Below are 69,883 nucleotides of genomic sequence, written 5' to 3'. Positions count from 1 at the left end.
CGGGAAAGACATGTCGGACTCTACAAAAAGGGAAAGATTAAGATCCAAGTTATCTTAAATTAGGAATATTTTCTCTTATACCAAAGATTGTAATGAGTCGTACTTGAGTAGGATTCATACTTAGGTTCCGGGTATAAATATTGGACCCCAGCTATTGTAAAGAGGACATCCAATCCATCAATACTAATTACTTTTTTCGGCTTTACGCCAACCCTTAGGAGTAGGAGTAGTGTAGATCTCGACGAGTTCTTCAACAAGGAAGGCTGCATCGGTCCAGCCTACCTCCGGCTTATCTGTAAGTACCGTCATGGCTTATACTTCTGTTTGTAATGCTGTATCGGTTAAGTTCGACCTCCATTGAGAGCTCTAGTATAAGCTAGTTATCGACTCTTATCTAGTTCAAGTACGGTTGCATCGGTTAAGTTCGACTTCCACTGCTCGAATTAGATTAAGGTCAAGTTATCGGCTCTACCTAAGGGTGGCATCCTTCGGGTAGATTCATTAAGTTACTAATCTTGCTGATGTTTTTATTGTCATTAGTTTTTAGTAATATCAACATGTCCGATCTAGATCGGCCTCGTATCCTTTTAACCCATCGTTTATCTTGTGACATTGCAACAGTTCGCACTTTAAATGATGGATTACGTTTCATTGGCTGTTCTACTTCGATCTTGATCATGCATAGTACGCAGTTAAGGCATGTTTGATCTTGAGGAGGTTTGTTGGCTAGTTAAATCTGGTCTGTAGTTCGCTATTATGGCTGTAACGATTCGGTCGATCCCCACTGTTGGCACTTTAGATCGGAGGATGCTAGTTGGTAGATTTATTTTCGATTAGGCATGACCTTGACTGTTGCTATGCCTGCATCGGCTAAATAGCCGATCGCCCGTACTTTAACGTTCATACCATGTTTTCATGACTCTGTTAAATGTGAATAGATCTGTTTTTTTAAAGGTTTAATCTGTTATCTTTATTATGGCTGCCATCGATCCGGTCGAACCCCACTGTTAAATATGATAGGTTAGATTTGAGGAATTTATACGTCTGCTCGTATTGAATAGTCGATTGCTCATATGCTATGACTATTTTTCTACTTGAATCGGCTATTTCAGCCGATTCGTCTGTGCTTTCATAGATATAGCATGTCTTTCAGAAAACCTATCAATGTATAGACGGTTTTATGGATTCTTCGGTTTAGTCTGTTACTATCATCATAGCTGTCATCGATCCGGTCAAACCTCACTGTTGGTGGTAACAGATTAGATTCAAAGCGTTTGTTGACCCGTTTATACTAGATAGTCGATTTGTTTCGTATGTTATATCTTTTCTCGTTAGATTCATCGGCTCAATGTTTTACATCGGTAATATCCACCTAGCTGATGATTTTACTTATGTCTGCGTGCATTGTACTTGTCATCATAAAATCAATCGCAACCCATGAGTTGTACAATCCATAAACAGTCGAATTCTTTGCGTATCGGCTATTTAGTCGATTTTCTCATCTGGCTGCTCCTGTAGCGGCACACTTAGAACTGTCTGGGCAAAACCGGCATGTTCCACTTTAAATTACTGATAAACTTTCTCTCCTTGTCAATTACAGGTCAAATTGACTGGCACGCCTTCGGGAGGAATTCGTAGGATCGGCTAGCCCTACGTTGAAGCCAAGCGAATCTCTAGCCTTGCTCTATCAAGCAGATCCTTTTGGCTTGCTGTGTGCCAGGCGCATTGACACATCTTTGCGCCGACACGCACCTATAAAATTCCTTTGATGATGCATATGACATAATGATCTATGTGTACATCCAATACATGCATGTTTCAATTTTGCAGGTTCTGAATCATACACGAAGCACCTATAAATGTAAAGTGAATCTTAACTTCAGATTTCAGAAGGTTATTTTCATGAATTCACATATGAGGTAAAAAATAAAATTCAGATTTCAGAAGGTTACTTTCATGAATTCATAGATGAGGTAAAAAATAAAAGAACCTTTGAAGCAAGCCAACCTTTTGAAGCCTATCGTAAATAGCACTAATTTGGCGAGGCCTCTCATTGTGGGTTGCTGATGGGGGATGTGATTCAACATTTCTTTGTCATATATTATGCAAACTTTAGAGTTGCCTTGCATACGCACAATGGAAAAACAATTCGGTACACGAGACATTAACATTTGGATCATGTAAATGACTTCCTGGCATACATGAACTTAGCTGGATGTAAGAAAGCCTTTCAAAAGGGTACCTGCTCATCAGAAGTTCTCCACCCCACCAGCCGTCGCCCGGTGCCACTGCTCCTGCCGCCCATCGTGGTGGCGTTCGCCAGGGCCAGACCTAGCTGCACGCACTGGCCGAGCAGCGAGCCAGCAACCTGGTTCCGGTGCGCGGCCGTCTGGCATCGCGTCGTGGGGGCAGGCCACAGGAAACATACAAGTACACAACAGTCAACAGGCAGGCCGTAGGCGGCTCTAGGACTTTGTGGTCTGTCTGTGTCCGTTTGTGTGCCTCTTTTACTCACTGATTGCAAGAGGACCAGTTGACTGTGCCTTGGTAATACTCCCCCGTCCTGGAAAAAATACAATTATGGGATCCGTGTCAGTCAACATAACTTAAGTTTGACCAAATTTATAGTAAATAATATTAGCATTTATGTCTTCAAACAAAATTTATTATAAAAATATATTCTATAACTAATCTAACGATACTTATTTTATATCATGAATGATAATAGTTTTTTATATAAATTTAGTCAAAGTTCAAATGTTTGACTTCTTGAAAAGCGAGAATTGCATTCTTTCCTGGATGGAGGGAGTACTTCCCATTCTCAAATCTAAGTTCTTTGTTAACATTGAACTCTTCCCGGTAAAATTCATGAATGGATAATTGATTATGTTGATTTTTGTTAAACTGCACAATAAAGGGGATCAAGACATTGAAACCTTTCTTCTATCGCTTTTACGCCATTTAACCAGTATCTTAAAACCAATCTTCTACCATCATGGTGGGACCACAGGAGGGGAGCAGAAGGCAGCGGCGGGTTGGGAAGAAGGCAGCGGCGGCAGGGGGGGTGAAAGCTCTAGTTTGGTTTTGGTGAATTGATGAAACCCTAAGTGCTAACCTAGTTTATTAAGTGATCATGATATAGGTAGCACACTCCAAGTGGTCAAGCAAATGAAGATCATAACATGATGATGGTGATGCCATGGTGATGATCAAGTGCTCGGACTTGGAAAGAAGAAAGAAAAACAAAAGGCTCAAGGCAAAGGTATAAATTGTAGGAGCCATTTTGTTTTGGTGATCAAGACACTTAGTGAGTGTGATCATGTTTAGGATTGATAGTCATACTATTAAGAGTGGTGAAACTCATATTGGAATGCGGTTATCAAAGTGCCACTAGATGCTCTAACTCATTGCATATGCATTTAGGATCTAGTGGAGTGCTAACACCCTTGAAAATGTTTGTGAAAATATGCTAACACATGTACACAAGGTGATATACTTGGTGGTTGGCACATTTGATCAAGGGTGGTGAAGTTTAGGTGCAAGGGTAAGCAACTCCACCGATGGAGTGTCCGCCCATAGAGTATGGACAGTCCGACGGTGCCACAGGCGCCCTAGACAGAAAAGACGGAGGTCACTAGGAGTGACCGGACGCTGGCCATGGTTGGACCGGCGCGTCCGGTCAGATGTATCAGCGAAGACGCTGGCATCGGTCAAATGATCGGACGCTAGGTCGCTCTGCGACTGGACACTGGCAGGGTGCGTCCGATCAGTGCTGACGTACATTGACGTGAGGCACACAGAGGAGACGTTGAATGACCGAACGCTGGGTGAGTCCGATCGGGCATGACTGAACGCGTTTGGTCGTGAAAATTCGTGTTTGGAACCTTACTGGAAACGATCGGACGCTGAGGTCAGGTGAAGCATGAAGACGTTGGCGTCGGTCTCTGACCAGACACTGGGTCACTTTGTGACCGGACGCTGGAGGGGTGTGTCCGGTCCTGCTGATGTAGCATTGCACAGCAGTGTCGCCGTGTGATCGGATGCTGGGTGTGCCCGGTCGAGCATGACTAGACGCATCCGGTTGTGAAAAGTCATCTTCAGATGCTTACTGGAAACGACCGGACGCTGGGGTTCAGTGTCTGGTCACTTTGAGCTATTGCGTCCGGTCATCACTTGACCGTTGAGATTGGGAGATCGACATTTGAAGAGAGGGGACACGTGGCACGCATCGCTTGACCGAATGCTGAGGTCCAGTGTCCGGTCAATATGACCGGAGCGTCTGGTCACCCCGTGTTGTGCCCAGTGAAGGGGTACAACGGCTCTATTTCGTGGGGCTTCTATTTAAGCCCCATGGCTGGCTCAAGGTCACTCTCTTGGCTATTTGCATTGACATAGCAACCTTGTGAGCTTAGCCAAAGCCCTCCCACTCATCTCCATCATTGATTCATCATCTTTGTGAGATTGGGAGAGAATCTAAGTGCATTGCTTGAGTGTTTGCATCTAGAGGCACCTGGTGTTCGTGTTTCGCTACGAGATTCACTTGTTACTCTTAGTGGTTGTCACCACCTAGATGGCTTGGAGCAGTGAGCATCATCGAGCGGAGGTTGGTGATTGTCTCTGGCTCCGATCGTGGTGATTGTGAGGGGTTCTTGACCTTTCCTCGGCAGAGAGCCAAAAGGTACTATAGTGGATTGCTCGTGGCTTGTGTGATCATCATCTTGTGTTGGTTGTGCGGCACCCTATTGAGGATTTGGCGTGTGATGCCAATTAGCATGTGAACCTCCAAGTGAATGAATCGCCACAACGAGGACTAGCTTGCCGGCAAGCAAGTGAACCTTGGTAAAAAAATCATTGTGTTCATCATTGATTCCGAGGTGATTGGTCTTCATTGTTATTCATCCTTGTGATTGATTGGTTCCTTCATCTACACGGCAGTATAACCTTCTTTATCACTCTCTTTACATTACCGCAAACTAGTTGTCAAGCTCTTTAGTGTAGCTAGTTGTGAGAGCTTGCTTGGTTGGTTGGTGTGGCTCTTTAGTTAGCCTTTGAGAGCACACTAACATAGGATAGTGTCATAGCTATTGTGTGAATAGATACTATCTAAACTAGAATTATGGTAGGTGGCTTGCATTTTGAGTAGGCTGGCGCAACACTTGCTTCGCCTCATAATTGTCTAACCATTTTGTTAAGTGTTGTTGTAGAAATTTTTATTAGGGCTATTCACCCCCCCCCCTCTATCCATTAGGACCTTTCAAATGGTATCAGAGCCGAGGTCACTGTGATTTGAGGCTTAACAACCTTCGGTGTAAAAATGGCTCAAATCAACAATACCAAGAAGCCACCCCAATTTGATGGCTCAAATTATCCTTATTGGAAGGCTAAGATGACAACATATATCAAGTCAATCAATAGGAAGATTTGGAAGGTGGTAGAAATAAAAATTAAGATTGAAGATGAAGATGCTCCCACCGCCGTCGAAGAAATACTTCTTCAAAACAATGACATTGCTCTTAGTGCCATCCATGATGCTTTGGATGAGAGAACCTTTGAGAAAATCAAGAACATTGAGAGAGATCATGAGGCTTGGAAGAAATTGGAGGAATCATTTGAGGGCACTCAAGCCATGAAGGGTGCAAAGGCATATATTCTCAAAGAGAAGTTTGCAAGCTTCAAGATGAAGGAGGATGAAAGTGTGCCGGACATGTTCCATCAGATGGAGGTGATTGTCAATGATCTCAAAGCACTTGGTGAGAAGATAGAGGACAAGGATTTCTCTAATAAGTTCTTGAGAAGTTTACTCGCGAGATTTGGCATGTTGGTCACCTTGCTAGTAAGGACCGGGTTGGACACAATGACACCAAACCAAATCTTGTGAGATATTATGACCGATGGTGCTTATAGAGATGATGATGAGAAGGAAGAAAAGAGGGAGAAGAAAGATGAGAAGAAGGATGACAAGAACAAGAGTGTGGCATTCAAGGCCACATCATCCAAGGGTAAAGCCAAGCAAGAAACATCAAGTGAAGAAGATGATTCATGGAATGATGATGATGATGAGAAGATGGCCCTCTTTGTCAAGAGATTTGGCAAGTTCATGGTGAAGAAGGGCTATCATGCTAGAAGAAAGAAATCTTCATCCAAGAACAAAGAAGAGTCAAAAAGGTGCTTCAAGTGTGGAAGCAAAGATTATCTTGTTGCTCAATGTCCATACAATAGCGACAATGATGATGACAACAAGAAGAATAAGAAGAAGGACAAGAAGGAAAAGAAAGAGAAGAAGGACAAGATGGCCTTCAAGAAGAAGAAGGGTGGTTCATATGTAGTCACTTGGGATAGCGATGCTTCATCAAGTGATGATGATGATGATAGTGATGATGTCAAGACCACCAAGAAGAAAGTTTTTGCAAGCATTGCTATCAATGAGAAGCCTTCTCTCTTCGAATCTTCATCATGCTTCATGGCTAAGGCCACTAAGGTACAATCTTATGATGATGAAAGTGATGAAGAACATGATGATGAAAAAAAACATGAAAATGATAGTGATAGTGATGATGATGAGCCTACCAAAGATGAATTATTTGACATACTAGAAGATGCTAAAGAATATTTTGACATTAAGAGAAGAGAATGCAAGAGCTTGAATAAGGAGGTAAAAGCCCTTAAGCAAGACCTTAATGAGCGCAAAGCATCTCATGAGAGGCTAGAGGAAGCCAATGAGAAGCTTGGCAAAGCTCACAAAAAGCTTGAAAAGGCTCATTCCTCTTTGCTTAATGAGCAAAATAAAAAGAAGCATGTTGAAACTTGCAATGTAGATTTAACTTGTGATATAATTGATGAATCATTATCTATGCCTATCATTGTTGCTCCCACTAACCCTTCTTGTAGTACTTCTACTTCCACCTCATCTAGTAGTGACGGTCTCACTTGTGATGCCTCACTAATGGTTGAGAATGAGAACCTCAAGAAGGAGGTCGATAAGCTCACTCACACCTTGGATAAGGCCTATAGTGGTGAGGGCCGCTTGCTTATGTGCTTGGGTAGCCAAAGAGCTTCTCTCTACAAAAAGGGATTGGGCTATACCCCTAAGAAAGGCAAGGCGGCCTTTGCTCCTCACAAGACTAGTTTTGTGAAGAACAATGGTCGGTTTTGCACTAGTTTCAAGCAAGTTGGTCATAAAGAGCATAAATGCAAAAACAAGAGCAAAAATGCTAATGTATCCTCAATTAAGATTAATTCTTTATATGTGCTTACTAAGGGTACAAATGGTGTAAAGGCTAAGTTCATTGGTAAACCATGGATGGGCTCAAAGAAGAAAGTTATTTGGGTACCAAAGAGCTTAGTACCTAACCTTCAAGGACCCAAGCAAGTTTGGGTACCTAAAAAGAATTGATCTTCTTTTGTAGGTCAATTACAAAGCTGGAGGAAGGCATTGGGTTCTTGATAGTGGGTGCACTCAACACATGACCGATGATGCAACAATGTTCAACTCAATCAACACCAATGGCAATGATGGTTATGATAGTATCACATTTGGTGATAATGGCAAAGGCAAGGTCAAAGGGCTTGGTAAGATTACAATATCCAATGACATGAGCATATCCAATGTGTTGCTAGTAGAGAGCTTGAACTTTAATTTGCTATCCATGGCTCAATTGTGTGATCTTGGATTTAAATGCATATTTGGGATAGATGATGTGGAGATCATAAATGTAGATGGCTCTAACTTGATCTTCAAAGGATTTAGATATGAGAATCTATACTTGGTTGATTTCAATGCTAGTGAAGCTAGATTACCTATATACTTGTTCACTAAGTCTAGCATGGGTTGGTTATGGCATAGAAGGCTTGGTCATGTTGGAATGAAATAATTGAATAGATTGGTTAAGCATGACTTGGTTAGAGGCTTGAAAGATGTTGTGTTTGAGAAGGATAAACTTTGTAGCTCTTGTCAAGCCGGCAAACAAGTTGGAAACACCCATCCTAAGAAAAGCATGATGAGCACTAGTAAAGCATTTGAGTTATTGCACATGGATCTGTTTGGGCCAACGCAATACACTAGCATCGGTGGTAATAAATATGACTTTGTGATAGTGGATGATTACACTAGATACATATGGGTAGTGGACAAAAGTGATGTGTTTGCAACATTCAAATCATTTGTCAAGGGCATTCACAAGGAGTTTGAAACAACCATCAAGAGAGTTAGAAGTGACAATAGTAGTGAGTTCAAGAACACTAGAATTGATGAGTTATGTGATGAATTTGGAATTAGACATCAATTCTCAGCCAAGTACACTCCACAATCAAATGGCCTTGTTGAGAGGAAGAATAGAACACTCATTGATATGGCAAGGTCTATGCTTAGTGAGTATAATATGAGTCAATCCTTTTGGGCCGAAGCTATCAACATGGCTTGCTATTGTAGCAGTCGCCTCTATTGTCACCCATTGAAAGAGAAGACACCATATGAGCTCTTGAATGGTAGAAAGCCCAACATTGCATATTTTTTTGTCTTTGGTTGCAAATGTTATATCTTGAAGAAAGGCACTAGATTGGGCAAGTTTGACAAGAAATGTGATAAAGGATTCAGACTTGGTTATTCCACTACAAGCAAAGCATATAGAGTTTGGAATTTGGATAGTAATACTCTTGAGAAAGTTCATGATGTTGAATTTGATGAAACCAAGGGTTCACAAGTAGAGAATGAGAACTTGGAAGATGTTAGAGGCATTCAACTTTCAAATGCCATGAAGAACATGGATATTGGTGAATTGAGGCCTAGGCAAGTGAATGATGATGAAGATGATCAAGTGCAAGTGCTCTCTAACTTAAATATGCAAGATGATACAAATCAAGTTAGTGCAAGTGGGTCTCATGATAATGAACAAGATCAAGTGGCTAGTACATCATCTCAACCCAATGATCAAGCAAGTGCAAGCAATCAAGTTCCAATCCTCCAACCAACCAATATTGCAAGGGATCATCCATTGGACACTATCATTGGTGATATTTCAAGATATATGCAAACTAGATCAAGATTAGCTTCATTTTATGAGCATTTCTCATTTGTGTCATCCATTGAACCAAAGAAAATAGATGAAGCATTGAAGGATATTGATTGGGTGAATGCTATGCATGAAGAATTGAATAACTTCATAAGAAATCAAGTATGAGAATTAGTAGAGAGACCAAAGGGATACAATATGATTGGAACCAAATGGGTCTTTAGAAATAAGCAAGATCAAGATAAGATAGTAGTAAGAAACAAATCAAGATTGGTAGCACAAGGATATACATAAGTTGAAGGTCTTAACTTTGGAGAAACATATGCCCCGGTTGCTAGATTGGAAGCAATTAGAATCTTGCTAGCCTATGCTTGTGCCCACAACATTAAGCTATATCAAATGGATGTCAAGAGTGCATTTCTCAATGGTTACATCAATGAAGAAGTATATGTTGAGCAACCTCCTGGTTTTGAAGATGATAAGAAGCCCGACCATGTGTACAAGTTGAAGAAGGCATTGTATGGCTTGAAGCAAGCACCTAGAGCATGGTATGAGAGATTGAGGGATTTCCTAATCTCTAAAGGGTTCACAATGGGCAAGGTTGACACCACTCTTTTCATCAAGAAGATTGGAAAAGATTTATTTGTATTGCAAATCTATGTTGATGACATTATATTTGGATCAACCAATCAAGATTTTTGTGATAAGTTTGGAAAGATGATGGCTAATGAGTTTGAGATGTCCATGATTGGAGAATTGAGTTACTTCTTTGGTCTTCAAATCAAGCAATTAAAAAATGGTACATTTGTGAGTCAAGGTAAGTATATCAAGGACATGATCAAGAAGTTTGGCATGAGTGATAGCAAAGTCATTAGCACACCAATGGGAACAAATGGCAACTTGGATAGTGATGCAAGTGGAAATATGGTGGATCAAAAGTTGTATCGGTCTATGATTGGAAGCCTACTCTATGTGACCACATCAAGGCCGGATGTCATGTTTAGTGTATGCATGTGTGCAAGATTTTAAGCCTCACCAAGAGAAAGTCATTTGAAGGCTACAAAGAGGATATTGAGGTACTTAAAGCATACACCAAATGTTGGTTTGTGGTATCCCAAAGGAGCAAAGTTTGAGCTCGGTGGTTACTCCGACTCAGATTATGCGGGATACAAGGTTGAAAGGAAGAGCACCTCGGGCACATGTCAATTATTGGGAAGATCACTTGTTTCATGGTTATCAAAGAAGCAAAATAGTGTTGCATTATCAACCGCCGAAGCCGAATACATATCCGCCGGTAGTTGTTTTGCACAAGTACTTTGGATGAAGGCCACTTTGAGTGACTTTGGAATCAAGTTCAAGAAAGTGCCATTGCTATGTGATAATGAGAGTGCAATCAAGTTGACCAACAATCTGGTTCAACATGCAAAAACAAAGCACATTGATGTCCGCCACCATTTCATAAGAGATCACCAACAAAAAGGGGACATTTGCATTGAGAGTGTAGGCACCGAAGATCAATTTGCCGACATATTCACCAAGCCATTGGATGAGAAAAGGTTTTGCAAGCTAAGGAATGAGTTGAACATATTGGATTTCTCAAATATGTGTTGATGCACCCCCCCCCCACCCATATGACATGCCTCTCCTTCAAGCAATCCAAGGTAAAAGTTGATTGGCATGACATACATCTTTGATAAGGACATGATTAGTGCATTTAGTCACATTTTCAATTTTATTAGGACCTTTCAAGTGGTTCTATTTTATTAAGCTCATTCATAAAAATCAAATGATTTTGATGTCTATATGGTATCACTATTGCTTCTATGCTTGACTTGATCTAGTGGTAGCATATGACATGTTTATGGGCTTGTAAACCTAGTGTTTAATCTAGAATATGAGCTCTAAGTGTTTAACTCAACATGGTACAAGATAACCCTTATTTGGAGGTGTGAAGAAGCTTGTCCTTGGATCAAACTGAGTTAAATATCTTTGGCAAATGATCTAGATTGGACCAAATTTGGGAAAATGATCATCACCCCATTGATTGACATTGATAATCTCTACCTATCTATATTTTGAATCTTTGTGGTCATTGATGACAGAGGGGGACAGAAACAAAGATATAAGTAATATGAGGAGAGTTTGACATAGGGGGAGAGATATGACAAAGAAAAGGGATCGATCAATTAAAATTTTGAGCACACAAGTAGAGGGAGCAAGCTCATGAACTTGTATGGTGCATTTGAATGTGCATTTCATATGTTTGCTTGCATGGCATAAGTTTTAAAATCAAAATATCCATGCTTGTGTGATATATGCTAGTTGTAAGATTGAATGATGAAATGAAATCACTATATAACTTTCTTTTCCAAGTAAGTTTTTATAAGTGGTATCTTTTCAAAGTATGTTTCCAAGTGATATAAAGCTAACCATGGTGCTAAGGATGGTATAATGGTGCACTTCGATTGGTATCACACTTCAAAGGTCCATCTTTTATACCTTAGCATCATTTGGTAGACATTGACTCCTATATTTCCTATCCAAGCATATGTGCAAGCTACAATCCAAACTCTTAGCATATATGTAGGGGGAGCAATTGCTACCATATGGAGTTCATGAAACTTGTTCATATCCTTTTACACATGGTAAATATGCTTGGGCAAGCAACATGGATTCAATTGAATTTCAATTCATATCTTTGTGAAAGGGTTGTCATCAATTACCAAAAAGGGGGAGATTGAAAGCTCTAGTTTGGTTTTGGTGAATTGATGAAACCCTAAGTGCTAACCTAGTTTATCAAGTGATCATGATATAGGTAGCACACTCTAAGTGGTCAAGCAAATGAAGATCATAACATGATGATGGTGATGCCATGGTGATGATCAAGTGCTCGAACTTGGAAAGAAGAAAGAGAAAAATAAAAGGCTCAAGGCAAAGGTATAAATTATAGGAGCCATTTTGTTTTGGTGATCAAGACACTTAGTGAGTGTGATCACGTTTAGGATTGATAGCCGTACTATTAAGAGGGGTGAAACTCATATCAAAATGCGGTTATCAAAGTGCCACTAGATGCTCTAACTCATTGCATATGCATTTAGGATCTAGTGGAGTGCTAACACCCTTGAAAATGTTTGTGAAAATATGCTAACACATGTGCACAAGGTGATACACTTGGTGGTTGGCACAATTGATCAAGGGTGGTGAAGTTTAGGTCCAAGGGTAAGTAACTCCACCGACGGAGTGTCGCTCATAGAGTGTGGACAGTTCGATGGTGCCACCGGCGCCCTAGACAGAAAAGACGGAGGTTACTAGGAGTGACCGGACGCTGGCCACGGTTGAACCGGCGCGTCCGGTCAGATGTATCAGCGAAGACGCTGGCATTGGTCAAACGACCGGACGCTAGGTCACTCTATGACTGGACGCTGGCAGGGTGTGTCCGGTCAGTGCTGACATACACTAACGTGAGGCGCACAGAGGAGACGTTGAATGACCGGACGCTGGGTGAGTCCGATCGGGCATGACCGAACGCTGGGTGAGTCCCCGATCGGGCATGACCGGACGCGTCCGGTCGTGAAAATTCGTGTTTGGAACCTTAGTGGAAACGACCAGACGCTGAGCTCCAGCGTCCGGTCACTTTCTAACTGACGCGTCCGGTCAACTGATGACCGTTGAAATCTGACGAACAATATTTGAAGCAGGGGACACATGGCGTGAATCACGTGACCAGATGCTGAAGGCCAGCGTCCGGTCGATCAGACCAGAGCGTCCGGTCACCCCGCGCCGTACCCAGTGAAGGGGTATAACGGCTCTATTTCGTGGGGGCTTCTATTTAAGCCCCATGGCCGGCTCAAGCTCACTCTCTTGGCGATTTGAATTGACATAGCAACCTTGTGAGCTTAGCCAAAGCCCTCCCACTCATCTTTATCATTGATTCATCATCTTTGTGAGATTGGGAGAGAATCCAAGTGCATTGCTTGAGTGTTTGCATCTAGAGGCACTTGGTGTTCGTGTTTCGTTGTAGGATTCGCTTGTTACTCTTGGTGGTTGCTGCCACCTAGACAGTTTGGAGCAGTGAGGATCGTCGAGCGGAGGTTGGTGATTGTCTCTGGCTCCGATCATGGTGATTGTGAGGGGTTCTTGACCTTTCCCCGATGGAGAGCCAACAGGTACTCTAGTGGATTGCTTGTGGCTTGTGTGATCCTCATCTTGTGTTGGTTGTGTGGCACCCTATTGAGGGTTTGGCGTGTGAAGCCAATTAGCGCATGAACCTCCAAGTGAGTGAATCACCACAACGAGGATTAACTTGTCGGCAAGCAAGTGAACCTCGGTAAAAAATCATTGTGTTCATCATTGATTCCGATGTGATTGGTCTTCATTGTTATTCATCCTTGTTATTGATTGGTTCCTTCATTTACACGGCGGTATAACCTTCTTTATCACTCTCTTTACATTACCGTAAACTAGTTGTCAAGCTCTTTAGTGTAGTTAGTTGTGAGAGCTTGCTTGCTTGGTTGGTGTGGCTCTTTAGTTAGCCTTTGAGAACACACTAACATAGGGTAGTGTCATAGCTATTGTGTGAATGGATACTATCTAAATTAGAATTGTGGTAGGTGGCTTTGCATTTTGAGTAGGCTAGCGCAACACTTGCTTCGCCTCATAATTGTCTAACCATTTTGTTAAGTGTTGTTGTAGAAATTTTTATTAGGGCTATTCACCCCCCTCTAGCCATTAGGACCTTTCAGGGGGGACGAAATGAGAGAGGGAGAGGGCAAGGGCGGGCCCGACACGGCGTATTAAAGAAATGCCCAGGGGCAGTGAGGACATTTTTCCTGCCCGTGCTGACTGTGCGCCAGCATGTTAGGCCGCCGTGGCGTGCCACATGAGCAAATATGGTAAAATGAATATTGAAACTTCTCTCGTCTGGTAAATACGTAAGGGCAATCCTTTGAAACACGTCTCGGCGCCATGACGCCAAGGTCTTGACGAGGCGTCGGACGTGGCGGTGACCTGACGCCGATGTGGACAAGGCCTCGGCACCGTAGATCTTGGCGCCGAGCTGTTACCCTGTAGATCTTGGCATTTGAAATGAAACAAGTATAATTATTCCGAGGAATATGTAACAACACCATTACGGTTCAGCTAGTTAGGATGCGCGTAATTTAGCTCAAAGGCTTGGGTTCGAACCCCAACGCTGAATCTTTTTTTGCTATATTTTTATAAGCAATAGAACAAGAAAAAATTATTTTGAGGAACATGCAATGATCCCATTGTGGTCCAGCTGATTTGGACGCACGGGTCTCAGCCGACAGACCTGGGCTTGAACCCAAGCAACAAATATTTTTTTGTTAATTTTTTATTTTTATAAGCAATTACAGCCAGAAATAGAAGCCATGTAGTTTACAAAAAAAAAAAAGGCCACGTAATCTGGTGTTTGCTGCTGCGCAGGAACAATTGATCAGCGCTTGGAGGTGCACCCGATACACTTGGAACCTGATCAGTCACCAGCTTTGGCTTTGTAGCCTTTCTTTTGTCGAGGAATGAAAGGGCTTCTAGTTGCTTTTGCATTACTTCGTTTTTTTCCTGTAAAATACAACAGTAAATGTAACCAGGGGCTAGAAACATCACCGTAATGCATTCTAAATACCCAAATATTGAACCAAGAAAACTGCATAGGAATGAAGTGTTTTGCTGTATTAGATCACAATGAAACCCAATGGTTCTCTCAAAAGTGAGAAAAAGGAAATGATATCTAATAGTATGTTATAACGCTAGCTAACACATGAAACCAACGTGTTGGAACTTAATTTCATGACTCAGAAGCATTTTACTAAAAGAATGGAGCACTGAATATAAGCATTATATACATTATAAACAACCAGGCGCTCGTTTTTAGGCTGCCAAAAACTGCTTTAACATGCTATATATGGCAACCCAGAGTAGACTGCAAAATTGCTTTACATTCTGACGGGCAAATATGTACGTCAAATGAGTAAGCTATCTTAAGACAGTGTGTACCCAACTTTGTTCATCAAGCGGCAGCATAAGCAAGAGCATCAGTGCCAAGTGAAAATACATTGCGTTTCATAAAGGAATAATATTTCTTGTTGTAATTGCTTATAAAAATAAAAATTTAACAGAAAATATTTGCTGCTTGGGTTTGAGCCCAGGTCTATGGGTTGAGACCCGTGTGTCCAAACCAACTGGACCATAATGGATCATTACATGTTCCTCGAAATAATTTTTCTTGTTCTATTGCTTATAAAAATATAGCAAAAAAAGATTCAGCGTTGGGGTTCAAACTCAGGCCTTTGAGCTAAGTTGTGTGCGTCCTAATCAGCTGAACCGCAATGGCGTTGTTGCATGTTCCTTGGAACAATTATACTTGTTTCATTTCAAACGCCAAGATCTATAGGGTAGCAGCTCGGCACTAAGATCTACGGCGCCGAGGCCTTGTCCACGTCGGCGTCAGGTCACCGCCACGTCCGACGCCTCGCCAAGACCTCGGCGCCATTGGCCATGGCGCCGAGACGTGTTTCTTCGGCGCCAAAAGCCATGGCGCCGAAGTCAGGGTCCATAAACGAAAATCAAACCACCAGGGGTCTATTTGTGAATATTTTTCAAAAAAAAGGCTGAAAAATAAAAAAACTCAGGATCCCCTTCGCATGACTTTTTTCCCCTTTTATTTTCTAGCACTTTCTAGTTGCGGCTGCTGTAGACTAACACTAGCACTATCATGCGTGAATGTTTCTTATATTAATTAATTAATAATGTATTACATTGCTATTTTTAAAAATTTTCCTTTTTTCTCTTTTTGTTTTTTATAGTAGTCGATCGATTTTCTTTTATGTATGCTATTATGTTATAATATTAATTTGTATATCTAAGTTGTATATAATAACTTATGTATATAAGTTGTATAGAATAACTTATGTACACGTTATATAGAATAACTTATGTACATAAGTTGTGTTTGATAATTTTTTGTACATAAGTCGTGTTCATAACTTTGGTGTTTCTAAGTTTTGGTACAAGTTATAAGTTAATTTATTCTTTGTGTTTAATAACTTTTGTGTTTTTAAGTTTTGGTATAAGTTATAAGGTCCTTCGTTTCTGTGTGTTTAATAATTTTTATAATTTATACATAAGTTGTGTTTAATAACTTTTGTATATAAGTTTTGTTTAATAACTTTTATATACAAGTTGTGCTTCATAACTTTTGTACATAAGTTGTGCTTGATAACTTTTGTGTTTCATGTTTTGGCATAAGTTATAAGTATAAGTTATATGTTATGAGTTTAGTACCAATAATTTGCTACCAGAAAATAAAATTCTTCAAAATATATGTAAGTGGATCTAGTTTTGTTCGTCTTGTCACGTAGAATACACCGATGCGGACAGAATTGAAAATGGTTCGGATTATAGCAATTTGATAAAAGTTTTACTTTTTTCGAGGATGATGTCATCACAGCCCGGGAAAGAGGGGGTGGGCGCAGGAGAGTGGCTGAGTGGGTGCATGTGCTCCGGGCGCTGTGCTTTTCCAAAAAAGGAAATTTTAGGCTATCGGAAAATCGTTCGCTCCATGTGATTACAGTAAGCGTTCGCTAATTAGTCACTCTGAGGACCTGGGACCCAGTCGGGTTTTTTTATTTCTGAAATATATACGGAACCGAGTCGGTACGAAAGTTATTTTAGCCCAGCCACCCAGGGCAATACAGTGTTTCTTTTTTCGCTTCTTTTTTTGCGAGGAGGGCAATAAAGCAGTACCCCTACGTACTAGAAATGAAGTCGTCACTGAGGGAGTACTGTTTACAAGACCAATGGGCCACTCACACCTGAACCCATTCGTCACTGAAGTATTTTGGGTTGAGCTTCCGCGGTCGCTGGGAACGCCGCGGCCCAGCTTCTCCTGGTGCTCTCGCATCTGCTGAAGAGTCCTCCACTGCGTTCACCACTCACCAACGCGCACAGCATCAGTATGACAGTATTCATTCAAAGGAGCACGGTAAGCAAGGGGCACGGACAAACGAACCGTGTTTAACGACGAGCTCCAACGGCGCGAGCTTGTCGGCGGCGTGGAGCAGCGACGAGATCCTCGCGTCCCCGAACTTCAGGTTGCCGGGGAGGTGAATGCAAAGCCGGTTGAGCTTGGGCCGGTCCTGGGCCAGCTCACCAAGCCGGCTGAGGGCGCCGGCGAGCGAGTCGAGATCGATCAACGATGCCGCGAAGGTCAGCTCACGGAGCTGCGTCCATAGGCCGCGCCATGGCCTGGACAGCACGCTGGTGCGCGCAGCTCCGCGCGCGCACTGGAGACGGGCGAGCACCTCGAGTTGCAGGTCCAAGGGGAGGCCGCTGAGCCGGTCCTCCCCAACGCCGTCGTCGCCGCCATCCGGGGTGCGCCGGGGACGGACGCGACGCGCGGCTCCTCTGGGTGCGGCCACCGGCGGGGCGAGGCGACGGCCCGATCGCAGTCGCATGGCTCGTCGACTTCACCTGCAGTGCAGCCAGGAGTGAGCCAGGAGCACCTGCTAGGTCTGTGGCCACGTTTAGTTTCCCCAAATTCCAGAATTTGGCACTATGTAAAAAGAAGATTTCTCGTCACATCAAACTTGCGGTATATGTATAGAATACTAAATGTTAACGAAATCAAAAACTAATTACACAGTTTGGTAGTACTTTACGAGATGAACGTTTCGAGCCTGATTAGTCAACGATTGAATAATTATTACCAAATAAAAACAAAACGTTACAGTGTAGCAAATTCGGCCGGCGCCGAATCCGGTGGCCAACTAAACGCGGCCTGTGTATATTTATAGCCCCTCCCGTCAGCCGTCCCGGCCACCCTCCACGACGGGACTGGAGACGACTGACGAGCGCGGACGCTCCCCTTCGTGTTGACTGCTGCCGCCGGCGCGGCATTAAATGGGCAACCGCCTCGCCTGGCCAGCTTCCGAGATGAGGTTTGAATTTTGATTTCAAATTTGAACTTCTGCTGCGGTCTGATCACTTCGGCCGCCGGTGCACCTCGTTTCCTGCACGTAACAGTTTGAATTTGAACTAATCATAATCAGACGCACGCGCGTGCACGGCTGTGAGCACACGATACTAGTACTAGGAGAGATCTGCCGACGCAACGAAACTATTAGCATGTGTGAAAGCAACCAGTAGCTAGTGACAATTGCTTTTGGACCCAAAGGGGGGGGGGGGGGGAGGTGACTAGGAAACTGGAAAGTAGACACGCTTCTAACTTGGATATGAATCCAATGCACAAAATCGCTAGCATGTTTCAACCAGCCCAAACCAGCCAATCAACAGTGTTTTCCTCTCACATAAAACCAGCATCAGCCAGCTCAAACCAGCCCAGAAACCAACCAGCGAACAGGCCGAAAAAAAGAAGGGAGCAACAGCTTCTGAATAAACGGTACCCGACACAGAATCTCAACCTTGCAGACAGAACCAACAGCTTCTAGATACTATTAAATCAGCCGAAATCCAGTATCAGAACTGTGCTTGCATTGCATGAGCTGCTAAATAAAGGTACCCGACACAGAATCTCAACCTTGCAGACAAAACTGATATATTCATATTACCTGAGAAAAGATTAAATCATCCTCCAATTACATATTTGACGAAAAAATTTACACTAAACAATGAAGTTTGCCACAGCACTGCTTGGCTCCAGATTAATCACGAGTCAGCTCAACTCTGTACAATTCTGAGACAGTACACGTATGCATTTCCTCATGTCACATCTTAGGAAAGAATGTTCCTAAAGTATACGTATATGACAACACTTTCAGGGTGCTAAAACTCGGCAGAGCCAGGAACTCGGGGAAACGGGATGGCGTCTCTGATGTTGTCTATTCCAGTAGCAAACTGGACAAGCCGCTCAAATCCAAGACCAAAACCAGCGTGCGGAACTGGATCAGAGAAAAAAAAAATCAAAGTTTGTTATGGGTCATCACGAAGGGGGCAAAAAAGGTATCAACTATTTATAACCAAAACTGGAAAAATAACAGTATTCATCCTTTTTGAAATTTTAACATGGGTTAATGTATTATAACCTGATCCATATCGCCGCAGGTCCAAATACCACCAGTAGCTCTCCTTGTTCAGATTTTGCTCGTCTAATCGGGCTTCAAGGTAATCAAGACGCTCTTCCCTCTGGCTTCCTCCAATAAGTTCACCAACCTGACATTGAACAGACACAGTCAGTATTGGCAATAGCTAAAGCTTTTGTTCCATTTTATTCATTCGCATGCTAAGAATTTTATATATGATCTATTACTTGTATGTGCTTACCCGAGGAACCAACAGATCCATCGCAGCAACTGTCTTCCCATCATCATTTTCTCTCATATAGAAAGCTTTGATTTCCTAATGAAAATGAAATGGTATGATACTTTGTTTCAAAACTATTATTAACACTCAAAACTGTACACTGCAAACCTTTGGGTAATCTCTAATTATTACAGGGCGTCCACCCAAGGCAACTTCTGTGATATATCGCTCATGCTCACTTTGAAGATCCAAACCCCACTTTACCTGATAATTTTTGGAGAGAGAAAAAAAGGTCAGCTAAGACATTTATTTTCATATGAATATCACTTGAGCTTCTGCCTCTCATTGAAGCTCAGGGAATGAATATTCGTATGTGGGACTCAGTACAAGTAGAAAGCACACAGGTGATTTCATACATATCAAAGCAACCAGAATTTGTGCAGTCAACATTGAACTGTTAGACAAATATCAACATTTCAAGCGTTCAGCCATTTTCAGAAGTATATGCTTGAATCTTCATTACAATTGTAAATAAAATTCAAAAAACGCATCAGATAAGTATAATGTGACAAACATGAGAAAGTTATCTTAGAAGCTGTCACTCATGCATTACCGGGAACTCGAATTCCTTCTTGGACCCAAGAAGTAGCTCGACAGCATCAGTGTAAGACAAGTGAATGAAGTTCTTCTCTACTACATCCTGTGGGCAAGCAGAAGAGAATTCACTGACAGCATTCCTCTTGATCAAAACGTACAATTGAGTCGAAAGCTATATGCTGCTGCCATAGATATGATAACAAAGGAAAGCTATACATTTAATCGATCTATGATGCCTTTCTCAACCCATGTATTGAAGAAATCCATATCCTCTTTGCAGTTCTCTAGAATATATTTTACCTGCATGAAACAGCAGTAATTTAGGTTAAAGGTGAGTCTAGACCACTGCTTGAAATTTCCCAAATTTAAGAGTCAAGAGGCTTTAATAAAACCACACTGCAGATATGGCTAGCGGTAGACTTGAGCATCAAACAAACATGGTAGAAGAAGGCACCTACTACATACTGGAGATATGCAGTTGCACAAGCCATGTCATCGTTTAGATCCGCAAAGGCAAGCTCAGGTTCAATCATCTTCACTCACAACAATGAAACAGCAAAAGATGTGAATTCAGTGTTTAGTCGGATTCTAAAGAAAGTGGTGTGAGGATTTCAAATACCCAAAATTCAGCAAGATGCCTTGCAGTGTTTGAATTTTCAGCCCTAAACGTTGGACCAAATGTGTAAATCTGGAGCGAAAAAATGAATGAGGCAATAAAAAAACTAATTAAAGCTATCAAAAATGACAGGGTTAACTGGTTCAAATGAATGTGGCATAAGAATTACATCAGATAGAGCTGAAGCATATGTTTCACCATTGAGCTGTCCAGACACTGTCAGAAATGCTGGTTTGCAGAAGAAATCCTAGCATAAGTAACATTGGAAAGATTCATATTACTAGTACAGTTTGGAGAAACTAAATAAAATTAAATATAGGGCATCATATGATAAAAGCAAATTGACTCAGGTAACATGCTAACAAGGGCAAAGGCTACCTGTGACCAATCAACCCTTCCATCCTTGGTAGCAGGAATATCTTTGAGTAGGGAACCACCTTCAGCGCTGTTTGAAAGCTATATTATAGAAGTGGACAAAAATATTAAATATATTCAAACCAGAATACAAGGAAAACCAAGGAACAAGAAGGCAAAATGGACGGCTACATATCATTCTAAGGAAAAGTTTTGTGGAAAGACAATGATGCCACTAGTAATCATGAACTTAGTTATATACTTATACATATATGATTAGAACACATATGGGATAATGATTGAATGATTCAGATATGACTGTTATGGTATAACTTCAATGATTACAATTACAATTCTCCAAATAATGCATGCAACCTGATCTAACAGTAAACCTGATGATGACATTTCTATGACTTCCATACACCAGATATTTGATAGGCACAACTTTAAGGAAGTTCTATAAGCAACAACAACAACAACAACAACAACAAAGCCTTTAAGTCCCAAACAAGTTGGGGTAGGCTAGAGTTGAAACCCAACAGAAGCAATCAAGGTTCAGGCACGTGAATAACTGTCTTCCAAGCACTCCTATCTAAGGCTAAGTCTTTGGGTATATTCCATCCTTTCAAGTCTCCTTTTATTGCCTCTAACCAAGTCAACTTCGGTCTTCCTCTGCCTCTCTTCACGTTACTATCCTGACTTAGGATTCCACTACGCACCGGTGCATCTGGAGGTCTCCGTTGCACATGTCCAAACCATCTCAACCGGTGTTGGACAAGCTTTTCTTCAATTGGCGCTACCCCTAATCTCTCACGTATATCATCGTTCCGAACTCGATCCCTTCTTGTATGACCACAAATCCAACGCAACATACGCATTTCCGCGACACTTAGCTGTTGAATATGTCGTCTTTTCGTAGGCCAACATTCTGCACCATACAACATAGCAGGTCTAATCGCCGTCCTATAAAACTTGCCTTTTAACTTCTGTGGTACCCTTTTGTCACATAGGACACCAGACGCTTGCCGCCACTTCATCCACCCTGCTTTGATTCTATGGCTAACATCTTCATCAATATCCCCGTCCCTCTGTAGCATTGATCCTAAATATCGAAAGGTATCCTTCCTAGGCACTACTTGACCTTCCAAACTAACATCTTCCTCCTCCCGAGTAGTAGTGCCGAAGTCACATCTCATATACTCAGTTTTAGTTCTACTAAGTCTAAAACCTTTGGACTCCAAAGTCTCCCGCCATAACTCCAGTTTCTGATTCACTCCTGTCCGGCTTTCATCAACTAGCACTACATCGTCCGCGAAAAGCATACACCAAGGGATGTCCCCTTGTATGTCCCTTGTGACCTCATCCATCACTAAAGCAAACAAATAAGGGCTCAAAGCTGACCCTTGATGTAGTCCTATCCTAATCGGGAAGTCATCCGTGTCTCCATCACTTGTTCGAACTCTAGTCACAACATTGCTGTACATGAAGTTCTATAAGCAAATATAGGTAAAAAAAAATTTGCAACATGTCCACTCCAATAATGATACAGCTGGATTGGGCAGCTTGTCAGGCTGTATGGTTTCTGATTCAGAGCATAGGCTCCAACTGAAATATTTTGGTAAACATAGAAAGGAGCATAGATTCAGTTTAACATAGATGAACAGAACATTTTCTATACAGCAACCAAATTCAAAGAGTGTAAGTAGTCTATCTAAAGAAACATATTGAAGAAAAACTAACCAAGGTAGTCACGTAAAACTGCTCCCCAGCTCCTTCACAATCTGAGGCAGTAATAATTGGGCTTGAAACCCAAACAAATCCATTGTCTTGAAAGAATTTATGAGTTGCGTATGCCAGAGCATTTCTCACTCTTGCCACCTAAATAAGCACAAGCATATCCAGTTCCAGTAAGCAAATCCACAGGAGAAACTTGAGTAATTACTGAACAAGAAAACTTGGGGTAAAGAAGAATCATATTTCATATCATTTTTAAGAGAGATTTGTGTAACTAGATCACCAGCATAGATGATAACCCATTATCTTGCAAGTCAGTGTCCGAGTGGCCCATATTCAGGAGGGGAAAAAAACTCTATAACCATATGACTCCAAAATCCAGAAATTTGCATGGGCAACTGTTTTACAGATGTGTATGAAATTGTAAGCTAACATAGGGAACTAATAACACAAATAGAAAAATGGTAGCACTTGATAAAGGGCATTCAATTTCGGGTTGAGTAATGGAAGGAAAGAAAATGTATCATCCTCAATCTCTTGGTCAACAAATCTATGCGCCTTTATACTAGAATGAACCAAAATAATATCAAACTGGCAGCTTTTCAAGTCCTCAGTATGACAGAAAAGGGGGTCAGCAGTGAGTAGAACATACTGCACCAAAAGTGTTTGTCCGAGGACGGAGATGGGCTACAGTTCTAAGGAACTCTCTTGATGCCCGTTTCTTCTGTATAGGAAAAGATGTGGGGTCACTCTTACCAATCTGCAAAAACAAAGTAAAAATAAACATTCCAAGAAAAAAAATAAAGGCACAAAAAATAAGGTCGTCAGACTGCAAGTTCTTGGTTTACAATCCGACAAACGAAAGGTATAGAGGCCCGATTAGTATCAAACATTAGTTAAGTATAGCATATAGCAAAGGAAGTTACATAATGTGTGTACAACTTGAAACAAAAGAACAAAAGAATATATGGCCTCACAGGATGCTTCAGTTGACTACAGTTGGCATGCAAAATGAATAAATGAGACATTAACTAACTACGAAATAAGTATTCCCTGTATTTTTTTTAGAAATGCAGAAACAGAAAGAAACTTCTTGACATCTTAACAAGCTAGTTAGTTACAGACTATTCACAGGAATGCGTGAACTAAAAGTAATTATAAAATACTGGAATAATTACCACAGTGATCTTTGAAACCTTCAACTCCACTTTTTGCTTACCGCCTTGGCTGCTTGCAACAACTCCCTCGATTAGTACAGATGCTCCAGTAGTGACAGAGTCTATCTGACAGCCATCATTGAAAATAATGATGAATAAAACGTATTATAGCCTTATCAACTGCAACCAATGCAGTGTAAGAGAAGCTTACAAAAGGATAAACCTGCAACCTTTGCAAAATGGGCAAAACATAGTACCTGGTCATAGCCTTCTGTTTCAGGAGTCAATACGCATTGCATATTGGACAAGCAAGAGCCATCATTGACCTAAAAGTTGAAGTTTTAGAATGCATTAGACTGAAATAATAATAATAATACCTGTTCCTCTGGATGGTAATCACGCATGTGCAGAAGATAAGAGCTACTTGAGTCCATAATCATAAATTCCTTTATGACGCGCGTAAGCATTATGGTTGGACTGGCTCATGAGACAAGTGTTATGAAATGTTATCTTGGGTCTCTCTGTTCATTAATTACTAAAGCAAAGGAGATACACTATCAGTTGAAACATGCAACACTACATTCCGCTCAGAATATTTAGTCAAATATCAAGGCATTGATAACATTGTTGAAATGCTAATTGAGCACCCTAGCCTGGTTCCTAGTACAAAAGCAAGGCACATAACTACATTCACTAGAGTCCTAAATCACCCAGGTGCTAATCATATGCACCCATTTGAGCAAAAGTAAAATGTACTAACGGCACGCATCACCGTTGCACCAAATTCCAAATGATCAAAACCAGAGCAAAACGAAATTGTCACTGCGCCACCTCAACGAAAGTGACGGTCCTCTGGGCGCGGCAGGTGCGCACCCACCCGCGCACCGCGAGCTCCTTGCCCACCCACGCGGCGCCCTCGTCCTCCCCGCCCTTCACGTCCGCCACCCGCAGCCGCTTCCTGAACTCCCCCACGGCCTCGCCCGCCGCCCCTGTCGCCGCGGCTGCGGGGGCGGATGCGGAGGCCTGCGCCGCGGCGCAGAAGCGCTGCCGCCGCCCCGAGGCAGCGGCGAGCGGCGCCGTACGCGGGAGTGGGAACGAGAGCGCGGCGAGCGGGGAGGCCTTGGGAACCTGGAGCCGGCGCGGGGCCAGGCGGAGGAGCCGCGCGGCGGCGGCGGCCGCCATCGGCAGCGAGGCGGCGGCGGTGGCCTGTGGGGCTGTAAGCTTAATTTCCTGGCCTGTCGCGGCGGGCCTATCTGCTTTCCCCGCCTAGGAGCCGTCCGTTTCGTTTTTGATCGAGGGTTAACACGTCTCCTGAGGCTGTTGACGTATTTCAGGGACCCCGCCTTTGTGCCCTGTTTACGTATTAATCATCCCAGCATCAGACATTATCAGGCACATGAGTTTATCTATTCTTCTATTTAATTCCCATTTTAATTTGAAGCCAATCCAAATCACATGGGGAATGGGGTGATTGTTGATGTTTGTCATCCAGCGCGTGTTTAGTTGGGTGAATTTAGGAATTTAGGCTACTGTAGCACTTTCGTTTTTATTTGGCAATTAGTGTTCAATCATAGATTAATTAGGCTCAAAATATTCGTCTCGTAATTTTCAACTAAACTGTACAATTAGTTTTTTTCTATATTTAATGCTCTATGCACGTATGGTAAGATTCGATATAGGTACTGTAGCACCTTTTGGAATTTGAGGTCGAAAGTAAACACGCGCCCAACGAAAAAAAACCATGCAAGAAGCCAATCAAGATCATCACATCACATCACATGGGTTTCGTCGTCACGTCTCACTAGTTGATTGAAGAAGAAGAGACCTGCTCGCTTCTCCCTCTCCCCCGAGTCGGTCCAATCCGAAGGAGTGAAGAAGCTCCCGGCGCGCGCGCAACGCAAGCGAGAGAATATGGCGACCAGCAACGGCAAGGCGGCGCAAGGGGAGGAGGGGAAGGCGCCACCGCCTGCATCGCCGGCGGGGTCGATCGGCGGGTACGAGTCCCTGCACAGGCTCCTGGAGGCCAACCTCTCCCCACAGCTATTCCAGGTACCCTACCACTATCTCATTCCCTCGCTGGGCGGGGGACCAGATTCGTCCCACCGTGCCGTCGCCCGTGCCCGTTTCTTGGTTATGCCGTATCCAATTTCAGTTGCGCACGCGTGCTCGGGCGAACTTTTTTCACATGCCGAATCAACGCTGTCGCATAACCAAATTACGACCGGAAAGAGTGCTCGCAGCAATTGATCGAGAGAAATCTGGTGAATTTTGTAAACAGTTTTGCTCCTCTGAACGAGCCTAATTAACGATCAATTGGTTATGTTGTACGTTAACTAGTCACTTTCTCTTCATATAGTGATATAGGTGATGTGCTACTGAATTTAAGTATCTGTTGTGGACTATAGACATGCTTCTTGTAACATTCATTCAAACTGATGCAACTTATGGTTATGTATGTGTCCTAGCTGTGTTTGCAGCCTCTTCGAACAACCCTGTTCGCTTCGCTGAAAAGCCAGGCTGAAAAGCGTTTCGCTGAAATTTGGCTTATGCTGATTTGTTGTGAGAGGAAAACATTGTTCGTTCGCTGAAAAGTACTGCTGAAGTAGTTCAAGCGAACAGGGTTCGCTGATTTGTTGTGAGAGAAAACATTGTACCATGGCTGATAAGCCAAGCTGATAAGTTCAAGCGAACTTTGTATGTCCTTTTTTCTTCCTAGTCAGATCCTCAGATATAATGGTTGTTACTTAGCAAGATCGGTGTCTGCGAAATTTACCTATGGTCTGATTTCAGAATCGTAAATACTATACCCTGCTGTACTCAACTCCCAGTCTGTTTCATTGGGTCATAATCATATGGATATCTAGATGACATTTAGGTTCAGTTTGTTGATATTGGCAACTTTTTCCTGTTGACAGGAAGCAAGCCGATTGCTGCTGGGACTGAATTGTGCACAACCTCTTGAGGCTATCTCACTGCCTGACGCCACAACAGCTCTTGCAGAAACACACAATTTTGATGTGCAGGTTATCTCATAATAAATTGTCATTTTCATTAGTGCTTGTCAAGTGATTATGTGATTGCAGAGACGTATCATCCTTTTTTTCAAGGCATCAGCAGCTATCATTACAGAAATTAATTATATTGGTTGACGGATTTAAATCTATCTGCGCTACAGGCATTCCGTTTTAGTGCAGACAAAGAGTTTCTAAGGCAACCACGAGTTATTCGAGTTGGTCTAATTCAGAACTCAATTGCCGTTCCCACTACTTGTCACTTTGCTGACCAGAAGAAGGCAATCATGGACAAAATAAAACCTGTAATTGATGCAGCTGGTGCTTCTGGTGTCAATATTTTGTGCCTACAAGTGAGTAACTTGTACTTTTTCTTTGGAACATTTGGAATGATTGTAAGCAGTTCAGGACATTGAGTTATATCTCCAAAAGGAATATCGTTTCTAATGATTCGCACCAAATTCAGGAAGCCTGGACAATGCCTTTTGCCTTCTGCACACGCGAGAAAAGATGGTGTGAATTTGCTGAACCAGTTGATGGAGAATCTACTCAATTCCTTCAAGAACTTGCACAGAAGTATAACATGGTAATAGTTAGCCCAATCCTTGAAAGGGATGTAAAACATGGGGAGACTATTTGGAATACTTCTGTTGTTATTGGAAACAATGGCAACATAATTGGCATTCATCGAAAGGTATGCACGTCACTACATTTTTCTTTTCCTTTGGCTGCATTTTCTATTCCTTCCTTCTGTCAGAAAACTTTTACAGTGTCTTAGTAAACGCTACTGTAGAATCACATTCCAAGAGTTGGTGATTTCAATGAGAGCACATACTACATGGAGGGTAACACTGGGCATCCAGTGTTTGAAACCGCTTATGGCAAAATAGGAGTGAACATTTGTTATGGAAGACATCATCCCCTTAATTGGCTTGCATTTGGCCTCAATGGAGCTGAAATAGTGTTCAACCCATCTGCAACGGTTGGTGAACTCAGTGAACCAATGTGGCCAATTGAGGTCAGACAAATCCATGTGCTATAGAACACTTTTTTATATACATGCATATCTTACATTTATGGGGTGCATGATTATTTTTTTGGTACTTCAGGCAAGGAACGCCGCAATTGCAAACAGCTACTTTGTTGGATCAATTAACCGGGTTGGCACAGAAGTGTTCCCAAATCCATTCACATCTGGTGATGGGAAACCTCAACACGCAGACTTTGGCCATTTCTATGGATCTAGCCATTTCTCAGCACCTGATGCCTCTTGCACCCCATCTCTATCACGCTACCGGGATGGCTTGATCATCTCCGATATGGACCTCAACCTATGCCGCCAGATCAAAGACAAGTGGGCCTTCCGCATGACTGCTCGATATGAGATGTATGCTTCCTTGCTCTCAGAGTACTTGAAACCAGATTTCAAACCTCAAGTCATTGTTGATCCCTTGATTAATAAGAAGGCATAAAACTGAGGTATGCTGGATACTTGGGCTTAAAAGGAGGCTGTTTTGTGCTTTGACGTGGACAGGAAAGGTTTGCCATTTAGCAGAATAATGTCTCTGATGAAGGTGCAAATTGGAGGAAGTTTCTTTTTTTCCTTTACTTTTTCACATCCTGTAAAAATGTGTTTGGTGTAGTTTGAGCTACTTTTACTCAATATTCGAAACAATAATGCTTGTTATGTTTTCATTGTATAATTTGCAAGGGATTTTTCTGTGAAGAAATTCAACAATCTTTAAACCACCGAGAATAACTTAGAAACTCCTTCAAATATACTCCCTCTGTCCCGTTTTCAGAGTCGCTCCCGCCATCAATGAAGTCCAGTAAAGATTCCACTCACCAGGACGCTGGCTGTGTCCAGATGCAGTGAAAATTCTCGTCACCTAGACACTTTAATGATGTGCCAAAACGACGTACATATCGGGACAGAGGGAGTAATGCTTAATTAGTTGTTGATGGTTATTGTCCATAACACTGACTGGCACAGAGTGGATTCTTTGACATGACGACATACAATTCAGTAATGTATTACCAGGCTACAATAAAGAGATTGGCTACAGACTGTACAATTGACATCAGGTGCAGTTGAGTTCCCTAGTCCTCTTTGTCAGAGATTAACCCTAAAATCATCAACAGATATTAACAACTACTCCCTCCATTCCAAATTATAAGACAATTTGGTTTTTCTATATACATTGCTTTTACTATGTATCTAGATATGGTGTATATCTAAATGCATAGCAAAATTTATGTATCTAAAAAAGCCAAAACATCTTATAATTTAGAATAGAGGGAGTACTTCATTGTTATTCATTATGCTTCTTCTTCCTCCTTCCATTTCACTAGTCTCTTCAGGAAGTCCATCACCTACAATTGGAATGGCACAGAGTTCAGTATCTGACACAAACAGGGTTTTTTTTTCCCTGAAAACTAATGCATTGTGTAAAGTTTGATATATGGCGAAGAACAAAGCAATCCAATTATATAGATTGTTGTGCAGTAAGTGATACAGTCAGCCCTGCGCAAATCATGAATTTACCTCAGGTGGATCCACCAGGGAGTACAAGGCATGAGATTCCTTTGGTACAGATGACACCAAAATTCCAAAACCCCGTTTGTCTCCCCGTAAAACCTGCAGATTTAAACCATCAAGTCCATATCTACATGGAAAAAAAGGCATGGATTGTCTGCATTTACACCAAACCACGGACCTTGAACGCGTCCTCATCTGTTCGGTCATCTCCGATGTAGATAGGGAGCACTTTGTCAGAGTCAGCTAGCCCTAGGGAGTCCAGCAAGAACTCCACAGCCTTCCCTTTGTTCCAGTCTATCACTGGACGAACTTCTAAAACCTGCATTGCAGCAGTCAGTTTCGTTTCACCTCCTTCAAGAGCAAGCACGCAGTGCCAGTGGCTTTCATTTACAGGGATGTATACCTTCCGTCCATGACTCAGTCGGAGGCGAGGGTAGGCTTTCAGGACGTCGTCTGTGCACCGTGCAACCAGTGGCCAGTCCTGAAAATCAAATGAATCAGAAGCAGGAAACCTGTGAATGTGACTGAGTCTGAGTGGTTCTCCCTTCACATCATTTTTAGTAAATTAAAATTTTCACCTTCTCATTGACATTGCGGTAGTGCACCGACACGCAGAATTTGTTGTTTTCAACTTTCGCACCATCAATTCCCCTGACCTTATCAACGAGCAATCTAAAGACCTGCATCACACGGCGCTGCATTGAATACCTTAATCTCAGTATATGGAGTTGTGAAGTCTGAAAATTTTCTACCTCGTCAATCATTGGTAAGAATTCGCTAGCAGCCTGAAAGATCTTCATCTCCTTGTTCTACCAAAAGTAGTAATAAGAGAAAAAGAAACACCAAATTGAAAAAATATACATTGTTCTTTGCACTAAACATGCTAAAGATTGGAAAATACATCACAACTAGTTGGCTTAATTGTTAAAAGCATTTTCACACCTGCTTCTTACTGGAGTTAGTGCTGCTTCTATGGTCAGTGACAGAACCAGTTTTTCCCACTGGACCCATGATGTCCATTCCATGGCTACCAGCATAGTATAGTTCGGTGAGTTTAACAAAATCAAACACCTAAAATAGTTTAAAAGGAGTTAAGTTAAAGCCCAGGAAGAGATAAGTTTAGGTATAAAATATAATCCACGGGGAAGGATAATCTATAATGTATTCACCTTATCACAAGACCTTCCACTGATAATCGCAGTGGGAAGATGCCGTGCAGCACTCCTCACCACCTCCCGCATCTGTAAAATTCAACTGAGAGAAGGGAACTCTTTAATTAAGAGACTGGTGCTGCAATGCAATTACCTGATCAGACATGACAGCATGGTCAGGTTCATCAACAATTGGCGAGAGGGTTCCATCATAATCCAAGAACAGCGCTATCTTCTTGCCTTTGCCATAGGTAACAATTTTTTCAAATGCGTTTAGAGCTGAAGGATACTTCTTCTGCAAATGACAAGAAATTGGCTATTAGTACCAACTCTTACAGTTTCAAGGCTACAGCTACGAGGTATCGATAAGTAAGATGTGGACTCACAGTCCAAGCTCGGTAGATGGGATCAAAAGCAACATTGTTACCAATGTTCACTCGGATAGCAGTAGGCGAGGATATCTTCATGTCATTCAACCAGCCATTAGCATGCAGTGGCATTGTTTTAAGAGGAAAAGCTGGCTCTTTCAGCTCCTCCACTGATGGAGGATCTTCATCTCCACAGGTGCTGCCATTAGCATAGGAACCCATGCTGATCTTTCTCTAAAAGACCGTCGAATAGCCTAAGGGTTTGTTTTTTGGCTGGGCGATAATCAGATTCTCCTGGCTACAAAGAAACACCTAGATTGAGCACCTTCCTGCCATCATAGCCCATTTGCAATGAAATCAAAGCACCAGAGTAACAACATACTTCTGCTTCCTGTTCATACAAATTCAGAAGAAAAAAAAAGAGGATACAATGTTCATATACATACTTTAAGAAGCCCCGTAGTTGCTAGATCAGCAGCACCAGGCAATTGCAAAGGGAACAGTCTTTATATACACTTCACATAGACATTGATAAATGATACTCCGTAAGTAATAGTCACTTGCAGAGGAATCCAATGCATCAAGCAACTTATGGGTTCGGAAGTCAAGAAAAGGTTATGCTAGCTATCAGGGATTAATGAAATGGGTGGCTTCAAGTCAACAACAACCGATGAGACAAAGTCTTACGAAGAACGACAGAATCCTCTGTACACACACATCAAGGCAGAACATATATAGTATATTTAACCCAAACAATCATAGTCAATTAGGATTCAAAGACAGCAAGGTCGACTGCACTGCTCACACCATGAATATGCAGTAATATACTACATGTATTATATAAAAGAATCTAGCAAGCAACAAAGACGACAACTAAAGAAGTTTAGCCTCACCAAGAAAGACCAATGGTAGAGACAACGAAGGAACGGGATTGTGTGACCATACTTGTCCAAGAAGACAATGCAGTAAGCAGTGACATCTGCTGTAACTTTGGCGATTGGTATCCTCTAATGAAATTCTAATCACATAAGGAAACATGTTCACTGATTTCAAGAAGAAGAACCAAAATTGTTTGCTAATGTCCTTGAAGAATCATACAAGTTAAGGGTATCTTCTTGGTTAGTTAGCTTTGGTTGTTTTCAAACTCCCTGCTATTTCCTTCTTAATAATGGTGAAGTGACATTCTTGGACAGTCTCAAAGAGGAAAATGGGGTACATATAACTCCAGGAAAAAAAAAGGAAACAAATTAAGATTCTGCCTACCTTGATAGCTCAGCAAAATAAGTTGGAAGAAGAAGGCACAAAATTCAGGAACGTGGACGTACATCGACATCGAATTTATGTCATGGTTTGAAACTTCAGGTGCATTAAACAATCTCAATTAGGAGGTCGTTTTCACTCTTAAAAGAAGTTCTCTCTGTGAAAAGCTAACAGACCAGTAGCACGACATCGGATTACATGAAGCAAAACTCAAAGCACTAGTAACAGTATATAGAAATAGGGTGCATTTACAAGCAACAAAATAAATTGCAGCTTTGTCAAGGCATGACGCAAGCATGCTTGACAAACTAGAAGATGGTGTGTACAACATCAAAATTCAAAATGATGTGGCATTTGTCACAACATTTAAAACTGCATGATCCAAGAAAATGGAAGTAAGTCAAAGACTCAATACAGTAGTCTGCTGGGTAAAAGTCTATCTTATTGCTCTAAAAGGCATATGCTACGTCGATGGACCAGCTCTACGAGCTGTATGTTCTCTTTTTTTTTTCTAGAAACCTAGCAGGAGCTCTACCTCTCAATTAAGAAAGGAAAGAAGGAAAGAAATTTATATATACATGAAAGTCCGGAAGACCCGAAAGCCCCACCGGGCACACACATAAAAAAAAGAAGACACCCAGCACATCCCCATAGGGGTTATTTTAACGAAAGCCGTATGTTCTCATTTAAGAAAGACAATCAAGACTGCCAACATAATGCAATATAAAACCATGAATCAACGTAACTGTGCACTAATATTGAATGGTACACTGCTGTGGATAGAAGAACTATATTTATATGACAAAGAACCTCAAATGAGGACATTTTACATCAAGATAGTACCTAGTTTGAATCATATAGTAGTTTCCTGTGACATTTGAATGTGTTACATACTAAATTGGAACTTTTCCCGTTCTAATTGTCTTCCATTGAAAATTTACATGAAGCAAGCTAAATAACAAGAAATCACATAGACAAAATCAAACAATCATCCGCATTGGCTCCAAAGTGCACAAGAACAAACATTCAAATCCATGCAATTAATAAATTTCTCCACCTAAAATATTTTATAATATCTGGCACATTTCATCAATTGGTTAAGATTAAAATGAACCGGCAAGCGTGTTAATAGATTGATATGGGACAGAAACAAACTCAATTTCATGCACATATTATGTTACAATGATTTTGTGCCTGAGCTAATAACCTTTTTGCAGGTTTCTTAAACCAAATAAAAGTCGATTGGGACAAAATAGTTTCTTTCGTATTCATTGCAACGAATTCAATCCATTATGTAAAAATATCTAGCGGTTACTAGGAATTAAATTAGTCACAAGATATGATCTTACCTGATTTGGAGAGCGGCAGAGCTAGAATTGTGGCAATCAAGAAAACAAGATTGCGCAAGAGAGAGCTTTGCATGTAACAATTAGACCAAGAGAGAAAAGAGGAAGAGAGACGTAGAAGGTGGCTATATATAGACATCGATGAATAACGAGAAATAAGTGGATCTTCTATTCTTTCATTTTTTGAGGCGGATGTGATTTAGTGTCTTCAACCTTAGCGAAATGTTGTTTGATGAGCCTTGCAACCATCAAAAAGAAGATTTTGGTTACTCTTTTTTTTTAAAAAAAATGTTGTTTGTTTTCTAAAAAATTGCTACTTTGACTTTTTTTTCAGGCACTCGCCCTAGTGAAAAGACAACATGCACTCAAACCAGTGGCAAACACATGTTGGTTGTACATATATAATATATTGTATATTATGTCACGACTATTTTTAGGTAACTATTTTTTAGAAATATAATACAGGGCGTTGTAGAAAACCTTTTGATAACATGTTCATGCATTATTATCTAATTCATGTACACTTATAATTTCATAGACTATGACCATAACAATATTGTCCTAAAAGTATGGAGCCTACTCTTATGACCGACTATAACTTATCATGGTGGCTTGGTGTGGATGAGGATGTAACACCTCTATCCATAGGTCTTTATTGTCATTATCACATTAGAAACAAACATGGCTACTTAAGGTAGCAATGATGACTAGCAATGCTTTAGGGAGAAAGCAGTGGCGAAGCTAGAGCAACATGAAGGGAGATGCGCTATGTCACTTGTACTAGAAGGATACCCTGTGCATTGCTCCGAGATTCTTAAAAATAAAACTGTTGCATGTATAAATTAAATCATCTACATATTCTTACATCCATTCTTATCAAAATTAGTTGCATTAAGAGGTTGGAAGTTAATGCGATGGCATAGCTACTAGTGGAAGATGACGTGATAGGTACTGGAAGATGACATGGATGACTTATACGTTGAGATAGAACTTGTAGTGAGAATTAACTTTATAAGAGATAGATTACCCAAAATCCCAAATAGCAATTCTAAATTTGTATTTTTTGGGAGATGATAAAAAATATAATATAAACTTCAATCTAACAAATTTATATTATCTTGCTTTGCTTAAAGAAACTAAAGAATTTGTGAAACATCTGTTAAGAGTGAATGAAAATGAACAAGATTTTTGGAAACTACTGCCTTTCATTGATCTGCCAAATGGATTATATACACTTGAAGGGGTATCTTCAAGAGACAACCGTTCACCAAAGGACAGACCCCTTGGTGACGGAATTAACGGTTAATCTACTACTAATCCTAACTGTCTCATAGATGAGATCACTAGTAGAAGAGACGTCTGTTGTGTGCAGGTGCCTCTTCGCCTGGAGACAACGTTTCACAACACTCTCCCTTGATTGAATCTTTTTTTAGATCAATGCAGCCGTAAGCTTAGATTTCTCGAAAAACCCTGTGGGGAAAATCTGAGGAATATCTATGTATAGATATGCTATAAAAACTCCTTTAAACCTTATAGGAAAAAAAAGGAGAAAATAACATATATGAGTGTGACTTAAATAAATCACTATGTCATTGGTATCCCATTAAAAACCCCAGTGGGGAAAATATTGGAGATACGACATATAGATTACTTCCCCAAAAACCTTTTTCAGGAAAAATATGAGAAGCAATATAAAGTGATATGTCGCTAAAACTCCTGTAAAAATCCAGTGGGAAAATTAGGAGAAAATATGACGACATATTATTGGTATTGCCTCTTGGATAACTCATATGAAAAACCTTTCTAGGGAAAAACCATGTATGAGTTGTGAGGGCAATATGTGTCTTTGATATTTCCCACAAAAACCCCGGTGGGGAAAATAGGAAACATGACACATGCTTATGTTAATATTACCTTATTAAAAACTTTAACAAGAAACCTTATAAGTAAAACTTGTGAAAGAAAAGAGTATAATATGATGCTGGTACAGGTCAACATTTAGGAGATGTCTCCCCCTGATTCTGGCAAATCTCGAAGTCGCCGCATACCAATTCCACGTACTAATTTTTGAAACACAGAAGTTGGTAAGGACTTAGTAAATAGGTCAGCGAGATTTTCACATGACTTGATTTGCAAGATGTTTATTTCCCCGTTTTGTTGTAATTCATGGGGATAAAACAGTTTAGGAACAATATGCTTAGTGATATTGCTCTTTATGTAACCTGATTGCATCTGTGTAACACAAGCGGAATTATCTTCATAGATAATTGTAGGTGATTCGATTGAACCAATACCACATGACTGTTGTATGTGGTTAATCATTCTGCGAAGCCATACACATTCTCGTGATGCCTCGTATAGAGCAATAATTTCAGAATGATTAATAGAGGTTGCTGTCAGAGTCTGCTTAGAAGACTTCCATGAAATAGCTGTACCTCCATGTAGGAATACAAATCCTGTTTGGGATTTTTCATTATGAGGATCAGATAAGTAACCAGCATCAGTATAACCAATCATACTGGGATCATGATTTTTCTTAAAGAATAAACCAAGATCCTTTGTGCCATTAAGGTATCTGAGGATACACTTCACTCCCATCCAATGACGGTGAGTTGGGTCCGCACTATGCCTAGCTAGTAAGTTCACTGCAAATGCGATATCAGGCCTGGTGCAATTTGCAAGATACATAAGTGCGCCAATGACACTGAGATATGGGATCTCTGGTCCCAACATCTTTTCCCCAATATCCCGTGGTCTAAATGGATCTTTCCCTATTTCTAAGGAACGAACAACCATCGGAGTTTTATTAGGGTATGATTTATCCATATTGAATTTCTCCAATATCTTTTGGATATAGGCTGCTTGATGCACTAAAATCCCTGAAGGACGGTGCTCAAGTTGTAAGCCTAGGCAATACTTAGTCTTACCTAAATCCTTCATCTCGAATTCTCTCTTTAGATGTTTGCGTGCTTCATTTATATCTTTTGGGCTACCAATGATATTTAAATCATCAACATACACAGATATAATACAAAATCCCGTTCGAGATTTCTTAATAAAAACACATGGACAATCATCATTGTTAGAGAATCCTTTCTTTAGAAGGAATTCCCTCAGTCGGTTGTACCACATTCGTCCCGACTGCTTCAAGCCATATAATGACTTTTGTAGTTTTACACAATACATGTTGCGATTTGCGTTTGGATTCGGGATTTAGATTCCATCGGGAACCTTCATGTATATGTCCGAATCAAGTGACCCATATAGATATGCTGTCACCACATCCATCAACTGCATAGATAGATGATTTTGAACTGCCAATGATATTAAGTATCGGAAAGTAATTCCACTCATTACTGGAGAATAGGTTTCATTGTAATCAATGCCGGGTCTCTGCGTGAACCCTTGTGCTACTAGCCTCGCTTTATATCTCACCACCTCATTGTTCTCATTCCGTTTTCGGACGAAAACCCATTTAAAGCCTACAGGAAAGACTTTGAAAGGTGTAGGTATTGCAGATGTGAATACCCCTCTTCTAGTGAGCGAAGCTATCTCAGCTTGAATTGCTTCTTTCCATTGAGCCCAGTCCGAGCGCTTTTTGCACTCTGCCATGGTCTTGGGATCTGGATCATTGAGAAAGATTTCTGCAATTGCTGTGGAGAAGTACATGTCGACAACAGTAGTCTTACGATCGTATGATTCTCCAGAATCTATGTAATTGATGAAAATTTCTTTCACCCCATTATTTGACTCAACATTTCCCAAAACTATGGAGTCAGGGTGTTCCGATATCCCAGGATTAGAATTTGGATGCACCGTTGATCCGGGTTGTGGATTTGGTCCTGATGTTGGATTTTTATCCACTATTGGGTGTCTATCAACTTGAGGTTGGCTTGGATTTACTGATTTGGAGGATCTTGCCCTCGATATCCTCGGACGCTTACTTGTAGCTTTATCCTTAGGAGCGGCTGTACTTCTCCCCCTCTTCTTTGGAAGTGGGAGTTGAATGGTTTTTATTGGTACCTCCACTCTTTCGGGCGCATTTCGAGCAGGATAAGAGGATTTAGTGACACCCTTATAATCAGTAAATGCTTCTGGCAGGTTATTTGCAATATGTTGCAAGTTTATGATTTTCTGAACTTGTTGTTCAGTCTCTAGAGTACGTGGATCTGAGGGGGGAATGCCTTGGGCATTCCAGATGATTTCCTGGCATTCGTTTTGGTACTTGAAGTCTCCCCCTAATGCCGAGAAATGGTCCTCATTAAATATGTAGTCAGCGTATCGGACCGTGAATAAGTCCCCTGTAAAAGGCTCGAGGTACTTGATAATTGATGGAGATTGATATCCCACATAGATACCAAGTTTCCTATGTGGACCCATAGAGGTACGCTTAGGCAGTGAGATCGGTACGTATACGGTGCAACCGAATTTTCGCAGATGGGAAATATTTGGCATATTTCCACGTACTAATTGCAATGGGGAGACTACGTGATATGCAGTTGGTCGCAGTTGAATTAAGTCGGCAGCGTGTAAGACTGCATGACCCCAACATGAAGTTGGTAGGTTGCAATTTTGTAATAAGGGTCTTGCAATGAGTTTAAGTCTCTTTATAAGAGATTCTGCTAAACCATTTTGTGTATAGACATATGGGACAGAGTGCTGAACTTGAATTCCTAAAGCCATACAATAATCGTTAAAAGCCTTTGAGGAAAATTCAGCAGCATTGTCCATTCGAATTGATTGAATTTGATGTTCAGGATGATGTGCCCTAAGTCTAATAACTTGAGCAATAATTTTTGCAAAAGCATGGTTACGTGTGGACAAAAGACACACATGAGACCATCGAGTAGATGCATCTATTAGAACCATGAAGTACCTGAACGGTCCAGACCTTGGTTATATGGGGCCACAAATATCTCCTTGAATGCGTTCAAGAAATTTTAGTGGCTCATTTTGGATCTTAACGGGCGATGGCCGTATGATCAATTTCCCTGTAGCGCATGAAGTGCACGTAAAATCTGAAGATTTCGGGAATTTAGCAGTAATTAACTCATGACCTTTAGAATTGCTGATAATTTTTCGCATCATCCCTATACCAGGATGGCCAAGGCGTTCATGCCAAATTTTGAATGCGTCAACATTCTGAAAAATTACCTTGTACGCAACATACGGTACGGGTTTAATGTATGTGTAGTACAATCCAGATGGGAAAGAGGGAATTTTCTCAACAATTCGTTTGTCATATCCGCTATTTTTAGTAACAAGGAGAATTTCCTCATTATTGTCATCACGGGTTTCTATATGGAAACCATTTTGACGGATATCTCTATAACTTAACAAGGTACGCTTTGAATCGGGATACAATAATGCATCCTCAATTGTAATTTGGGTACCCATGGGGAGTATAATAGTGGTACGACCAGAGCCAACTATCGTAGCATCGCGCCCGGCGATTGTCAAAACATTTCCTTGTCTTTTTGTAAGAGTTTGGAAATACTTTGTTTCTCTAAGTATAGAATTAGTGGTACCACTGTCCACTAGGCATAATTCCTCCTCCATCAGATTGACCCCCGTAGAAACTATATATGAATAAAGAATTTGATATAAAACTCTTTGGTGATATATAGAATACATACTTTCTTTATTGAATATCAAATGTGTACATTACATTTATTGGATATTCAAACCAAATAGTGATGACATTAATAAATATTTACAACACATAGGACATAAATTATTTTAACTATTATAATCACTAGGACATAAAGATACTAGAATCTAAGGGATTGGGAGCCTATTCAAAGTCTCCAAATATGTCGTTGGATGCATATTCCACGATCATATTCCCTGTATCTGCAAGATCCTCGCCTCCTCGTATGTTGTTGCTGCTTGGTTCCATTGGAACTTGTTGCGAACAACAAGCCTCATTTCTGGTGGTGTCAGGTTGAATGTTGAAGTGGGCTTCATACTTCTGTCCTGGTGCAGCACGTCCGCGACCCACAGACTTTAAATAGAGATCAACAAGATGACTTGGGGTACGACATTTCTTTGTAGTATGGCTATAACAACCACACTTCTGACACACAGGTTTGTCATTCCTATTTTTGGAAATGTTCTTACCCTTGTTGGGAACACGAGTTTGGGATTTCTTATTGCGTCTGCGTTGTTTTTTACCTTTCTTAGAATTTTCCTGATGATGGGTCTTAGAATGTCCACCATCAAATTTGGGTTTATTCTGAGTGTAAGCATGTACTTCAGGCAATGGAGCAGATCCTACGGGGCGTTGCTGATTATTCCAAACCATAAGTTCAGAATATTTTTCGGCCTCAAGTAAAGTTTGAATAAGCTCAGAATAAACCTGGAAACGCCTTTCACGGTATTGTTGTTGAAGAATCCTTTCAGAGGGAAGCATAGTAGACAGAGTCTTTTCTATTTTATCCGCATCTGTAGGTTCTTTCTCGCAGAATTGCAACTTTGAGCAAATCCTATGAACAACATGGTTGTAATCACTCACAGTTTTAAAATCCTGTAAGCGAAGTTGCGTCCACTCATAGTTGGCCGCAGGCAGGACAAGTGCCTTTTGTTGTTCATAGCGTTGCTTAAGAGAATTCCATAGATTTCGTGGGTTCTCTTCCAACAAGTATTCAGCCTTAAGATCAGGATGAATATGGCTCCTAATAAGATATAGGGCCGTGTATACATGTTGATCATCAAGAGGTGCAACACCCTCTTCGGGTGGTGACACAGCTCGATAAAGTCCACGGGACGCAAGACTAACCTTTATGTCCACAGCCCATGTGGGATAATTGTGGCCGTCTAGAGCAAGCAAATCAAACTCTTTGACGGTCATTGATCCTATATGAGGCAAACCATCAAAACATTTTAAGTTATTAAAATGTTGTGGTGTGTTGTAATTATGGGATGCAAAATGGATACAAGATAAATCTTGTATTATTGATATTGTAAAGATCTCATGTGCATAATTAAATAATGGAGGTAGTCACCATAAAAGTGTAGACCTCAAATTGGGCATAGTCTGTATTAACAGTAGATGCCAGGTAATTATGCAAGTTGTATAAACACGTCTTAAGGTAGTCATCAAGAATGATGAAGACCTTAGTCAATTCACAAACGAATTGGGTACGCACGTTGAGGATAGTCACTAAGTTGTGGACTTAGTGTAGATCCCACAGTAGCAACTATGGTGCTACCTTGTGTATGGCCAATAGGAATGCGAATTAATGGTAGTCATCTTTGTGAAAAGATGTAGACCAAATGTTCTCATTTGTGATGTTGGGTACGCACGTTATACAATTGATGAGAAAATATACATAAAATGTCGCATCCATTATTTAAGCGCTAAGTGCTTTAAAGTTATAAAAGCATAAAAGGGGCTTAAATAAAATGATCGATTGCAAAATAATTTGCAAGATCAAGGTCGTCATTACAAGGATATTATTTATTGGATTTGCCATACATACAGGGACAAATACTTTGAATAATATCATAAATGGATATTTTACAATGATAAAATATCACAAGTACAACTATAATTAAAGTCAGTGACTAAACACAAGAGTACTTAATTTTACAGCACATAATTATAAGAGACTAATATAGTCATTGACGAATTAATGCTGAAAATAAATAAAAAGAAGAAAAGGAGCCAGCCAGGCCATTGAAATGGGATTGAACCCATTTTTGATTTTCGGCCCAGCGTGGCCCATTCGGGCAGTCGCAGGGAGTGGAGGGAGGCCACGGCATCGGCCTTGGGCCGGCCCATCCCGCGCAGCAGCCTCATAAAGGGGGGGTTGGCAGTTAGGGTTGAAACCCTAACCGCTCGCCGCCGCAGCCGATTTCGGAGACCGCCGCCGTCACAAGCCACCGCCGCTCCGGTCCACTGCGCCGCCCATGCTCGCCATGTTCAGGTGGAGGAGGACTCTCCCTCGTCGGGGGAGTAGAAGCCGCTGCCGAGCACCTCCGCCGACGGGAGGCTGAGCATGGCCGGGTTCCATGTCCCCCGGCGGATCCCCGGGCGCTTGTCCACGGCGACCACCCTGCGACCGAGGAGGCGGCGAATCGAGTGGGGCGTGGTAGCGCTGCCCTCAGCAGAGGCTGGAGGAGCCGCCGGAAGAGCCTGCTCCCTCATGCGGGCCGCAGCCTCCGCGCGAGTCGCGGGCGGAGGAGGAGCCGTGGGTGGAGACGCCACCGGAGGAGGAGCCGAGGGGCCCACGCGCGCCGGAGGTGGAGCCGAGGGTCCGGCCCTTTCGAGGAAGAAATACGGCGAGACGCCCGATCTCGCCGCGCTGTTGAAGATGTCGCCGATGCAGCCGGTGTTGAAGAGATTACCGACGCCGGGGGCAGACACCATGCCGTCGTCCTCTTCCTCAATCTTCGCGGCGTCAAGCGCGGGAGCAGCCCGCGTGTTCAGAAACCACGGATCAAGCGGGGGGACGTTGTTGCCTGTCGCCACTGGAGTCGAAGAGGCTGGTGTGGGCGTCGGCAGCGAGTACGAGTACTCGAGCGTGTGCGGGATCGACGTGAAATCCTTGCAGAAGTCGCACCAGAAGCGAGGCGGTGACGGTGCCGGCGACATTGGCTCCATTGGGATGTACGTGGGGACGGGTGTGGGCTCGGCAACCACTTCATCGACGGACGGCGCCGGGGCTTCAACGACTGGTGACGCATCGTTGCTGGGGCCGGCACCGTCCAAGCCAAGGCGAGGAGATTGTGGCTGGCTCTGCAGACGAAGATCGCGCGGAGGCGAAGCATGGCGGCCACGAACAGGAATCCATCGGCGGCGAGGAACCGTATTGGAACGGAGGCCACGAACAGCAGAGTCGAAGAGGCGGCCGAAAGGACCATGGCCATGACCATGGGCACTGTTGCGGCGAACACGAGGCCCAAGGCGCTCGAAGACGCTGCGACGTTGTCCATGGTGGCCGTGGTGGTGGATCGGGCCACGGCGAACTCCACCGACGCGGCGAAGTGCGAAGAACAGTTGACGAACAACATGAGACGGTAAGTCTATCTTCGCCATGCTTACCGATGTGTGTTCAGAGGCCACGTTGCCTCTGCGTCGTCGTTCTCTGTCTTGTCCAGTAGAGCAGTGCTAATAACGTGTTAAGAGTGAATGAAAATGAACAAGATTTTTGGAAACTACTGCCTTTCATTGATCTGCCAAATGGATTATATACACTTGAAGGGGTGTCTTCAAGAGACAACCATTCACCAAAGGACAGACCCCTTGGTGACGGAATTAACTGCTAATCTACTACTAATCCTAACTGTCTCATAGATGAGATCACTAGTAGAAGAGACGTCTGTTGTGTGCAGGTGCCTCTTCGCCTGGAGACAACGTTTCACAACAACATCTAGACCCTTAGGCTGTAACCTATTGTGGGTGCAGAAGCCTAGGCAGAGGGGGTGCATAGCAGGTGAAGAACTAGGGGTTAGCAGTAATTTTCGTTTTACGTTCAACAGAGCTTCGCCTCTGGGGGAAAGGTAACTATAAATACATAAGAGAAGGCATAAAATGATCCCAAATTCATAAGAGGACTAAGAAACTAAAAAAATTCTGAAAGACTTAAGACATTGATTTTATCGTGGGATGGAGCTCACAAAGAACAAACTAAAACCTACCTTCATTTGACATTGACAGAAATTGCACGTGAGGAAAAAAAAAAGGGAGAGACACGGTACGATTAAGCCAAGGATATGGTCGATGCTAGCAATATGAAATTTGTGCGAATGGATATAATTAGGGCCCATGGAAACATGACAATTCTAATTATATAAATAAACAATCTATTTGTAAAAGATATTTTTTTTCAACTAATAAAGGAATACAAATGTATATGGTGACTAATACTTCAAAGTCGAAACCTAGTCTTGCTTATATATAACTCAAATGAGACATTAGGAGGGAGAGGCAACACCGGACCAGGGCCGGCCAACAGGGGTAGCATGCTAAGGGCGTGTTTGGGACCGCGGTCGTCGACCGCTCGGTGCGGTATGGGCACCGCAAGCTCTGAGTCACGGTGGCGTAAACGCGAGCACCGCGAGCTGCTAGTTCATTTTCGCGACTCCCGTGCCGAGTGCGGTTGAAAGAATCGTCGTGGCCGCAGGGTGTTTGGCGTGATTATTCGATTCTTTCCGCCGTCACCGCGGAATACGCGGTCCCAAACACGGCCTAAGACGCAAGCCATGGGGGCCATTTCCTGTTTCACGGCTCGAACAACAGATATAGGCTAGTCATAACGCAATTCAATGCAAAGCAGTTCACTGGTCAGAAGTTTAGCTTCAAAGCAAATACTGTAACAGCTGAAGATAGCCTGCCAAATGAGCACAGCAACAAGAAAAAAGGACATTTCCTCTCACTTTCATTTTCTAGAGCAGGCAGCAAATTTCTGTTGCCTCTACACCTTGGTACAGGCTTCCAAGCAAAGATTACCATAACTATATAGGTTGCCCAGGCAATCAAACTTGATGCTCTGCAATCTGCAACACTAGCTATTCTATGAAACATCACGCTCGTCCAGGTATCTCTGCACACAGCTCCAAAAAGAGGAAAAGGGCTGAAATTACAGCATGCCCTCACATTACTCATTCAGGAAATTAGAGCTTGCACGGCATGGATGAGCTTGCGACCGCACATATACATGCCATGGGAACTTTGGCCTAATGTAACCACGGTACAAATGAAAACACACCGCCAAGCAGATCACTGATGAAAGCACAGGTATCTCTGAATCAAGTAAGCGGATGTGAGATGCATTTTGCAATATTACGGTTTGGAGGCTACTGGATATTGCCGGATTACAGAATGTGCACCGACTCAAAACAAACGAGATATCTTCAGGCCTGCTTTGAGAGTATAAAGACCCGATGGTGCCCGATCCGAACTTCATGGAAGCGTCCAAGATGGCGAAGGACCTGGAAGAAAGTCAACGTAAACAACTTACATTGCTAAGAAAACAGGTATGCCACGACCAGCAAGTTCGATTCCAACGCCTATCAAACATATTTACATCTTTTTGAGATGACAAACTTTGTCGAGGGTATTGCAAGATAATTGCCCTAACCAGTGCATCTTATAGCCTACTGTTCTGAAGGGTTGCAGACTGGAATGCAGAGTATCCATGGTTTGTAGCATAAGGTATAAAAGCCATAACAAAACTGCATGTTTGTAATTGTGTATTTGTTCATCTAACACTTAACGTAAGATTATAGTATCATTTTCTCTTCTCTCTTCTTCAGTGGTGGTTCAAGTTTGACAACACACATTTAGATTACTTTGATTATACATCCAGAAGGGCAAAAGAAACAACAGATTTTCCCAAATAACAGCTGCATAAAGGTCAAACATTATATCTAACCTTAATTATCTTCAGTGATGTAAATGGTTATTTAAAAAATATAGTGACATGATCTACACATCGTTGCAGTAAGTAGCCAAAGTTGTATATACTTACAGTAAGAATAGCTTTGCCAGTATTGTCAAGTTTTAGACCAGGTCCTTTTATATCTGCTTCCAGGAAGAAATGATTGCCCTTCACTGCTTCTTTTGCTGCAATGTCCCTTAGTTCCTGAATAAAATATACAAATAAATTTATTTTTTCAAATAAAAGAAGAAAATATATCTGATTGACTACCATAGAGAGGAATGAGAAGATGGCAAGGAAGAGAAATCTGGAATGTAACGATTCTCATAGCAACTTGTTTTCTATGCTTCCCATTGAAGATGTTACTTTACTTCTTTAACTAGTGATATGGGTGTTATAACTGATCATGACTTTGGATTTCGAAACGTTTGATGTGTTAAAAGGTTTAGAGTTGGCTAGGTATAACCTTCATATTAAACAAAAAGAAATTATACATAACTCTCATACTGAATCAGTTGAGAGTAATATGGAAATGCAATCTCCTCCTCCAGTTGAGTGAATCCAGGTTCCAGGATGAACCCTCTGAACAGAGGACCTTTATCCTGGTGGAATCCGAAAAGAAAAGAATAGAAAATAAGAAAAAGGTTAAAATATCTGCCAATATAAAAGGGAAAAGCCAAGACCAGGAAAATCTTGGCTTTTGCAAGAAAAGGGATAGAGGGTATAATAGAACCACTGCCTCTAAAAACACAAATATAAATAAAAAAGGAAAATTTCTACATAACCCCCTCCGCTTTGGCACTATGGCTACTCCACCCCCTGAACTTCGAAACCGTCTAACGAGCAATCTAAAGTTTTTCAAACCGTTTAATGAACCCGTTACAATGGTTTTGGCACCCGGTTCTGCTTACGTGGCACTACAACCTGGAACCAAATGACATGTGGTTTTGGCACCCGGTTTTGCCTACGTGGAGCTCCAACCTAGAACCAAATGACACGCTGGCTGCCGAACCCTCCTGTCAGACCCATTTGGCCCCCAAAAACGAAACCGTTCCCCTTCCTCTCTCCCTCTCCGCCTGTCTCTCTCTCGTTCCCTTCATAGCCCGCGCGCACCTTCTCTCTCCGGCGACACGGACTACGAGGCCATGATCAGGAGGAAGTAGTCCTGAGAAGATTGAAGATTTTTGGCAGGTCAAGGTGAGTCCACCTGTGTTCCTTGTCCCCTTGATTTCCCCAACTTTGTATGCGGATTTGATGGGTACTGTGGGTTAATGGGATTTTGTGTAGCACTTGAATTGTTGTTGTGGTCATGTATTGGCTGATTTCTAGATGCATACTTGTGTTTTTTGTGTAGTCTGGTCCGTCGGATTACAGGCATGAACGTTGTTAGGGTTTATGCAGTATGATGGACTAATGCGTAGGGTTCTGTTATGATGTAGCAGTAGTTCAAGATTGTGTTTTTAGGGTAGCTAGTAATAAATCATACTGTGGTTAGCATATAGGAGAATGACGTTTGTTCTTTACAACTGATGGAGATGTCCTTTATGTGCTAGGATGGATAATTTCGTAATCTTGCGGTTCAGTTCCACTTTGGTGGGTCTTTTGTGAACATTGATGGACTGATCATTTATGTTGGGGGAGAGAATGCTATGAGTTACATTGACTCGGACAAGATTTCGCTTCCTGAGATCAAGGGTCACCTAGAAGATCACTTCAAAATTGACAATGTAGCACGCATGCATTGGCTGAAACCAGGAAGGGAGCTGTCCAATGGGCCACTGCTACTTGTTGATGATGGTTCATGTAAACTCATGGCAGATCAAACAACAGATGGCGAAATTGAAGACATTTATGTTGAGGAATTAGCAGCTCAGGAAATTAAGGTTGACCAAGTGTTTGATGACAAGGCAGAGGAGATTGGTGGTGCTGAGGAAGAATGGATCTATATTTCTCCTCAGAGAAATTGCAGAATGAGAATGAAGAAGGTGGCAATGAGGAAGAAGATTGTGACACTGCTGAAGAACAAGAGGGTAGTTCTGTGGAAGAAGATTGTGACACTGATGATGAACAACAGGGTGGCAATGAGGAAGAAGATTGTGACAGTGCTGATGAACAGGGTGGCAATCATGGTTCAGATGACACTTCAGATGAAGAGTACAAGCAACCTACAGATGAGGACAGTTCTGCAGAGGATGAAGAAGTAATAGAATTGAGGAGGTTTGCCAAGGAAATTAAGACGAACATCAAAGCTAAGAAGTTTGGTCTGCATGGTAGTCAGCTTAGAGAAATCAAAGAGAAAGCTTTGGTGGTCGCAGAAGTTCCCAACTTAGAAAACCCAGGAAGTCCAATATGTGATTCAAGTGATGAGTACTCATATGAGGAGAACAGTGAAGGAGAAACAAAGAGGTGGAAGAGTCAGTAGAACAGGTATGACAGCAAAGCACCAATTCATGTTTTTGCTCTTGGGATAGCGTTCAGGTGCAGCAGGCAGTATAAGAAAGCCCTGATCAAGTATGGACTCAAGACACATAGGCATCTCAATTTCATCAAGGATGAGAAGACTAGGGTCAGAGCTATTTGTACTTGGACTAGTTGCAATTGGCTCATATATGGATCAAAGACTAGCAGATCAGAGTGGTTCAAGGTGGTCAGATTTGATGATGTCCACACCTGCCCACCTAGGAGGGATAACAAACTGGTGACTTCCACAAGGATAGCCAAGCACTACTACAATCAGATAAGGGATAACCCAACTTGGAAGGTGGACCTCATCAAGCAAGCTGTGCTGAAAGACTTCCTAGATGATGTGTCCTTATCCAAGTGCAAGAGGGCCAAGTCTTTAGTACTTAATGCTGCTTTGGATTCTATGAAGGGAGAATACACAAGGGCCTATGACTACAAAGCTGAGTTACTGAGGAGCAACCCAGGTTCAACAGTTGTAGTATGCCTTAATGCAGAATTTGAAGACAGGAAAGTGAGATTTTATTGCTGCTTTGATGCTTGGTTGGGTAATCAGCCGTCTACCAGTAAAGAGGGGGAGTAAATAGGTGACAGCCAGGGGAGGTTCCTAGGCATCAGCCAGCTAGCAACAAAGGAAGCAGTAAACATGCTAACACTGTAGATTGCGACGAAGCTCCTAGCCAAGCAACTGAGGTGGTGAAGCAGCTGCCGGGCACTGAGCATCAGGATGGGGAAGATCAGACCTGGCATCCAAGAGAGAAGGTAATATCCAGCAAGGCAGGATGGCAGATGTGATGATCTGTATGGATAGCTTTTTTTGGATGTGTGGAGCTCAAACTGTATGGTGTGTAGTGCTAGGCCATTGGTTAGTCACATGTTCGTTTGCTGCTTTTGGTTATATGATCTGAATCAGATTGTCATAACTAAAAAGCAGGTAATCTGCATCTGGCATTTTCTTTTTCTGCCTGAACTCATCTCAAACTGTGCCTCGGTTATATGCCTCGGTCATCTCAAACTGGCATTTTCCGTTATATGCTTAATGGAAATGGAGAATGCCTCGGTTCAAAAAAATATATGCCAAGAGCTTACCAAAGCTTTATCCCATGTATCTTCTGACAACTGCAAGAACATTGACAACACACTCAACAGGCAATCATATAATAGAAACAGTTGTTCACTGTCAAAAAGAGGAATTGAATGAAACAAACCTTTTTCTTAGGGCATGTAACAAGATGAGCATTGGCCTCTGCATATGAAGCCACTTCATTTATTGCGATATTAACCTTTTCCAAAGTCAGTCTTCCCCTCATGTACCTGCGTGACAACAGAATACATAATTCACATCCAGTCACAATAACATATGGTTGAATTTGAATGCAAGAAAAAGACAAGGTAGATTGAGAACTAACGATGAGAGCGAATCAAGCTCCTCAGATGAGATATACCAACGAGGTGCAGGTGCTCTTCCCTTCTTCTCAGCAATACAAGAAAGCACAAGTTCAGGCAACAACTACAACTCTTATGAAAAAGAAATACAGCTAGAATCAATGAATAGTCCACAAGATATGTAACTTTACCCTAGGAGCTGCAACTGGCTCATCCTTAATCTTCACATCACATTCATTAGCTTCAGTAAAAGAAGAGTCAAAACGAGGCAGCATCCTGGAAGATAAACAGCATGCTGTTACTGCTAAATGAAGGCAGAAACAAAATATTTAACTGTATTTAGAAAATACCTTGATGAGCTCTGTTCAAGCTGAGTAGCAAAAGCATCCTTGCGCATTCCAGAAGGTAAGTTCGCAAGTATGTGCTGCAGCTTCTCTTCCTCCTTCAAGGACCGCTGGACTAGCTTCTGCATATGGATGCAATAAAGTAGCAAGTAAGAAAAAAACCCATCTACTGCCAAGAGATTGAATAGAATTGATATATCCATTTTTCCTCAAACAATTTTCCAAGCAAACAAAATGTAACACCACTGGTGTTTACGCACATAGTTTAATATTGCTTAAGCATACATTCAGGTTACTAAGCGTCGGGGGAAAATTTTCTCATCAGATGGCAAAGCCCAGGTAGAGACGTTATGGAACAAACCTTCACTGAGTAAAAAAAAAAGGAATGCTAAGAGAATGATCAAGGATAATAATAACAATTATGAACAATGAAGGTTTATGACAAAGAATAGGTTCTAATTGGGTTTCTTTCTAGAGAAAATGCAGAAATATTAGCAACCAGTACACGTGAAAAGGAAAATTGCGCGAAATTGTTTAAGCATTTCAAAATTTAATGCCAAATGCATTTATAAATTTAGTTCATGTCAACTATAACAGTAAAACCAAGAACAAGGGAGAAACACCCAAGTGTATGAATTATAGTTCACTAGTCTTTTTCGAAGATGTTCAATTGAAGTTTTGTTTGAGTTCAACTAATATTCATCTAATATTTATATGTGCATTAGGTTATGTAGGCGCTGACTAAAATCCAGTTGCATAAAGATCTGATTCCCTGAGTCCCAACTAGCATGATAGGCTCGTGTAATTGCTTTGCTAGGAGTGATGCTTCCATCGCTCTCGAGTGTAGGGTTACTTATATTCATTTATTATCACTGGAAACATGATGTGGATGATGAACCTGACACCGTGCAGGAAATGACTTGTGGATATTGGTAGGGCAGCAGAGCCGGTAGTAGTCATGTCCGTGTCGTTTAAGGACCGTTCCATTGTTAGTGCTATCGGACAAGTTCGAAAGTTCCACTCACGCATCGGTTCCCGAGCATGGTTGAACCCGGAAGCTTATGTGCTGCCTCACCCTAAGGGCACCACTACGCGGTTTGTTGAACTGTTTCCTTGGCTCCTGGGGTAGGAGTCAGACATGGATAATTGCAGCAATAATCACAGTTGAGTAACCGTCTGGGACGTGGCCTGTGGAGTCAGTGAATGTGGGAAAGGTTGATGTGTGCGATCCCTTTGGGGTGATGCATCGTGTGTCTGGGTTTACCCAGCTAGATGTAAATCGATTCGAATCGCCACACGTATCTCTCGGATATGAGTACCTTGCTCCTTATGCTAACATCGTAGTTAATGCAAGTGAAACATGGTATGATTATGAGGAGGACAACATTATTATTGTTGATTGTGATATTGACAGCATGGGTGAAACTGGTAGGGTCAGCATCCGTAGGAACATCAGGACCCAGTTCAAAGGAGCACCATCTATACCTTGGCCTTGGGGATGGCGTCAAGCTCCTCCTGAAGGCGGCGGCGGATGGTTTCCACCTGCGACTCCATCGCAGTCACCAATGCGTCCACGTTGGCGAGTTCGGGCAGCGCCGTGGCCGGGAACACTGAAAAAAGTGTGGAAAATGGGGAACGGGTCAGTACCCACCTAGGGTTTAGGTGAGCGGCGGGTAAACGGAGGAGAAGCGTACTGCTGCGAGCGAGGACGAGGTCCTGCAGCTCCATGACTTGGGACTTGAAGGCGGCGGCCGCGGCGTCCAGTGGCGGGGTGGCACGGCTACCGTCGTCGGCGTCCATGGAAAGTACGGGAGGGGGGACACTGATCCTGACCTCGGGGATCGATTTGGACCCGCTCCCTACAACTGCGTGTTGGCGGCGGTGCGGGAGGAAGGGGCGAGTGGCGGCGGTGCGGCCCTGCGGGAGGAAGGGGCGAGTGGCGACCGTGCGGTCACTCCCAAAAGCGAAAGTGCGCAAGCGGGCGGGCAGCTTGGATTTTGGGGACTGAACGGATTTTGAGTTCTTGACCACGGGGAGGGATCCATTTGGGCCCGCGCTCCACGAGACCACAACACTTGTTTTTTAGCCTTTTTACTGCACGTCATTATAAAAGATGGTCGCGGCCTACGTATTATTAAAAAGTTTAAATATACTTTTTTTTTTGCCTCCCAAGCCATTCCGTTCATCTTCTGTTTAATTTTTGTCGTTTGCCTGCCCTGACACGTGGGCCCAGTCAGTGAAAACGTCCAAAATGCCCTTCCGTCAAGGCGTAAACTGCTCTCTATATTTTTTTCCCATCGGCATCTTCTTTCGACCGCGCGGCCCTCTCCGCGATGCCCCGACCTCCCGACTCCGGCGAGCCCGGCTCCCCTCTCCCTCTCACATCCGCGATGCTCCGGTGTCCGTCGCTTGCCCCGAACCCCTGCCCCGACGCGCCGCCAGGCCCTGAGAAGACGGCGCGCGATCAAGGCCTCGCTCGCAGGTCACAACTCGCGCAGCGTGGTTCCGGCGACCAGGGGCCGAGCTCCCCCTAAGCAACCAGGTCATGTGTCGCCCGCCGAGCCTCCACTGGCGCGCTCGCCGGTGACCACGTCGCGCCCGGGCGGCCTTCCTCCCGCTCTGCGTGTTCCTTGCCCTCGCCGTCTCCGCCATCTCCGACCGCTCATGCCGCGCCTAGCGTGCCACGCAGGTTCCGACCGCGACGCCACGCTGCTGGCCTCCCCCGGCGCCATCGTCTTCGTCTTCGGGTTGTCCGTGCCATGGGAGGCGCGCAGGGTCAAGGCGGCGTGCCCTCGGCTTGAGGCAGCCTTTGGCGCGCGCAGGCCTGGGCTGGGTCCGGCGAGTTCAGGTGGGCAGGGAGCTCGCGGGCGGCGGTGCGGCGACGCGGCCTGCACAGGGCGCACGCAGTCGTGCGACCATCACAGTCGCGGTGGCGGGGGCGGTGGAATCGCTGGGTGCCGTCGGTGGGCGTGCTAACGATGAAGGCTTGAGGCAGCAAGAGGCTAGGCTCCGCCCGACCCTGACGTTCGCGAGGCCGGCTGCGCCCCTGGCCCCAGCCCCGGCACCCGCGCGGCTGGCTGTGCCCCCCACCCTGGCGCACGCGGGGCTCCCTGGCCCCAGCGCACGGTGGAGAACGGGACGAAGACGACCGGCAGAGGAAACGAAGAAGGGCATGGTGAAGAAGCAATGTGAGGGTATTTGAGACTTTTTCCAGCGCAGATTGACACCGTTAGATGGAAAAGTGGACGGAATGGCTGGGGAGGCAAAAAAAAAAAGTAAAGTGTCATAACACATAGGTGCGTTCGAACTTTTCAGTGGCACATAGGCTGCGACCATCTTTTATAATGGCACACAGGTAAAAGACTCCTTGTTTTTTAGCGAATATAGTATACTAGTATACAGTAGTTTTCTTAAGAGAGAATTATATGAAAATTAAAACTGGGCACAATATATTCTTAAATTACATATAAAGATTCTTCTATATATAATAGTCTATTCAAAATTTTCCATTGTCTTTTTCCTAGTGTTTTTTTGGTGCAGCTGATGCTCTAGATGAACACAACCTTGTTGAACACCGAAGTTCGAGTGCAGTCCTTATACCGGATCCAACGATCAACCCTAAAATATTCCTCTCCGCGACCATCGATGACAAGATTGATGACCTAGAGTAATTGTCCTCGTTGGGAGTGCCCAGGAGCACCTCTCCCTTTGGGCCGTTCGTTTCGCTGAAAAGTCAGGCTGAAAGTATTGTTCGCTAATTTGTTGTGAGAGAAAAAATACTGTACCATGACTGATAAGTCAGGCTGAGAGATTGGTCCCCTCTTCTTCCTATCGCCAGCAGACGCACCGAAAAGGAAGAAGGAGAGGGGCCCTAGACGGAGGCGCAGCAACAGCGAGGAGCCGAAGACCTAGGAGCAAGGTCAGCGGTGGCGTTTTTCTTGGGCCCTAGGCAACGGCATAGTTAGTACTCCGTCCATTCTAAATTATAAGTTACTTTGACTTTATAAAAAAAAGTCAAACCGACATGTAATTTGAAACGGATAAAGTATATTCTTACTCAAAGATACTATAGTAGTATAGAGTAGTTCAGATTTCTTCTACCGAAATTTATATTGACGAAAAAAAAGTCCCTCGATTTTGAGGCCCAGGAACACCTTTTCGTCTTAGTTGCCATAGCATTATTTAAAGAAGAATATTTGAAGCTGCACCTCATATACTTCAAACATACACATTTTAGCAACATATACAAAAAGGCACTCGCTGTCACCTGTAGCCTGTAGGTACAATAAAATAATGCAGGCATATAGTATTAACAGAAAATGCCTCATTTATTGGTGCTCTTCAAAAACTACGAACTAAATTCCTTCTCTGCAACTACTGTGGGACTTCAGGAAGCCAGTGTGGTCCGGGGGCAGTTGTCGATGGAGCAAGCGAGGATGTCCCGGTAATCGCGTGAGATGGTGAAATGGTCATACACGTTGCCGTCGCGGCTCTTCTTGTACTCGAACAGCAGGGAGGAGTGGTTGATGGCCGTGAGCTTGACGAACCCATGGTCGAAGTCGGTGAAGTGGCTCCATTGGATCTTCGAGGTGGTGAACTCAGAATCGAAAATGCTGGCTCCTGCGCCGCCGACGACGACGTGCGTCGTCGCCTGGAACGGGCCGCTGTAGTGGTCGGATCCGTCGACGACGCACTGAGACTGCGAAAATTGGAAGATCATAATCAGGTTTGTCGTTAGAGGACATGTAAGTTTCAGAAGGCAGGTAGTGGTTGATCTGATTGAAAATGGAAACGGAAGGCACACACACCTGGTAGACGGGGCATGTCCTTTCATAGCTGTGGACGTGGCCATAGAAGGCGAGGTCGACCTTGTACTTCTGCCAGAGCTCCTGCAGCGCTTCCCGCCCCATGGGCTCCTCGAACGTGCCCTCCGATTCGTAGTAGGTGCAGGACGAGTAGCCGAGAACACGGTGCGCGAGGAAGATGAGCCATGGCTGCTTCTGCCTGTCCACAGACGACAGGCATTGCTCGATGAACCTGTACTGCTCGGTCCCCGGCCTCCAGTCCTCTTCGGTGTTTGCGATGCAGAACCTGAACATGCCGTAGTCTGTCGCGTACCTGGTGAACGATTAAGAAATGTTCAGTCGATCAGTAAAACTAAGACATGGCGTCTGAAGAAACTGCTGTGGCCACCTTACTGACTGAGCCACTGTGGTTATTACCAGAATTTCGCACGGTTCTCAGCTGGAGTGTAGAACACAGTTTGGGCAGGAACACCGCACTCTCCGCCGGAGTCGTGGTTTCCGTAGAACGAACCAGTGCCAGGCCAATCCCTCTCATGATTACCACTGCAGAAAAAAAAATCTCATTCTTGTAAACGATGTGCAAAGAATATATACATGGGAGGAACATAACAAGGAAGCACTGAAATGAGACACCCAACTGACCTGCCAATCATGTATGGCACCGTTGAAGCGATTGGTTCGATCTGTGCAGTGAACTGATCCCACTGAGACAAGTAGCCATTCGCGTAGCAAATGTCCCCAATGTGGACCACCATGTCGATGTTTTCAAGATCCCTGATGATCTGGTAAGTAGTGTTCAGCGAACCGGGCTGGAAGTCGTTGAACTCGTTCGAACCATCAGCCTCTGCCTGTGAAGAGTTTATCAGAAGATTCAGTACAATTGCAAATGAAAATACCACGGGCGATGCTTTTATCTGACTGAAACTAGGATAGACATGGAAGAAAACATGTACCTTTCCCATGTCTCCAAATATGACAACTCGTTGCAAGGAATCTTGTCCAGGGTAAGGCGATGCTTTGAAGCTGTATGACTTGCTCCAGATTCGGGTCCCGTTCATCAACCTATGGCCAAGCCTGTAAGTATACCTGAAATTTTGCAAATTACCTGTTGCTTATGAGCTGATGAATCTGTCACAGTTCCAGAACATGTTAAAAACAGGGAAACTTTTGAATTGATAATGCAAGACAGAACCCATACGGTGAGTCTGGCCACAGATCCTTCAGGTAGCTAGTATGAATGTAACCAGGATGGCGCCAACCAACAGTTCGTGCCGGTGAGCCTGAGTTTGCAGGTTAGGATTAAAACACTGATACAACACATGTAAACTATGAACTTTCAAAAGTTTCTTTGTTCATCTCGGAGATTAGCAAAAAAAAAACTAGCTTACCACACATGCTATTTCTGTCAAATGTTAATGTTCCAGCTGGAGCTTACCACACATGCTATTTCTATCAAATGTTAATGTTCCAGCTGGAGCAAGAAGCCGGCGTCCTCCTTTCTCGCCCCATTCAACGAAAGGAACTGCTTCTGTAATATCGTAGCCACTTGTCCAGGTGACTGTCATCTGTGAAAAAACAACAATAATACAGTCACGTTCTAAGATTGGTGACTACAGGTCTACAGTCAAGTTATTTCCACAATTTATCTTCTCCTTTGTTGATTCAGAGTTGAGTTCAGAGCAGAGTACTAGAATAACTTCTTGTAAGCATGCTGCACAATGTTTTGTCAATCTATCTATCTATATAACTGAAACGATTATCGCTATTGTCGAATGACAAGAAGGCTTACTTCATTCCAAGATTTCCCTTGTGCCAGACGTGGGTACACTGGTGCCTTTGGGTTCGCAAATGCTACCTTGTTGGATACAGCAATCAGCTTGGGCTGTTACAGGAGTGTTTTGTTTATGTTCATCAAATGGAGAACATGAACGAAGGTATCTTCAGAAATTCAGAATTATACTGTCTTTTTCAGAATTACCTTCGAGAGACCGCCTGAGAAAAGTGCGAAGGAGAAATCTTCCCTCTGGTTGATCAACTGAAGCTTCAGATAGCCCTTTCCAGTCTTGTTATAGCCATCATTTTTGAAGTTTGCAAACTGGTACTGCAATGAAGATACGGGGAGAAAAAAACCAGTCAGGGTTGAAAACTTTACGTACGCATTCAGAAAATCTGAAACTCGACATGCTATCGTACACAAAGTCAAGTTAAACGGAACAGGGAAGATGCTGACTTTGATAGGTGCAGTGCACAGCACGGGGGGACCCGTATTCTCAGACTCACAGATCGCATCACTGACAGTGCCCAAACAAGAACGTCAAATCATATGGTTTTGCAAATTCAGCATCGTGAGAAAATAAAATACCCCAAGTCCCCGTTCGATTGGGTTTGTGGCTTTGTGCCAATCAGTTAGCCCATGGCTTGGCTGGTACCTGAAATTCGAAGGAGAAAAGACACCGATCCAATCGTCGCCGGATGGGTTCGGGTGGAAGAACTCTACATCCACCCATTCACTGTTCTCTCCCTGCAGCGCCACAACACAACAATCCGTCAGTGAACCACGAATCCACTTCCGAACAAGAGTGGTGGCGAGAAGTCAACTAGAGCTTACCTTGTGCCCAAGAACCAAAGGGGACGCCTTGACGTGCGCCGCGTCGTTGACGGCGAGGACCACCCTCTCGACGGCGATCCTGGACAGCGGCTGCTCCCCGACGCCTCCTCTGCCGGGGTGCGCCACGGCGCTGACGGCCAGCCATACGGCGGCCGCCCACGCCCACAGCAGCAGCAGCCCCCTCATGATGCCCTGACGATACGAGTTCCCAGCTTGTGTTGTGCGGTCCTGGATTGGCAGCATCTAGGCGACGACGACCCGACGACGAACTGTACTGGATTGGCGGAAGGGGTGACCCACACCCTGACACCCATGGCATATATACCCGATCAATCATCGAGGACCGAACGCCGCGAGCGTGTCGCGCTTATCAAGCACGCCCGTCGCCATTGACTCTGTCAGTCAGTGTCGGTGTGAGCTTGTGTCCATGACCTGCAAGTGTGCCGTATGGAAACAGACGAAGCTGCCATGCGTACACATAAGGTTCGTAGAACCTGGACCTGAGAGAATGAGATAATGGCACTATTATATATATCATGTGGGAGTATCTGATGCCCCGAGGTTTTAAACTGGATTATACTTCCATCGATAATGCTGGGGTGGACGTCCGTCCGTCCCCACCCCGATCGGACGCAGCCCCAAGATACCCCTCAAATCCTCTCGTCCATTTCTAATAAAAAAAAACACTCATTGCTCATGTCCGCTCACCTGCCGCTCTCGAGGAGCAACGGTCGACCACCGGTCTGGCGGCCCTGCCTGCCAGGCGCGGTGCGCGGCCGCCTCAAGCCGCGGCGCTCGACTACTGGCCCTGCTTCACTCGCAGCGCTCCGGACTGTCGGCCCTACATGTCAGGGCAGCGCACAGCCACCTTTGAGCCGCAGCTGCCCTCTGCCTCCTTGTCGCGTCGCTCCGCTGATGTCTCCCTATCGCCTCGCGCAGCGCTACCTCCGGTGAACTCCACGTCGACGAGTCTCCATTCTCCCAAGCAGAAAGGAGATGTTGCGATGTGCTGAAAACGTACGTTGCGAGCGTATGTTTTAGGTGCTTCATACGTAGGTTGTAATTGTGTCATGCGGATGTTGCAAAAGTAGATCGAGATGTTGCATATGTTGCAATGGTTGTACTTGTATGTTGTAAAGGTCTATTTCCAATGTTTCATCCGTCTTTTCAGATGTATGTTGCAACTGTTGTGTTTTATCTGGATGTTGCATAGGTTTCATATTGTCGGTGTTTCGAGTTACTAACTAGTAAATTTCTAGTATTACGCGTCTGGCTCGGATGATGTGCTTAGAGGACACGAGGTTTGTACTAGTTCGAGCAGAAAGTCCCTACGTCCAGTTCGTCGCTGCTGCTCGTGTTACTAGCACTGAAAGTTTATAGTAGGGGTTACAAACGAGCGAGAGAGGAACATGTTCCAAGTCTCTTATATGCGTGTGCTCCTAAGACGTGTTATGGCGTGTGTTTTGATGTCTACAGCCGTGTAGAGTGGTGAACCACTGTCCTCTTTCCTAGGGCATCATACTTCTCCTTTTATAGACGAAGGAGAAGAACAGGTTACACAGAGAGAAAGAGAGAGAAGAGCCAAGGAGAGAAAGGCTTCTAGGACCGTCGGGCTTTTCTTCTCCTTTATGTGGGTTCCACCGACACTACAGATGGTGACAGGGACGGCTCCGCACCGGGCGCCTATTCGCCGCTGATGCCACGCCCCGGCGTTGTCAGCGAATTGTGACATCCCATTCCGTCCCAGCGGGCGACATGGCGAACCAGCGTGCTGGTCAGTGGCCGTACAGGGAGTAGGCAGCATAGTGATCATGTGTTCGTCACTGTTGGTGATGTGAGTTCCCTGGAGTGACATGTTGCGGGCACGGATCATGTTGAGATCTACCCACTCCCTACACGATGCCAGAAGTTTGACCTTGGGTTTTACTTTCTGGCCCGTAGTGGTTGGCGGCGGTACGGGCTTCCGTCAGGAGCCGCGCCTAAGGGATCAAGCGGGACGGAGCCCCTGACCCAAAGGTCGGGCGAGGCGGAGCCCGTGCACCTAGGGGTCGGTTGGAGCTATAGTCACGCTCTCGACTACTCGAATAAATTAATGTTGATGACCATTAGCTCCTCCTCTTCAGGTACCCTAGTATTGGTCCCCAACAGTAGCCCCCGAGCCTGCGAAGGAGTAGAATACTCCTTCGGAGGCTTTTCCAAATGGGAGGGCTCTGAGGGCCTTGGCCTTGTTTTGTCGCCCACGCGTGTCCTGGGGACGGCGATTCCCTCGGGGGTATAGCCGTGAGATTTGATGGGCGGAAAAGGTCTTTTCTGATTCTGACCCCTACAGGGGTCTATCATTCTACGACCGTGCGTTTGGTCTCCTTGCAAGTCCAACTTTTCTCGAGCCCCCGCCCGTAGCAGGGGTCCAGTAGAGGGTCGGCTCATCTTTGTGACCGTCTTCCCTTAAACGTTTTTTCGATAAAAATGGAGAGGCTGAGCCATGCCATGATTTTCCTCTATGGACAAATCATGGTGCTCGGTGGGCTGTTAACGGGCTAGTCCGAATGGGGCCCCGGTATCTCATTCACGGGGGTCCGGCTTGGGTCAGCTGATGACCGACTCTAGATTTTCAGCGGTCAATCCATATAGTTCTCAGGTCCGTTTGACCAGCCTCGAGGGCTCTTTGCCTTTCTTCGAGGAAAAACCATGGATCGTATTCGGCCGAGACTCGAACGTGGGCTAGGATGCCCATGACGCTCGTGCGCCCGGGTACTGGCCACTAGCGGGCCCATCTCTTTCCACCCCTCACTCTAAAGGTACCTGGAGCGGTTGTCGAACCCGTCGGTGGGCCAACCTTCGAACTCCTAGGCCTAGACAGGCCGTAGGAGCGTTTTTAGCTTCGTATCCCTCTTACCTGTGACAGGTCATGGCCCATTCGAAGAGGCGAAACATCTGGCGCATTTTCTGAGGGGACGACAATAGGTTGCGTGTGCACGCCCCGCGATGAGACATGGTGACAGGTCATGGCAGGCGTGGAGATCTAGGCGGGCGGTTGGTTTCCTCACACCCATCGCCCCTCCGCAGCCACGCCGCCACCAGCAACGCTTAGGTTTCCTACCTCCACATCTCCACCACCGTTGAGCTCGCATCCATCCGCCCCACCTCCAATGGATCCGTGGTGCTGTTCCGACATCACCTTCCTGCGCATGGAGGGCCTCGTCCATCGCGGTCTTCTCTATGCGTGGACCTCAGGCGAGGAGTGGTTGCTACCCGGCAATGAGGATTCACCGTCGCCGCCCAACGGCTATGTGGTGTCGTTCGCCCACTTCCACGGGCATGGGCTCGCGATCCCCGCCCACAAATTCCTCCAGGGGCTGCTGCACTTCTACAAGATTGAGCTGCAACATCTCAATCCTAACGGGATCCAACACATGGCGGCGTTTGTTGCGCTGTGCGAAGGATTCCTAGGGATTAGCCCCCACTTCAACTTGTGGAGGTATTTTCTATTGGAAGGCTAAGATGACAATATATATCAAGTCAATCAATAGGAAGGTTTGGAAAGTGGTGGAGACCAAGATTGAGATAGAAGATCCAGAGAATCCCACCGCCACTGAAGAATTGCTTCTCTAAAACAATGACATTGCTCTTAGTACCATTCATGATGCCATTGATGAGAGAACATTTGAGTAAATCAAGAACATTGAGATAGCTCATGAAGCATGAAAGAAGTTGGAGGAATAATTTGAGGGCACTCAAGCCGTGAAGGGTGCCAAGGCATATATCCTCAAGGAGAAGTTTGCTAGTTTCAAGATGAAGGAGGATGAAAGTGTGCCGGAGATGTTCCATAGGTTACAAGTGCTTGTCAATGATCTCAAAGCACTTGGTGAGAAGGTGGAGGATAAGAACTTCTCCCATAAGTTCTTGAGGTGCTTACCCTCAAAATTTGGCACATTGGTCACTATTCTAGTGAGGAGTGGTTTGGACACCATGACACCAAACCAAGTGTTGAGAGCTATAATGACCGATGATACATATAGAGATGATGATGAGAAGGATAAAAAGAGGGAGAAGAAAGATGACAAGAAGAAGAGTGTGGCGTTTAAGGCCACATCATCCAAGGCAAAGCAAGAATCATCAAGTGAAGATAAAGACTTGAGCTTTGATGAGATAGATGATGAGAAGATTTGACAGGTTCACGATGAAGAAGGGCTACCGTGCTAGAAGAAAGAAGTCTTTATCCAAGAACAAGGAAGAATCAAGAAGGTACTTCAATTGTGGAAGCAAAGATCATCTTGTTGCTAAATGCCCATACAATATCAACAATAGCGATGACAACAAGAAGAACAAGAAGGAAAAGAAAAAGAAGGACAAGATGACCTTCAAGAAGAAGAAGGGTGGTTCATATGTAGTCACTTGGGATAGTGAAGTGATGACGATGATAGTGAAGATGACAAGACCACCAAGAAGAAGGCACTTACAAGCATTGCTATCAATAAGAAGCCTTCTCTCTTTGACATTTCATCATGTTTCATGGCTAAGGCCACTAAGGTACAAACTTGTGATGATGAAAGTGATGAGGAACATAATAATGAAAATGAAAGTGATAGTGATGATGATGAACCAACTAAGGATGAATTACTTGACATGCTAGATGATGCTAAAGAACACTTTGACATTAAGGGAAGGGAATGCAAAAGCTTACGTAAGGAACTAAAGGCCCTTAAGCAAGCCTTTGATGAGCTCAATGCATCTCATGAGAGGCTAGAGGAAGCCCATGAGAAGCTTGGCAAGGTTCACAAGAAGCTTGAAAAGCTCATTTCTCTTTGCTTAATGAATAAAATGAGAAGATGCATGTTGAGACATGTGATGTAGGCTTAACTTGTGATATAATTGATGAATCATTCTATAAGTCTACCATTGTTGCTCCCACTAACCCTTCTTGTAGCACTTCTACTTTCACCTCATCTAGTAGTGATGGTTTCATATGTGATGCCTCACTAATGGTTGAGAATGAGACCCTCAAGAAGGAGGTCAATGAGCTCACTGACACCTTGGCTAAGGTCTATGGTGGTGAGGATCGCTTGCTTATGTGCTTGGGTAGCCAAAGAGCTTCTCTCTATAAAGAAGAATTGGGCTATACCCCCAAGAAAAGCAAGGAGGCATTTGCTCCTCACAAGACTAGTTTTATAAAGAACAATGGTCGGTTTTGCACTAATTACAAGCAAATTGGTCATAAAGAGCATGAGTGCAAGAATAAGAGCAAAAATGCTAATGTATCCTCAATTAAGATTAATTCTTTCTATATGCTTACTAAGGGTACAAATAGTGTGAAAGCTAAGTTCATTGATACACCATGGATGGGCTCAAAGAAGAAAGCTATTTGTGTGCCAAAGAGCTTGGTCACTAACCTTTAAGGACCCAAGCAAGTTTGGGTACCTAAAAAGAATTGATCTTCTTTTGTAGGTTAATTACAAAGTTAGAGGAAGGCATTGGGTTCTTGATAGTGGGTGCACTCAACACATGACCGGTGATGCAAGAATGTTCAACTCAATCAATACCAATGGCAATGATGGTTATGATAGTATTACATTTGGTGACAAATGGCAAAGGCAAGGTCAAAGGGCTTGGTAAGATTGCAATATCCAATGATATGGGCATTTCCAATGTGTTGCTTGTTGAGAGATTGAACTTCAATTTGCTATCCGTGGCTCAATTGTGTGATCTTAAATTCAAACGCATATTTGGGGTAGATAATGTAGAGATTATAAGTGTAGATAGCTCTAACTTGATCTTTAAAGGCTTTAGATATGAGAATCTATACTTGGTTGATTTCAATGCTAGTGAAGCTCAACTATCTACATGTTTGTTCACTAAGTCTAGCATGGATTGGTTATATCATAGAAGGCTTGGTCATGTTAGAATGAAACAATTAAATAGATTGGTTAAGCATGACTTGGTTAGAGGCTTGAAAGATATTGTGTTTAAGAAGGATAAGCTTTGTAACTCTTGTCAAGCCGGCAAATAAGTTGGAAACACCCATCCTAGGAAAAGCATGATAAGCACTAGTAAAGCATTTGAGTTATTGCACATGGATTTGTTTGGACCAACACAATACACTAGCATTGGTGGAAACAAATATGGTTTTGTGATAGTGGATGATTATACTAGATACACTTAGGTATTCTTCTTAGTGGACAAAAGTGATGTGTTTGCAACATTCAAATCATTTGTCAAGGGCATTCACAATGAGTTTGAAACAACCATCAAGAGAGTTAGAAGTGACAATGGTAGTGAGTTCGAGAACACTAGAATTGATGAGTTATGTGATAAATTTGGAATTAGACATCAATTCTCGACCAAGTACACTCCATAATCAAATGGTCTTGTTGAGAGAAAGAATAAAACACTCATTGATATAGCAAGGTCTATGCTTAGTGAGTACAATGTGAGTCAATCTTTTTGGAGCGAAGCTATCAACATGGCTTGCTATTATAGCAACCGCCTCTATTGTCATCCATTGAAAGAGAAGACATCATATGAGCTCTTGAATGGTAGAAAGTCCAACATTGCATATTTTTGGGTCTTTGATTACAAATGTTATATCTTGAAGAAAGACACTAAATTGGGCAAATTTGACAAGAAATGTGATGAAAGATTCCTACTTGGATACTCAACTACTAGCAAAGCATATAGAGTTTGGAATTTAGATAGTGGTACTCTTGAGAAAGTTTATGATGTTGAATTTGATGAAACCAAAGGTTCTCAAAATGAGAATGAGAATTTAGAAGATGTTAGAGGCATTCAACTTTCTAATGCCATGAAGAACATGGATGTTGGTGAATTAAGGCCTGGGTAAGTGATTGATGATGAAGATGAACAAGTGCAAGTGCTCTCTAACACAAATATGGAAGACAATACAAATGAAGCTAGTACAAATGGCTCTCATGACAATGAACAAAATCAAGTGGCTAGTACATCATCTAAACCAAATGATCAAGCAAGTGCAAGCGATCAAGTTTCAATACTCCAACCAACCAATATTGCAAGGGATTATCCATTAGATACTATTATTGATGATATTTCAAGAGGTGTGCAAACTAGATAAAGATTAGCTTCATTTTGTGAGCATTTCTCATTTGTGTCATCCGTTGAACCAAAGAAGATAGATAAAGCATTGAAGGATGTTGATTGGGTGAATGCTATGCATGAAGAATTGAATAACTTCTTAAGAAATCAAGTATGGGAATTAGTAGAGAGACCAAAGGGACACAATGTGATTGGAACCAAATGGGTTTTTAGAAACAAGCAAGATCAAGATGGGATAGTAGTAAGGAACAAAGGAAGGTTGGTAGCACAAGGATATACACAAGTTGAAGGTCTTAACTTTGGAGAAACATATGCCCTGGTTGCTAGATTGGAAGCAATTAGAATCTTACTAGCCTATGCTTGTGCCCACAACATCAAGCTCTATCAAATGGATGTTAAGAGTGCATTTCTCAATGGTTACATTAATAAAGAAGTATATGTTGAGCAACCTCCCAGTTTTAAAGATGACAAGAAGCCCGACCATGTGTACAAGTTGGAGAAGGCATTGTATGGCTTAAAGCAAGCACCTAAAGCATGGTATGTGTTGGGTTCATAAACCCGGGGTCCCTAATAGGCCCATGAAAGGACCTAGGATGCCGCCTAAAGGGAGTGTGAATAGGCGTTTCTGAAAATTAACACCTTTAAATGTGGAAACGATTTAGTAATGGGAGTTTCCAAGTGGAAACTCCAAATCAAAGTAATACAACCCTCACAAGTTAGCCAATGAGTAAATAAACAATATTAAATAATCCTAGGAGCTTAGAACCTGCAACACAAGGGTTAGAACACGGATCAAATAAATTCAGCACTAAGCTCTAATACCAGACGTGTCCGATAGGAATACTGGACATGTTCGGTATAAACATGTTCTGCAGAACAGCCCCAAACTTGCTCTTTTTTATTTCAATCTTCAGACCAAGCTATAGGCACCCACTAAAGATAGTGCCACACACAGGTAACCTGCATAAGCGCTAGAGCAACACAAATATCGAAAGAAATGTGAATTGAGACACGATATTTGTTTTACCGAAGTTCAGACTCGTTCAAGTCCTACTCTCTGTTGAGGGAGCTACGGGCGACCCAGCGGAAGTCAGCCCTAGAGGGTACCACAAAGGTCACTCTAGCCAGAGTCTTTTCCAACTCCTTTTCCTCCTTCCACTAGTTGATTCCGAGGCAACGGAATCGACCGTTACAAACTTTCTAAGGCACACCACAATCTCTTGGGTGCTCTCCGGCGACGCCTAGCCATCTAGGACTGAAGAATCTAAGAGTAACAAATGTGAATCACAAAATAGACAATATGCACAAGTGCTCAAGTGGTGGCTTGCTCTTAATTTTGAATTTCTCTCCACCCACTAATGGATTTGGCAATTTGGATCACACACTCACTAAGAAAGGGTTTGGGAGAGTTAGCAAAGCTCAAAAACATGTATTTTTATCAGCAGAATTAGCAGCCTCCAAAGGTGGAGGCTTGGGGGTATTTATAGCCCCCTTGGAAAAACTAGCCATTTCTAGCCGTTGCCATATCGGACACGTCCGGTATGACTTGCACTATGCCAACGGTAACTGAGTTAAAGTATGCGAGGTGTCGGAACTCCTGACTCTTACCGGGACTTCCGACTACCAGAACTCTCGACCAACTCAAGTTAGAACTCTCGACCCTTGGCTCGTTTAAAAACTAGCCATTAGGCTCTGGCCTACTATACCAGACACGTCCAGTATCATACCAGACACGTCCGGTGTGACCAGGTAGTCAACTCTCCAAGTCAGTTAAGCACGAGATGTCGGAACTCCCGATGATTGCCGAAACTCCCGACCATCAGAACTCCCAACTCACGTTGGAACTCTCGACCAACCAAGTTAGAGAAACACCTGAGTGACCCTATCATACCGGATGTCTGGTATGAATACCGAACAGGTCCGGTATGCTCGGTCATAGAACAAAGTTAGTTTCTCTCTTCTCTCTTTCACTCAAACCTCACATAGGTTGGCTTGAGCACTTATGAATAATCATCTATCAACATGATGCATCCCTCTTAATAGTATGATGTTCCTATAAACTCAAGATCATAGGAAAAACAAATTTAAACCTCTTGAGTTGATCTTCTCTGAACCGATGCTATGTCTTTCAATCTTCATCAAGTGAGGGTGCCAACATGTCGATATTGATCTTTTCACTTGAGCATAGCCATCTTGAGCATGTGACTTGATTCCATTCATCAAATATGAATAATCTCTAAATGCATCAAGTCACTTCCAACACTTTGTCCAATATAGATTTGATCCTCCACATCAATATGACCATGATAACTTGATTAGTACCTCAACTAAATGCAAGTACTTCCTTCTTCACCCTAGCTTGGTTCTTTGGCCACCAAGCCAGCGCTTGCCCTTCACTCTTGCTTAGTACCTTGAAGCCTTTCCCTGCTATCTTCACCATCTCAAGTCATCAAGTCACACCTTGTGTTGAATCATACAATGAATTCCATACAACATCATCAATCATTGACATCCCACCATAATTAAGCCTTTGCATAAATTCCATTTGCATTGTAGTCTTGTGCTTGAACTAAATTGCTTATACAACAACACATCATTTTGGCTTCATTAAGCATCTGTGAGATAACCAATTTCTTGTTTCACACTTAGAGAAAATGTTAGATCTTTAATCGTATTGTCATTCAATCATCCAAAACCCACTAAAGGGCTAGATGCACTTTTAGCCCACTTCCCAGTGAAAACTAGGCCCAGCAGATGGTGTAGCAACAATGCGCGCCTCCTGGGCTGGCCCAGTTACCTAACGACAGGCTAGAAGAGCGATCCAGTCTTCGACCGGAAGGCCTAGCCAAGAAGGGGATGACGCTAGCTTCTGACTCCGACATGTTGTTCCCGACCAGGAATACGCTGAACCTCTGCTTATAGCTCTTCTCTAACCAACACGGTCAGAACCGATCGGGAACAACCGCCCAGAGATGCCCGCTTGGTAGGGGCCTGGGGATCAGGCGGAGCAGATAAGGTAAGGCGCTCAAGTCAACTGCAATACCGAGGACCATACCCTACCATACCCTGCACACCTGCTGGGTAGTACCACCAAGACATGCTAGATGAGTACTATGCAACCTTCCAAGCGTGTTAGAGCCTGAATAGTGTTGTGGCCGCCGACATTTGTCTTACAGTATTGTAGGCGTCGACATTTACCATACCAGACAAACACAGTAAAACCTGCCAGACGCGTCTGGGTATGAACAGTATTGTGGGCGTCGACAATCGTCTCGTACCCGATGGCGTGGGCAATAAGACTAGGTAGCACATGTACACACTCTCTCTCTTTCTCTCTAACCTATAAGGCCATCCCCTTCACCTATAAAAGAGGATGCGCCCTTTCCCAACAAGAACAGTCGTTCCAACTCTCTCTGGCTTGCTCTAGACCATCTGAGCATTCAAATAGCTCCACAGCTCTAGAACTCTAAAGCCATGCAAAGCACACGCTCCAATACTTAGCGCACATTAGAGCTCCCGTCACTCTCAGCCCTTTGGTTTAGAGTCCGATCGGACCTTGAACACCCCCTTGTTACTCCTACTCATTTGTAACCCCCATAGCAAACTTCGAGCACCTAGGCTCAGGAATAAAGTCTCCGACCAACTGAAACTGGATGTAGGGCACATTGCCTGAACCGGTATAAATCCTATGTCATTGAGTGCTAGGCCACATCCGATCACAACGTATGGCAAAACTACAAATATTTACTTGTTGGTCACTTTTCGCACCGATAGTTGGCGTCATCCGTGGGGAGGACACCGTGTGTTCACACTTTTGGTCATCGGATGGCCCATCTTTTCACCATCTTTGACATGGTGGGCTCAAGCGAGATGATTTGCTTCGGCTCACTGGAGTTTCCCATGCTCTCACTTGTTGGGATGTGGGTTCCTCCTATCTTCAAGCTGCTCTAGACCTTCCTTTTTGGAAGTCTAGACTTCATCACCGACTAGCTCGGCATACTCCGCCTCTACAAGGAGGCACCTATACCGGTGTCCACTAGAGGAGGAGCACCCTCTACTGGCCTGGGGCCACTTGACGACCTCAACATTGAGACACACACGCTTATCTTTAAGCCCACGCTGGCCTCAAACACCACTGTGAGTAACGTACATATTGTTCTTTACTCACTGTTTAATACCTTTCGCCGACTCTCTAGAGGGACCCTGTTGTCCTCACCACAACTGTCGTATGATTAGTTCCCCTATGGCTTCGCATCCCCTATGGACGTGTATGCGCGGGGGCTCCGAAGGATGCTGATGCTGCCCCCTCTCACATCCGAAATCGTGGGGATGGCAGGCTACGCTCCCACCTCCTTTCATGACCTCGTGGATGACGAGGTCGAAGACGTCACGGCACCTAGCCACCCTCTGTCCTGGGAGTGCACTATGGCAGATGCTCTAGGATAGCCACCGGTGGTAGCGGAGTCTCTACAGACTCATGCCCCTCCAAACCCTCATGCGGAGGCCCTCGTGTGTGCACAGGGGCAGAGGACTTACGACAAAGGCGATAGAGCCAGCCGCCACCTACGCCAGTGTGCACGGCTCAACACACTGTGCCACACGCATGTAACCTAGTGAGTGGGGCCTGGGGTCATGCTCGTTAGGTCCAGCACAACATCCTGGATGGAAGGAACAACCCCCACAGTTTGCTCGGGCTGGCCAGAACATCGCTGATGCGGCAATGCTTCTGCGCGGTCTTCCCGATCCTACCGATCCCTAGGAATAGGTGATCCACTGAAACCTCTGGGCACTGGTGGAAACTGCCGCCATTCAATAGGCGGAGAGCTCTATATCATGACATCAGCTTGTGGCCTCTTGCCCCACTGGGGGACAGGGGCTGCACTAGTCAAATCGATATGTCCACTCGCCACTACAGTTGCCGGGAATGGGGCAGGATGCCACGGCTACACCACAGCCCAACCTGGCACCTGCTCCACACCGACCACCTATGCACGAACATCTCGTGCCGAACCATGATGCTAACAGTGTCATCAACAATCGACGCCATTCCCGGCACGATGATGACGCTTACCGAATGACGGTGAGAGCAAGCGATATAGGCCTCGGCCTGACCATCGAGGAGTGTAGGGACCCACACCCTAGGCATGGTTGCCGACCTGACGACTAAAGTCCTAGCCAAGACAGACCGGGACCATGGGCCTTTGGTCATCGCATTTAGAGAGCGCCGTTCCCATAGCACTTTTGACCACCCACCAACATCGCTAGATACACTAGGGTGATGAACCCGGTATATGGCTCATAGATTTTTGGCTCGCCTACTGAGCCACAGGAGTGAATGATGACCACTTCATCATTTAGTATCTCACTATCTGCATAGGGGATCATGTTCGAGCATGGCTCAAATTTCTCCCACCCGACAGCATCCGCGACTGGGCAGATCTCAAGAGGGTCTTCGTTAGAAATTTCTAGGGGACATATGTCCATCCTGGGAATTTTTGGGACCTCAATAGCTGCCAGTAGAAGCCCAACAAATCCCTATAGGATTACATACATAGGTTCTCAAAGCGGTGCAACTCCCTTCCTGATGTCGTTGATATGAACGTCATCAGCGCATTCCTCTCTAGGACAACTTGTGAGTCCTTGATCCACAAGCTCGGTTGTCTGAAGCCTCATACCACCGACGACCTATTCGATGTCACCATGAACCATGCCTCTAGTGAGGAGACAATTAGAGTGGTCTTTAGCAATGGCTAGGATAGGGGCGAGGCCAAGCGCGAGGACCATGGCAAAGGCCTCTCCACACAAAGGGGCAAGAAGAACAAGAAGGATCTGCACCAACCGCCCAACCTAGCTTTGATCGCCATAGCCCATCATGCTGGCAAGCAGCCCTAGCAGGGCTAGCCCAACCACTTCGATAAGCTCATGGAGAGTCCATGCACCAACCATGCCTACCCCATCAAGCACCTCTACAAGGACTGCGAGCTCTTCAAGTGCTTTCTATGGCACACCGGCAAGCCGAAGGAAGGGAAAGGCAAGGAGTAGGAAGCCAAGAAAGGAGGCATGGTGGGCAAGGATGATGATGGCTTCCCTGACCCTAAGGAATGCCTCATGATCTTCGGGGGATCTGATGCCATCCACTCCAAGCGCTAGCATAAGGTACGCTATAGAGAGGCATATGCCGCCAAGACGGTCGTCCCCTCCTTCCTTAGCTAGTCGGACTCCCCGATCACTTTTGATTAGAGAAACCATCCTTACCATGTCACTCGACTGGGTCGCTACCCGCTCATCATCGGCCCCATCATCCGCAAGAAGCACCTCACCAAGGTGCTAATGGATGGAGGCAGTGGCCTCAACATTCTCTATGTTGTCACCCTTGAGGCCATGTGCATCCCCTGGTCAGAGCTCTGCC

The 69,883-nt window shown here is 43.7% G+C and overlaps 6 protein-coding genes across 13 annotated transcripts; 1 reads left to right on the top strand and 5 right to left on the bottom strand.

Moving 5' to 3' along the window:
- Positions 1–18,565: 18,565 nt before the first annotated feature.
- On the bottom strand, positions 18,566–25,001 carry LOC136542322 (asparagine--tRNA ligase, chloroplastic/mitochondrial-like). The gene is made up of 15 exons (XM_066534700.1): positions 24,576–25,001; positions 24,002–24,070; positions 23,766–23,870; positions 23,240–23,347; positions 22,594–22,731; positions 20,878–20,955; positions 20,669–20,746; positions 20,503–20,571; positions 20,342–20,416; positions 20,100–20,183; positions 19,900–19,986; positions 19,455–19,550; positions 19,308–19,382; positions 19,070–19,196; positions 18,566–18,925 (listed from the first exon to the last, which is right to left on the bottom strand). Exons 1-15 carry the CDS (start codon positions 24,924–24,926, stop codon positions 18,810–18,812), a joined length of 1,656 nt encoding a protein of 551 aa, XP_066390797.1. The 5' UTR covers positions 24,927–25,001; the 3' UTR covers positions 18,566–18,809.
- A 474-nt stretch (positions 25,002–25,475) lies between these two features.
- Positions 25,476–28,504, top strand: LOC136542323 (beta-ureidopropionase-like). Its single transcript, XM_066534701.1, has 6 exons — positions 25,476–25,793; positions 26,660–26,767; positions 26,920–27,108; positions 27,222–27,449; positions 27,549–27,773; positions 27,865–28,504. The coding sequence occupies exons 1-6, from the start codon at positions 25,656–25,658 to the stop codon at positions 28,225–28,227; spliced, it is 1,251 nt and encodes a 416-aa protein (XP_066390798.1). The 5' UTR covers positions 25,476–25,655; the 3' UTR covers positions 28,228–28,504.
- Positions 28,505–28,521: 17 nt separating this feature from the next.
- On the bottom strand, positions 28,522–33,491 carry LOC136542324 (probable trehalose-phosphate phosphatase 10). 4 transcript variants are annotated; one of them, XM_066534705.1, is made up of 12 exons: positions 33,423–33,491; positions 30,832–31,204; positions 30,600–30,740; positions 30,464–30,535; positions 30,237–30,365; positions 30,047–30,103; positions 29,873–29,974; positions 29,698–29,775; positions 29,473–29,613; positions 29,301–29,393; positions 29,061–29,128; positions 28,522–28,881 (listed from the first exon to the last, which is right to left on the bottom strand). In XM_066534705.1, the coding sequence occupies exons 2-11, from the start codon at positions 31,033–31,035 to the stop codon at positions 29,075–29,077; spliced, it is 1,071 nt and encodes a 356-aa protein (XP_066390802.1). In that variant the 5' UTR covers positions 31,036–31,204; positions 33,423–33,491; the 3' UTR covers positions 28,522–28,881; positions 29,061–29,074. The 4 variants fall into 4 exon arrangements, with proteins under 4 accessions (XP_066390802.1, XP_066390799.1, XP_066390801.1 ...); XM_066534702.1 differs by having other exon boundaries at positions 28,522–29,128; XM_066534704.1 differs by lacking the exon at positions 33,423–33,491 and adding an exon at positions 31,260–31,590 and having other exon boundaries at positions 28,522–29,128; positions 30,832–31,111.
- A 5,722-nt stretch (positions 33,492–39,213) lies between these two features.
- On the bottom strand, positions 39,214–40,269 carry LOC136544342 (uncharacterized). Its single transcript, XM_066536540.1, has 2 exons — positions 39,594–40,269; positions 39,214–39,395 (listed from the first exon to the last, which is right to left on the bottom strand). Exons 1-2 carry the CDS (start codon positions 40,267–40,269, stop codon positions 39,214–39,216), a joined length of 858 nt encoding a protein of 285 aa, XP_066392637.1.
- Positions 40,270–44,077: 3,808 nt separating this feature from the next.
- LOC136546772 (spindle and kinetochore-associated protein 1 homolog) lies at positions 44,078–51,018 on the bottom strand. 5 transcript variants are annotated; one of them, XM_066538745.1, is made up of 10 exons: positions 50,688–51,018; positions 50,479–50,603; positions 49,000–49,115; positions 48,841–48,925; positions 48,673–48,734; positions 48,472–48,577; positions 48,353–48,382; positions 45,303–45,405; positions 44,894–45,007; positions 44,078–44,354 (listed from the first exon to the last, which is right to left on the bottom strand). In XM_066538745.1, the coding sequence occupies exons 1-9, from the start codon at positions 50,791–50,793 to the stop codon at positions 44,919–44,921; spliced, it is 822 nt and encodes a 273-aa protein (XP_066394842.1). In that variant the 5' UTR covers positions 50,794–51,018; the 3' UTR covers positions 44,078–44,354; positions 44,894–44,918. The 5 variants fall into 5 exon arrangements, 4 of the variants coding, with proteins under 4 accessions (XP_066394842.1, XP_066394841.1, XP_066394843.1 ...); XR_010781427.1 differs by having other exon boundaries at positions 44,339–44,354; positions 45,270–45,405; XM_066538744.1 differs by lacking the exon at positions 45,303–45,405.
- Positions 51,019–53,126: 2,108 nt separating this feature from the next.
- LOC136546771 (probable inactive purple acid phosphatase 1) lies at positions 53,127–56,833 on the bottom strand. The gene is made up of 12 exons (XM_066538743.1): positions 56,407–56,833; positions 56,228–56,319; positions 56,029–56,089; positions 55,777–55,899; positions 55,588–55,680; positions 55,234–55,363; positions 54,997–55,078; positions 54,752–54,884; positions 54,441–54,646; positions 54,216–54,341; positions 53,802–54,111; positions 53,127–53,692 (listed from the first exon to the last, which is right to left on the bottom strand). Exons 1-12 carry the CDS (start codon positions 56,647–56,649, stop codon positions 53,381–53,383), a joined length of 1,911 nt encoding a protein of 636 aa, XP_066394840.1. The 5' UTR covers positions 56,650–56,833; the 3' UTR covers positions 53,127–53,380.
- Positions 56,834–69,883: the final 13,050 nt, after the last annotated feature.

Source organism: Miscanthus floridulus, chromosome 3 (assembly GCF_019320115.1).
Source record: "Miscanthus floridulus cultivar M001 chromosome 3, ASM1932011v1, whole genome shotgun sequence".
Lineage (NCBI taxonomy): Eukaryota > Viridiplantae > Streptophyta > Magnoliopsida > Poales > Poaceae > Miscanthus > Miscanthus floridulus.
Note: the sequence above shows the minus strand (reverse complement) of the source record. Positions and strands in the feature narration are given on the sequence as shown.

Bases quoted from the DNA above. Each gene is read 5' to 3' on its own strand.
- LOC136546772 (XM_066538745.1), bottom strand. From the start codon at position 50,793: ATGGACGCCGACGACGGTAGCCGTGCCACCCCGCCACTGGACGCCGCG. The intron at 50,604-50,687 runs GTACGCTTCTCC...CACTTTTTTCAG, and splicing joins CCTCGTCCTCGCTCGCAGCA to TGTTCCCGGCCACGGCGCTG. The intron at 48,926-48,999 runs GTATTTTCTAAA...TTTATCTTCCAG, and splicing joins CTTGAACAGAGCTCATCAAG to GATGCTGCCTCGTTTTGACT.
- LOC136544342 (XM_066536540.1), bottom strand. From the start codon at position 40,269: ATGACCGTCAAAGAGTTTGATTTGCTTGCTCTAGACGGCCACAATTAT. The intron at 39,396-39,593 runs GTAAAAAACAAC...GTGCTGCACCAG, and splicing joins TCAGGAAAATTCTAAGAAAG to GACAGAAGTATGAAGCCCAC.
- LOC136542322 (XM_066534700.1), bottom strand. From the start codon at position 24,926: ATGGCGGCCGCCGCCGCCGCGCGGCTCCTCCGCCTGGCCCCGCGCCGG. The intron at 23,871-24,001 runs GTACTATGTTTT...GATGGCTGTCAG, and splicing joins AAACAGAAGGCTATGACCAG to ATAGACTCTGTCACTACTGG. The intron at 22,732-23,239 runs GTATGTTCTACT...GTGCTTATTTAG, and splicing joins GGACAAACACTTTTGGTGCA to GTGGCAAGAGTGAGAAATGC.
- LOC136542323 (XM_066534701.1), top strand. From the start codon at position 25,656: ATGGCGACCAGCAACGGCAAGGCGGCGCAAGGGGAGGAGGGGAAGGCG. The intron at 27,450-27,548 runs GTATGCACGTCA...ACGCTACTGTAG, and splicing joins TAATTGGCATTCATCGAAAG to AATCACATTCCAAGAGTTGG. The intron at 27,774-27,864 runs GTCAGACAAATC...TTGGTACTTCAG, and splicing joins AACCAATGTGGCCAATTGAG to GCAAGGAACGCCGCAATTGC.
- LOC136546771 (XM_066538743.1), bottom strand. From the start codon at position 56,649: ATGCTGCCAATCCAGGACCGCACAACACAAGCTGGGAACTCGTATCGT. The intron at 55,681-55,776 runs GTAATTCTGAAA...CTCCTGTAACAG, and splicing joins TCTCAGGCGGTCTCTCGAAG to CCCAAGCTGATTGCTGTATC. The intron at 54,112-54,215 runs GTAATAACCACA...ATCGTTCACCAG, and splicing joins GAGAACCGTGCGAAATTCTG to GTACGCGACAGACTACGGCA.
- LOC136542324 (XM_066534702.1), bottom strand. From the start codon at position 31,035: ATGGGTTCCTATGCTAATGGCAGCACCTGTGGAGATGAAGATCCTCCA. The intron at 30,366-30,463 runs GTGAATACATTA...AAACTATTTTAG, and splicing joins GTGGAAGGTCTTGTGATAAG to GTGTTTGATTTTGTTAAACT. The intron at 29,614-29,697 runs GTATACATCCCT...GCTGCAATGCAG, and splicing joins GACTGAGTCATGGACGGAAG to GTTTTAGAAGTTCGTCCAGT.